The 72089-nt window shown below is 38.6% G+C and overlaps 3 protein-coding genes and 3 pseudogenes across 3 annotated transcripts in view; all 6 read right to left on the bottom strand.

The window, feature by feature from the left end:
- Positions 1-1726, bottom strand: part of LOC129653721 (olfactory receptor 147-like) — a 5097-nt gene extending 3371 nt beyond the window's left edge. The window contains exon 1 of the mRNA XM_055583429.1: positions 1715-1726. Coding sequence (XP_055439404.1) covers positions 1715-1726 — 12 coding nt within the window. The remainder of the gene's footprint in view (positions 1-1714) is intronic.
- A 21173-nt stretch (positions 1727-22899) lies between these two features.
- LOC129653720 (olfactory receptor 8B3-like) lies at positions 22900-23829 on the bottom strand. The gene has a single exon (XM_055583428.1). It carries the CDS (start codon positions 23827-23829, stop codon positions 22900-22902), a length of 930 nt encoding a protein of 309 aa, XP_055439403.1.
- Positions 23830-37305: 13476 nt separating this feature from the next.
- LOC129653719 (olfactory receptor 147-like) lies at positions 37306-38234 on the bottom strand (annotated as a pseudogene).
- Positions 38235-46500: 8266 nt separating this feature from the next.
- On the bottom strand, positions 46501-47426 carry LOC129653717 (olfactory receptor 143-like; annotated as a pseudogene).
- Positions 47427-55015: 7589 nt separating this feature from the next.
- On the bottom strand, positions 55016-59785 carry LOC129654178 (olfactory receptor 8B3-like). The gene is made up of 2 exons (XM_055583728.1): positions 58837-59785; positions 55016-55056 (listed from the first exon to the last, which is right to left on the bottom strand). Exons 1-2 carry the CDS (start codon positions 59777-59779, stop codon positions 55016-55018), a joined length of 984 nt encoding a protein of 327 aa, XP_055439703.1. The 5' UTR covers positions 59780-59785.
- Positions 59786-64333: 4548 nt separating this feature from the next.
- LOC129653716 (olfactory receptor 8B3-like) lies at positions 64334-65278 on the bottom strand (annotated as a pseudogene).
- Between the last annotated feature and the right edge of the window lie 6811 nt (positions 65279-72089).

Raw genomic sequence — 72089 nt, 5'->3', positions numbered from 1 at the left:
CTAAGATTTATGGAATGTATTATATCACATGACACACAGGCATTACAGGGATCACCAAAAGAGAAAAATGTAATAGTCTAAAAGATTTCCCAAAGAAAAACTAGCTGAAAAAAATTCCCAAATCTGTACAAGGAACTGGACATCTTGAACCAGGAAACAAAATATTCCAAATAAGATGATCCCAAAGAAATCCACTACAAGGAACATTATAATTAAGTTATCAGAAGTCAAAGAAAGATTTTTTATTGAAGTATATTTGATTTAAAACCAATATAATATTGTAAAATAATTTACCTCCAATTAAAATAAATAAATTTATATTTTAAAAAATAATAAAAATAAATAAAATACTATGTCAATTTTAGGTGTACAACATAGTGATTCAATATTTTTATAGCTTATAGTTCACTTAAAGCAATATAAAAATATTGGCTATACTCTTCATTGTATATCCTTCTTCTTTATATATTTTATATATAGGTCTTATATATATATTTACCCCTTCCCTCTCCTCATTGATAACCACCAGTTTGGTCTCTGTATCTGTGAGAATGCTTCTGTTCTGTTATATTCATTTTTTTCTTGTCTTTTTAATATTACACATATAACTAATAACATACCATATTGATCTTTGTGTTAGTTCCCTGAATATACTATTCTCTAGGACCAGATACATGACTGCAAATGGTAAGATTTCATTCTTTTTCATGACAAATATAATATATATATAAATGAGCCATTTACATTAAATGTAAATGTATAATTGAACCATTAAAAGTTATGATGTATGTGTATATATCCATATATATATACATAATTAATCTGCTGATACACATTTAGGGGCTTTCACATCTTTGCTGTTGAAAATAACGCTGCTGTGAACACTGGTCACATATATTTTTTCACATTACTGGTTTCGTTTTCTTCAGATATATACTGATTGTTAGATCATAAGGCAGTTTTATTTTTAGTTTTGTGATGAACCTCTGTACCTTTTTCCAAGGGCTTCTCTGCTGGCTCAGAAGGTAAAGAATCTACCCATAATGCAGGAGATCTGGGTTCAATCCCTGATTCACGAATATCTCCTGGAGAAGAGAATGGCTACCCACACCAGTATTCTTGCCTGGAGAATCCCAGAGACAGAGGAGCCTGGCTGGCTACAGTCTATAAGGTCGCAAAAATTCGGACACGACTGAAGCAACTTAGCACATAAACATAATAGGTCCATATACATTTCTGAATGTTATATTCTCTTCTTGCATTGATCCTTTTAATGTCCTTCTTGTCTTTTACTACTGACTTTGTTGTAATGACTTCTTTGTCTGATATGGGTATTGAATTCCCCAATTTCTTTTTTTTCCACTTGACTTGAATATCTTTTACTGTCCCTCATTTTAGTCTGTGTGTGTCTTTAGATCTGAAGTGAATCTCTTGTAGGCAGAGAAGGCTCTTTTTATTTGTATCTTTGTTTTGGTTTTTTAAATCCATTTAGCCACCCTATGTCTTCCTATTGGAGCATTTAGTATATTGACACTTAAATATGTATCTACTTACTATCTTTTGTTATTTGTTTTCTGGATGTTTCTGAATGTCTCCTCTGCTCTTTTTCTATTGGTCTCTTCCATTGTGGTTTGATGATTTCTGTAGTGTTATGTTTGTGCTTCCTTCTCTCTAGTTTTTATAATATCTACTGAAGGTTGTTTATTATGATTACCACTAGTTTCATATACTTTGACCTTTATCTATAGCCACTCATTTTAAATTCTAGTAATTTAAGTTCAAACAAATTCTAGTATATTTACATTTTTACTAGCTTCCCCCACATTTTCTGTTTTAGATGTTGTATTTTACATCTTCATGTCTATCCCATTTGTTGTAGTTCTGACTGAATTTATAATTTTCACCTTTTTATGGAGGTTGATATCTATCTACAATATTATAAAAGTTTCAGGTGTACCACAGAGTGATTCAAATTTTACAGGTTATATTTTTTTATATATTTATTAAACAACATTGGTTATAGTCCCTGTGTGTACAGGATATTCTTATAGCTTATTTACTTTATACATAGTAGCTATATCTCTTAGAGATAAGAAAGACTTCCTCAGCTATCAATGCAAAGAAATAGAGGAAAACAACAGAATGGGAAAGACTAGAGATCTCTTCAAGAAAATTAGAGATACCAAGGGAACATTTCATGCAAAGATGGGCTCAATAAAGTACAGAAATGGTATGGACCTAACAGAAGCAGAAGATATTAAAAAGAGGTGGCAAGAATACACAGAAGAACTGTACAAAAAAGATCTTCACGACCCAGATAATCATGATGGTGTGATCACTCACCTAGAGCCAGACATCCTGGAATGTGAAGTCAAGTGGACCTTAGAAAGTATCACTATGAACAAAGCTAGTGGAGGTGATGGAATTCCAGTTGAGCTATTTCAAATCCTAAGAGTTGATGCTGTGAAGGTGTTGCACTCAATATGCCAGCAAATCTGGAAAACTCAGCAGTGGCCACAGGACTGGAAAAGGTCAGTTTTCATTCCAATCCCAAAGAAAGGCAATGCCAAAGAATGCTCAAACTACTGCACAACTGCACTCATCTCACATGCTAGTAAAATAATGCTCAAAATTCTCCAAGCCAGGCTTCAGCAATACGTGAACCATGAACTTCCAGATGTTCAAGCTGGCTTTAGAAAAGGCAGAGGAACCAGAGATCAAATTGCCAGCATCTGCTGGATCATTAAAAAAGCAAGAGAGTTCCAGAAAAACATCTATTTCTGCTTTATTGACTATGCCAAAACTGTTGACTGTGTGGATCACAATAAACTGTGGAAAATTCTGAAAGAGATGGGAATACCAGACCACTTTACCTGCCCCTTGAGAAACCTATATGCAGGTCAGGAAGCAACAGTTAGAACTGGACATGGAACAACAGACTGGTTCCAAACAGGAAAAGGAGTACATCAAGGCTGTATATTGTCACCCTGCTTATTTAACTTATATGCACAATACATCATGAGAAACGCTGCACTGGAAGAAACACAAGCTGGAATCAAGATTGCCGGGAGAAATATCAATGACCTCAGATATGCAGATGACACCAACCTTATGGCAGAACATGAGGAGGAACTAAAAAGCCTCTTGATGAAAGTGAAAGTGGAGAGTGAAAAAGTTGGCTTAAAGTTCAGCATTCAGAAAACTAAGATCATGGCATCTGGTCCCATCACTTCATGGCAAATAGATGGGGAAACAGTGGAAACAGTGTCAAACTTTATTTTGGGAGGCTCCAAAATCACTGCAGATGGTGACAGCAGCCATGAAATTAAAAGACACTTCCTCATTGGAAGAAAAGTTATTACCAACCTAGATAGCATATTACAAAGCAGAGACATTACTTTGCCAATAAAGGTCCATCTTTTAAGGCTATGGTTCTTCCAGTGGTCATGTATAGATGTGAGATTTGGACTGTGAAGCAAGCTGAGTGCCAAAGAATTGATGCTTTTGAACTGTGGTGTTGAAGAAGACTCTTGAGAGTCCCTTGGACTGCAAGGAGATCCAACCAGTCCATCCTAAAGGAGACCAGTCATGGGTGTTCATTGGAAGGACTGATGCTGAAGCTGAAACTCCAATACTTTGGCCACCTCATGCAAAGAGTTGACTCATTGGAAAAGACCCTGATGCTGGGAGGGATTGGGGGCAGGAGAAGAAGGGGATGACAGAGGATGAGATGGCTGGATGGCATCACAGATCAATGGACACGAGTTTGGGTAAACTCTGGGAGTTGGTAATGGACAGAGAGGCCTGGCATGCTGCGATTCATGGGGTCCCAAAGAGTCAGACACGACTGAGCGACTGAACTGAACTATATCTCTTAGTCCTCTACCCTTTTCTTACCCCCCCTTTTCTAATTCCTCATTGATAACCATTAGTTTGTTTGCTATATCTGTGAGTCTGATTCATTTTTATATTTACTAGTTTGTTGTGTTTTTTAGATTCAAATATAAATGATTTTATGTAGTGTTTGTCTTTCTCAGTGACTTATTTCATTTAGTATAATATCCTCCAAGTTCATTCACTTATTGCTAATGGCAAAACTTCATTCTTTTTAACAGCTGAGCAGTATTCTATTGTGTGTATTTACCACATCTTTATCAATTTGGTCCTTCATGGACATTTAGGTTTCTTCCATATCTTGGCATGACTTTACAATTTTCATTTTTAACCACTATATTAGCTTAAAGTGGTTGATCCACAGCCTTTACTATATACTTGTCTTTACCAATAGAATTTTCCCTTCCTCTAATTTCTTATTCTTCTTGTAGTCTTTTTCAATAATGAAGACTTTTTAACATTTCTTCTGTAGTTGGCTTAGTACTGGTGAACCCTTTTACGGTTTGCTGTTGGAGATGCTCTTTATTTTTACTTCAATTCTGAATGATTGTCTTGGCTTGGAAGAGTATCCTAGGCTGCAGGGTTTTTTGGGTTTTTTTTTGTTTTTCCCTTTAGCACTTTAAATATTGTGCTACTCCCTTCTGCCCTGCAGAAGCCCTTCAGAAAAATCAACTTATAATAGATTTATGTGGGTTACCTCAAATGAGATTCTTTGTTTTCCTACGGCTGACTTTAAAATTCTATTTTGATCTTTAACTTTTGCCACTTTAATTATGATATGCCATAGTGTATTTCACTTTGGGTTTATCTTGTTTGAGACTCTCCGTAATTCCCAAACCTGGATAGCTGTTTCCTTCAAGTGTTTAGCCAAAATTTCATTAAATACATCTTTTACATTTTCTCTTTTTTCCTGCTGCTTCCACTAGAACATGAATGTTAATAAGCTTGATGTTGTCACAGAGATTAAAATACTCATTTTTTTTTAATTTGTTGTTCTTTTTTGCTATTCTCATTACATGATTTCCATTATTCTGTCATCTATATCACTTAAGCATTCTTCTTTATCACTAAGATGCTGCTAATTCCTGCTAGTGTGTTTTTCACTACAGTTATTGTATACTTGAGCTATAACAGTTTTTTTCCAGTTCCTTGTTAAAATACTCATGGTGTTCATCTATTATTTCCCCTGGTTTCATTAGCATTCTTACTACTATTGCTTTGAATTCTTTATCAGGTAAATTAGTTATCTACTTTTCATTAGGGTTTTAATCAGGATTTTACTTGTTCTCACTCTTTAGTCTGAAACAAATTCTTATAACTTCTGATTTATCTTAACTTTTTCTGTCTCTCTTACATTAGGTAAAGCAATTACATATTCCAGTCTTGAAAGTGGTTTCTTGTATGGGAGTGTCCCTATGAAGTCTGTGTATGTCCAATGGCTTTGGTGGGAGAACTGGATCTGAAGTGAGCAAGGACCGTGTCTTCTCCTGGGGTGTGATGGCAGCCACTGCACTGGTGGGATGTAGGGCTGGAGTTGGTGGGACCAGAGCCAGAGTCAGGTGTGAGCAAGGGCTTCCCTGTTCTCAGTGGCTTTCACCACCTTATCAGGGGTAGGCGTGTGGCCTGAGGAGCTGGAATAGAGCCTTGAGAAAGTGGATTTCTCCTATATGTGATGGCAATTTCTAATTTTTCTAGGCCATGGTCAAGGTATCAGAGCTTGGGGTTGCACTTCTCAGCTGGTTTTGCTTTTTCTGTAGTGTGCTAAAGGCTTCCTTGGTGACTCAGTGGTAAAAAAAATCTACCAGGGGCAGGAGACCCAGGTTTGACTCCTGGGTCAGGAAAGTCCTCTGAAGCAGGAAATAGCAACCCACTCCAGTACTCTTGCCTGGGAAATGCCATGAACAGAGGAGCCTTGTGGGCTACAGTCCATGGGGTCACAAAAGAGTCAGACACGACTTAACAACTAAATAACAACAACCTCATCTCAGTTAGTGGCTGAGTAGTGGTGAGGGGTTGGTGCCACAGCACAGAGCTGACCCTGCCCCCTCCCAAAATTGACAAGGTTGTGCACTCTGGTGATAGTGTTCTCTTCCCTGGACCCAACTTCACTCCTCCTGGAGTGCCTGCAGAGACATATGAGTTGACACTGGCTCAGTTTCAGGCTCAGTGTCCAAGTCACCGCCCATCCTTCCAAGTGTACACACTTTTGTTAGCAATGGAATCCATCCTCCCCTTTAGTGGGAAGCACCCACAGGAGCATCAGAGGTTGGGGCAGGAGCTCAGTTAGGACTGGGTAGAGGGGATGCTGAGGTAATCCTTGCCAGCTGGATGGAATCCCAGGCAGTTTTCAATCTGCAGCCTCCCTGCTGTGATTGGGAGTGAGCAGGTCTGGCACATGCTCTTCAAGAGCAGGGTCTCAGTTACTTGCAGCATTCAGGTAAATCTCCACTGGTTTTCAAGCCAGAAAGGGGGCTTATTTCCTGTTGTTAAACCCCAGGGCTGGTGTGCCTAAAATCTGGCCCCAAATACTTGCTCCTGCAGGATTCCCCAGCCTGTGATATCCCCTTCCTCTTCTCTATCCCAGGTGAGAGGTAAAGGTCCCAACCATATCGCTTGTCTCTCCTTCCTGGCAGACTCATATGGATTATATTTCACAACCTTGGTTGTAGAACAGCTGTTCTGCTCTTGCCCACATGGATTTCAGCAAGAGTTTCTCTATATATAGTGGTAATGTGATGTGTTCCCGAGGATGGGTGAGCTTAGCATTCTACCAACCTGCCATCTAGAACTCCCTTCTCATTTTTGCAGTTTAGATTGTTATAGGCCATCTCTGTGCAGAGGATCAGGTTTAGGTAAAAAAATTAAATTCTTCTCTGGTCTTTTTGAGTCTGTATCATTCCAGGTACATATATGGAGATCTTCTTATTATCTCTGTATATGCTTCTTACTTTACAAAAGTCCTAGTCTTTAATGTCTGGCTCCAAGAAGAAAAACAGGATGGGAGGGGAAAGGGTACAGGCCTTTAAATTCCCTGGAAGTCACTTCAGCTGGATCAGGAGGGGATTACAGCCAGGGTGGGGAGATGCGCCAACAGTGGCTGCTCCCCCTGTGTCTGCAGGTCTGGTTCAGAAGCAACAATCAGTAATCAGAGAACAGACACTGGATATTGGAGGGGAAAGGTCCTACTATCTGACCTTCGGTTCCATAAGCTTTTTCGAAGCCTCTCCCAGACATGTGCATGCCTGACATCCATAGAAAATATTTACATTAACCCTTGACACTTCATACTGAGGCTTTTATAGGTTGCATTTTTGCCTTTAAAAAATTAAAAAAGCAACATCTTTTTCAGTATACACAGTGCAAAAATATGTGTATCCTCCAAGAATTTCTTTCAAGATGTCATTATACTGCCAGTTGCACTTTGAGGTTGAGTAATTTAAAATCTGTATGGAAGTAGCACATGAAGCTCCACAAAAAAACTGTCAAAAATCAAATAACTTAAGCTGATAGCCTATTCAGAGAAACACTGTGAGCTCAATAATATTTCTAGGGCCTTATTGAAAGGAGAGCAGAGTCATAGGTAGGGGCTTTGAAATCCATCAATTTACTCTCTAAATTCCTTCTTCCTAACTTGAATTTCAAATGCTCTTAACTATTTTCTCACCTGTAGCTGCCCTCTTTCTCCCTGGTTCCAAATGTGGCCACAGCTTTTTCACCATCATTTCCCAATGCCCTACTACCTTACAGTCATGTACATTATAACTTTATAAAAGGTTTATATAATGTGAAATACATATACAGTCCAGCATCAAAGAATACAATATCAGAATAAAATCTGTTTCCTAAGCCTTATGACCACTTCCCACACAGCGACTTCTTACTTCCTGGCCATGTGTCTTGTAGAGGTCCGTCTTCATGACGTGATTCTGGACTCCTTTCTTTACCACATCCTGTTCTCTTATAAAAAAAAAAAAAATTCAAACACCTGAAATTCAATTTTCTTAATTTTAGACACACACAAAATGCCCTCCTATTTGAGTCCATCATTTCATCAATGTGTGTGCTAAGTCATTTAGTTGTGTCTGACTTTGCGACCCTATGGACTGTAGCCTTCCAGGCTCCTCTGTCCATGGGATTCTCCAGGCAAGAACACTGAGGTGGGAGTGCTGTGCCCTCCTCCAGGGAATCATCCAGACCCAGAGATCAAACCCACATCTCTTACGTCTCCTGCATTGACAGGCAGTTTCCTCATCACAGCGCCACCTGGGAAGCCCCATCTCACCAATACACTAGTCCAAAAACCTTCCTTTTCCACCCAAAGAAAACCATGAAACACTTTGCCTAAATAAGCAAACAAACAACAAAAAAGCAGCATGCACCATGAGAGAAATTCATACATCCCCTGGAATAAACAACAGTTAAGCTTCAAGTTAAAAATATCTTCTCATTAATGATCATACTGAAACAAATAGAATAGAATGAAGTAGATGTAGGTAGACTACACAAGTAGCAGACTTGAAATGAGAAGGCTAACTGTTTAGTCTAGATTTTTTTTAATTAATTAATTTTTTTTTTTAATTTTTACAATGCATCCGCCATGAGTGTACATGTGTTCCCCATCCTGAACCCCCCTCCCACCTCCCTCCCTATACCATACCTTTGGGTCATCCCAGTGCACCAGCCCCAAGCTTCCTGTATCCTGCATTGAACCTGGACTGGCGATTCATTGCTTATATGATATTATACATGTTTTAATGCCATTCTCCCAAATCATCCCACCCTCTCCCTCTCCCACAGAGTCCAAAAGACTGTTCTATACATCTGTGTCTCTTTTGCTGTCTCGCATACAGGGTTGTTGTTACCATCTTTTTAAATTCTATACATATGCGTTAGTATACAGTATTGGTGTTTTTCTTTCTGGCTTACTTCACTCTGTATAATAGGCTCCAGTTTCATCCATCTCATTAGAACTGATTCAAATGTATTCTTTTTAATGGCTGAGTAATACTCCATTGTGTATATGTACCACAACTTTCTTATCCATTCGTCTGCTGATGGACATCTAGGTTGCTTCCATGTCCTGGCTATTATAAACAGTGCTGAGATGAACATTGGGGTACACATGTCTCTTTCAATTCTGGTTTCCTCGGTATGTATGCCCAGCAGTGGGATTGCTTTATGAACCTGTGATGTTTAATCATTAGCCACTCAGAGTTTCGTTTTACTTTCCATGAAAAAAATATATTTAGATGATCTGTCATTTGCTGAGTTCATTGTACAAAAGTAAAGAGTACACTCCAGCCCAAATAAGTTTGATGTAAAATACTTACCAGATACAAAATAAATTACAGTCAAAGCCTTTATGGAAACCTAAATCTCTGACATTTAAAGGAGACATACTCTTCCAGGTCAGAAAATGGAAAGATGGGTGTAGAAACAGAATATCTGATGCATGCTCCTAACAGCAGGTGGCAGATAAGCACAACCCCAGTGAAACAATGTTACTTTAGTCTTATCTAGCTGATTTTCATCATTGGTCTGTCATTATATCAGAGGTGTCTCAAATTTGATCACTTGGGGACCATTTTCCTTTTCAGTAAAAACTGAAAGTGTGAAATGACAATAAAAATAACAGAGATACTACATTTTTAATTTAAAATTACTAGTAAAAAGGAAAACTGCAGCAGATCTCATGCAAATGATTAGGGGAAAAGAAGCAACAGACAGAAAAACCAGAAATAAATTATTGAGGGAAGGCTCAAATATTCTTTAATTCATGTTTTTTAAAAAAAAGAGAGAAATAAGATTCTAACTATAAATATTTAAATAAACACACAGAATCTCCTTGTCCTATAACTACATGCACAGACAGATAATGTTTCTGATCAAAACTTCACCATCCTCAGGGTTTCTCTCAGAGCAAGTTTAACATCTTTGTTCCTTAAGCTGTAAATTAAGGGGTTCACCATGGGAACCACACTGGTGTAAAAGACAGAAGAGACTTTTCCTTTATTCATGGGCATAGAAGATGGTTTGAGTACACAAATGCACTTGATCCAAAGAACAAAGAAACAGCAAAGATGTGGGAACTGCGGGTGCTGAAGGCTTTAGACCTGCCCTCTGTGGACTTGATGTAAAGGATATTGGAGAGAATGAGGCCATAAGAGATAGGATGGTAAGACTGCACACAATGATATTGATTCCTGACACGATGATAATTTCCAGCTCAAGGATGCAGGTACTTGTGCAGGAGAGCTGGAGCAGAGGGCAGGTGTCACACAAATAATGGTTGATAGTATTTGCATCACAGAAGGTCAGACTCAGCATGTATCCAGTGTGAACCACGGCACCAGAAAATGCCATCAAGTAGGAATCAAGCATAAGGCTGGAACACACTTTACGGGACATGGCAATGTTTACAACAGTGGGTTACAGGTGGCTACATAGTCATCATAGGCCATTGATGTCAACACATAGCATTCAGAAATACCAAAAAGTGAAGAAATAAAGCTGGGCCATGCATCCCATGTAGGAGATAATCTTCTTTGATATGATGTTGATCAGCATTTTAGGTGCAAAAACAGAATAATAACAGAGATCTATGAAGGACAAATTAAAGAGGAAAAAGAGCATAGGGATGTGCAGGTGTGAACTCAGCCCAATTAGGATGATCAAGCTCAAATTTCCCATCACAGTGACCATATACATTACCAGAAACAGGAAAAACAGGGGGAGCTGAAGAACGTATTGGTCTGTTAATCCCACTAAAATGAACTGAATCATGAAAGTCATTCCCTGGAGCCATTCTTCTCTAAAGGGATCTGCGAAAACAGGGGAGAAGGCTTACATAGAGAAAAAAGAGTATTTCTCACATCTCCTCACATAAAGTGATGTATGCACTGGGATGGCCCAAATGGAACCCATAGAATTTACTTACCATTGCTATGGAAATGTATGGCATAAATTTCCCTTGTAAATGCTTTACAAACTAAGTAGCAAAAAGCATCAAAATTTAGCCTTTTATACAAAAAGATAATGGTGACTCGGGGTAAAGAATTGGCCTGCAATGCAGGAGACACAGGAGAGGCAGGTTTGATCCGTGGGTTGGGAAGATCCCTTGGAGAAGGGAATGGCAACCCACTCCAGTATTCTTGCCTGTGGAAAATCCTATGGACAGAAGAGTCCGGCAGGCTACTGTCCATAGGGCTGCAAAGAGTCAAAAACGACTGAGCAACTGAACAACAAAGGAAAACAAGTGTGAACCAGGACACAGTTTTCCTTCTCTCATCTCACCATTATTTCATTCACTTGGACCCTCTTCTCACCTCTCCTCTTCTTTTGGCAGCAACCCCAAAAGCCTGGTTTTTGCCTCTAGTGTACATGAGACTATACATGGTAGGAATCAAGAATATTGCTTCCAATTAATTTTTTTTAAAAAAGGCAAGAGGAACTAAAGTCTAGGAGAGCTTAAGCTATTCCATATCAGTTCAGTCTCTCAGTCATGTCTGACTCTTTGTGACCCCATGGACTGCAACACGCCAGGCTTCCCTGTCCATCACCAACTCCCGGAATTTACTCAAACTCATGCCCATCGAGTTGGTGATGCCATCCAGCCATCTAATCCTCTGTCCTCCCCTTCTACTCCCACCTTCAATCTTCCCCAGCATCGGGGTCTTTTCCAATAAGTCAGTTCTTCTCATCAGGTGTCCAAAGTATTGAAGTTTCAGCTTCAACCTCAGTCCTTCCATATATCACAGAGTAAAGGCTTAAAAGTAGAAGAAAGAGAGTTTCATCCACGTAGAGGGAACTTACTAAGAAACTGCATCTCTTGTGTCTGTAAATGATTCTAAACGTTCCCTGCTCTTCCCTCAAAAAGATTTCTCTGCAAGATTCAGTTGAGTCTCTGGACTGCACAAATAAGAACTGAACTGTCATATCTTAGGTTTTCAGTCTCCATCTCAAACAAGGAAAACACATATACAAATTGGAATTCAGAAACTTACCCTCTTAAGGCAGAATATCCCAGGGCTTTCTTCTTGTTTTTACTCAATGGTCCTGGAAGGGCAATTTCAGATTCTGAGGAGTTTGTTCATTGATTCAAAGAAAATGCCATCTGTGACTAATGTTTTATGTGCCCTAGAATTCTTTCAGAATTAGAGATCATAATTTTGATTATGATTTTCAGTCCTATCAAGCAGCAAAAAATAAATAAATAAATGGTCACTATTATCACTTTGGCCACCTAGGAAGTCAGTTCAGTTCAGTTCAGTCATTCAGTTGTGTCTGACTGCTTGTGACTCCATGGACAACAGCACGCCAGGCTTCCCTGTCCATCACCAACTCCCAGAGCTTACTCAAACTTACATCCAACAAATTGGTGATGCCATCCAACCAGCTCAACCTCTGTTGTCCCCTTCTCCTCCCATCTTCAATCTTTCCCAGCATCACGGTCTTTGCCAATGAGTCAGCTCTTCACATCAGGTGGCCAAAGTATTGGAGTTTCAGCTTCAGCATCAGTCCTTCCAATGAATATTCAGGACTGATTTCCTTTAGGATGGACTGGTTGGATCTCCTTGCAGTCCAAGGGACTCTCAAGAGTCTTCTCCAACACCGCAGTTCAAAAGCATCAATTCTTTGGCGCTCAGCTTTCTTTAGAGTCCAGCTCTCACGTCCATACATGACTACAGGAAAAACCATAGATTTGACTAGACGGACCTCTGTTCGCAAAGTATTGTCTTTGCTTTTTAATATGCTGTCTAGTTTGGTCATAGCTGTTCCTCTAAAAGCAAGCGTCCTTTGATTTCATGGCTGCAGTCACCATCTGCAGTGATTTTGGAGCCCCCCAAAATAAAGTCTGTCACTGTTTCCATTGTTTCCCCATCTATTTGCCATGAAGTGATGGGACCAGATGCATGATCTTAGTTTTCTGAACATTGAGCTTTAAGCCAACATTTTCACTCTCAATTTTCACTTTCATCAACAGGCTCTTTAGTTCTTCTTCTCTTTATGCCGTAAATGTGGTGTCATCTGAATATCTGAGGTTATTGAAATCACAGAGGATTTAATGTGAATGTAATGATATAACGTACTCCAATATAGATATGGCAACTTGTTCCATCTATTCCCCAGGGAACAGTTTCTATGTGTAATAGGGAACTAAGGGGATTGTATATATAATCTGTCTTTAGTTTCTTATAGACTCAATACTTTACTCAAGTTTTCCCTTTGCTGTAGGGATTGTTCATCCTCCAAGGAACAGCCAAAATTAATGACCATTTCCCATCAGCAAGATGACAGAAGAGCAAGCCCTACAATCTCCTTCCCTGCATGAACACACTGATTCAAACAATTTATGTACAGATTCCCTCTGTAAAAAATCCAAAACTTAGTTAAAAGTTTCCTGCACACACTTCAAGCATGACACAAGTTATGTTGAAGCTGTTAAGAAAATGCAAGGTACATCTTGCCGTGTACCTATGGTGATCCAAAACCATGTGATTGAGACAAAATTCCCCAGTTCATAGATTCTCCCTGGGGAGAGAAAGAGATGCACAATATATCCAAAGATCCAACTTTTCTAGGGACCATCCAGAACACTGGCCTCTGTATAGTCTATGTGAGAAAGCTGAAGGGATATGGCATATGGCATAATTTAGCTGCCTGAGGTGAGAGAGAAGAGACATAGCAGTTTGAGCTGCTGCTGCTGCTGCTGCTGAGTCACTTCAGTCGTGTCTGACTCTGTGTGACCCCATAGACGGCAGCCCACCAGGCTCCCCCGTCCCCGGGATTCTCCAGGCAAGAACACTGGAGTGGGTTGCCATTTCCTTCTCCAATGCATGAAAGTGAAAAGTGAAAGTGAAGTCGTTCAGTCGTGTCCAACTCTTCGCGACCCCATGGACTGCAGCCTACCAGGCTCCTCCACCCGTGGGATTCTCCAGGCAAGAGTACTGGAGTGGGGTGCCATTGCCTTCTCCAGTTTGAGCTAAAATTCACTGTAGCCACATTAGCTGAACATAGCTAGTAGTAAAAAATAGTTTTCCTACACCTTCTCTTTGGTAAAGGAAAAGGTACACTGTTCAACCAATGACCCAGTTGATTTGAGCTGCCAGAGGAAATGACTAATCTCCTGTGTTAAGGGTCTATGGGATCCTGACATTCTCCAGAGGCCTGGAGCTACTAAAAACAAAGAAGTGGGTTATACTATCACAAGATTGAGAGGTCTGCTTTCTCTAGCCAAGTTTATTGAGAGGATCAACTCCTTTACAACTCTGAGTTTAGTTCAGTTCACTCGCTCAGGCATGTCCAACTCTTTGGAACTCCATGAATTGCAGCACGTCAGGCCTCCCTGTCCATCACCAGCTACCAAAGTTTACCCAAACTCATGTCCATTGACTTGGTGATGCCATAGAACCATCTCATCCTCTGTTGTCCCCTCTTCTCCTCCCCTCAATATTTCCCAGCATCAGGGTCTTTTCAAATAATTCTGCCCTTCGCATCAGGTGGCCAGAGTATTGGAATTTCAGCTTCATCATCAGTCCTTCGGATGAACACCCAGGACTGATCTCCTTTATGATGGACTGGTTGGATCTCCTTGCAGTCCAAGGGACTCTCAAGAGTCTTATCCAACACCACAGTTCAAAAGCATCAATTTTTCAGCGCTCAGTTTTCTTTATAGTCCAACTCTCACATCCATATATGACTAATGGAAAAACCATAGCCTTGACTAGACAGACCTTTGTTGGCAAAGTAATGTCTCTGCTTTTGAATATGCTATCTAGGTTGGTCATAACTTTCCTTCCAAGGAGTAAGCGTCTTCTAATTTCATGGCTGCAATCACCTTCTGCAGTTATTCTGGAGCCCCAAAAATAAAGTCAGCCACTGTTTCCACTGTTTCCCCATCTATTTGCCATGAAGTGATGGGACCAGATGCCATAATCTTAGTTTTCTGAATGTTGAGCTTTAAGCCAACTTTTTCACTCTCCTCTTTCACTTTCATCAAGAGGTTCTTTAGTTCTTCATTTTCTGCCATAAGAGTGGTGTCATCTGCATACCAGGTTATTGATATTTTTCTGGCAACCTTCATTCCAGCTTGTGCCTCTTCCAGCCCAGCGTTTCTCATGATGTACTCTGCATATAAGTTAAAGAAGCAGGGTGACAATATACAGCCTTGACGTACTCCTTTTCCTATTTGGAACCAGTCTGTTGTTCCACGTTCAGTTCTAAATGTTGCTTCCTGACCTGTATACAGGTTTCTCAAGAGGCCGGTCAGGGGGTCTGGTATTCCCATCTCTTGAAGAGTTTTCCATAGTTTATTGTGATCCACACAGTCAAAGGCTTTGGCATAGTCAATAAAGCAGAAATAGATGTTTTGCTGGAACTCTCTTGCTTTTTCCATGATCCAGCTGATGTTGGCAATTTGATCTCTAGTTCCTCTGCCTTTTCTAAAACCAGCTTAAACATCTGGAAGTTCACGGTTCACGTATTGCTGAAGCCTGGCTTGGAGAATTTTGAGCATTATTTTACTAGCGTGTGAGATGAGTGCTATTGTGTGGTAGTTTGAGCATTCTTTGGCATTGCCTTTCTTTGGGATTGGAATGAAAACTGACCTTTTCCAGTCCTGTGGCCACTGCTGAGTTTTCCAAATTTGCTGGCATATTGAGTGCAGCACTTTCACAGCATCATCTTTCAGGGTTTGGAATAGCTCAACTGGAATTCCATCACCTCCACTGGCTTTGTTCATAGTGATACTCTCTAAGGCCCACTTGACTTCAGATTCCAGGATGTCTGGCTCTAGGTGAGTAATCACACCACCGTGATTATCTGGGTTGTGAACATCTTTTTTGTATAGTTCTTCTGTGTATTCTTGCCACCTTTTCTTAATATCTTCTGTTTCTGTTAGGTCCATACCATTTCTGTCCTTTATGGAGCCCATCTTTGCATGAAATGTTCCCTTGGTATCTCTAATTTTCTTGAAGAGATCTCTAGTCTTTCCCAATGTATTGTTTTCCTCTATTTCTTTGCGTTGATCACTGAGGAAGTCTTTCTTATCTCTCTTTGTGGCTAGTTCATGAGAATTAAAAGTAGTTTTCTATTTTTGTCTACATGCAGACATGAATGCACAAAGACAAGGAAACATGAAGAAAAGAACAATTACATTTTTAAAAAGACCCTTTCCAAGAAACTGATCCTAAAAGTGGCCCTACTGAAATGGAGATACATGATTTACCAGACAGAGAATCTCTTTAACTATCATGAAGACGGTCAAGGTAGTTGAAGAACAATACATGAACAAAGTGGCTATTTTATTCTTTGAAGAGTACCAAACAGAAATCATGAAGCCAAAACACAATAATTGAACTGAAAATTTCACTAGGTCAAAATAGCAGACTAAACAAATATAAGAACAAATTACAGAGTTTGAAAAAAAGCATATCTGAAATAATTTAGTAAATGGAACAAAAAGAAAAAAGAGTGAAAAGTTGTACCAAAAGTCTAAGATTTATGGAAAGTACTAATATCACATGGGCCACATACGCATTCTGTGGATCACCAAAGGAGAAAATGCAAGTGATGATCTAAAAGATTTCTCAAAGAAAAACTGGCTGAAAAAATCCTCAAGTCTGTGCAAGCAACTGGACATTCAGAACTAGGAAACAAAAATATCCCAAATAAGGTGATCCCAAAGAAATCCACCACAAGGCACATTACAATCAAATTAACAGAAGTCAAAGAAAGAGCTTTTTCTTCAAGTATAGTTGATTTACAATATTATGTTAGTTTCAGGTATACAATATAGAGATTCAATATTTTATAGATTATACTTCATTTAAATCTTTATGAAAATATTGACTATATTCTCCATCTGTATAATATACCCTTGTTGTTTATTTATTTTATACATACTGTTCTGTATCTTTTAATCCCCTACTCCTATATTTCCCTTTCCTTTCCTCACTGGTAACCACTAATTTGGTCTCTGTATCTGTGAAAATGTTTCTATTCTGTAATATACATTTTTTTTCTATTTCACATATAACTGATAACATATAGAATTGATCTTTGCATTATTTCACTGAACATACTATTCTTTATGGTCAACTACATAATTGCAAACAGCAGAATTTCATTCTTTTTCATGACATATATAAAACTCAGCCATTAAATGTATATGTGTATGTATGTATAATTCATCTGTTGATGGACACTTAGGTGACTGCCACATGTATGCTATTAAAAATAATGCTGCTATGAACACTAGCTTCATGTATTTTTTCATATTATTGTTTTTGTTTTCTTCAGATATATACCAATTGTTGGATCATATAGAAATTTTATTGTTAGTTTTTTGAAAAACCTCTGTAATTTTTTCCATAGTGGTTGCACCCATTTGCATTCCCAGAAATTGTATTAAGGTTTTCTTTTCTCCATATCCTTGCCAATTTTTGTTATTTGTGTTAGTATTCATGATAGCCATTCTAACAAGTGTGAAGTGATAATCTCATTATTATTTTGACTTACATTTCTCTGTAGCTCAGCTGGTAAAGAATCTGCCTGTAATGCAGGAGACCCCGGTTCAATTTCTGGGCTGGGAAGATTCCCTGGAGAAGGGATAGTCTACCCATTCCAGTATTCTTGGGCTTCCCTGGTGGCTCAGATGGTAAAGAATCCACCTACAATGTGGGAGACCTGGGTTTGATCCCTGGGTTAGGAAGATCCCCTGGAGGAGGTCATGGCAACCCACTCTAGTATTCTAGCCAGGAGAATCCCCATGGACAGAGGAGCCTGGCGGGCTATAGTCCATGGGTCACAAAGAGTCGAACATGACTGAGCAAATAAGCACAGCACAGCATTCCATTGTGCACATATACCACATCTTTTTTTATAAACTCAGTTCTTGATGGCCACTTTGGTTGCTTTGATTTCTTGGCATAATCTCACATTTTTCATTTTTAACCATTCTACTAGCTTATTTAAGTGGTTTGTCAACAACATTTATCATATATTTGCCTTTACCCGTGAAATTTTCTCTTCCTATATTTCCTAAAATTCTTTCAGTCTTTTCTTTTTCAATAAAGAAGACATTTTAACATTTCTTGTATGGTTGGCTTAATACTTATCAATGCTTCTAGGTTTTGCTTGTTGGAGATATTTTTATTTCTTCTTCAATGCTGAATGATAGCTTGGCTTGGAAGAGTATCTTAGGCTATAGCTTTTTACTTTCAGCACTTTAAATATATTATACTACTTCCTCTGGCCTGCAAAGTTTCTTCAGAATAATCAGCTTATAATAGATTTATGTGGATTCCCTCATATGAAATTCCTTATTTTTCTATTGCTACCTTTAATATTCTACTGTGATCTTAAATTTTGCCATTTTAAATATTATATGTATTGGTTTGGTTCTCTTTGGGTTCATCTTATTTGAGACTCTCTGTACTTCCCAAATCTAGATATCTGTTTCCTTCTTCAGGTTCAGCAAGTGTTCAGCCATAATTTCATTAAATACCTTTTTTTTTAACCACTTTCTTGCTCTCTTCTGCTGCTGGGTCCACTAGAACACAAATGTTAGTCAACTTGATGTTGTCACAGAGCTCCCTTAAGCTACTCATATTTTTAAATTTTATTTGCATTTTTTTATTGTTTTAACTGGGCTATTTCCATTATTCTCTCTTTCATATCCACTTAAGCATTATCCTTTATCACTAATCTGCTGCTAATTCTCCTCCAGTGTATTTTTCATTTCAGTTATTATATACTTCATTTAAGATTTTAAAATATATTTTATAGTTCCTTATTAAAGTTTCCATGATGTTCATCTATTCCTTTCAGCACTTTAGTTAGATATCTTGTTATGATTACTTTGAACTCTACCAGGTAAACTATTTGTTTCCTTTCCATTAGAGATTTATTGAGGTTTTTGCTGTTGTTCTTTTGTTTGAAACAAATTCTTCTAACATCTCTCTGTCATAGAGACAGAGAAAATTAAGGTAAAGCAATTACCTATCCCAAGCTTGAAGGTGGTTTCTTGTGTGGGAATGTCCCTATGAAGTCTGTGAATGCCCAGTGGCTTTGCTGGGAGAACTGGATCTGAAGTGAGCATGGACTGTGTCTTCTCCTGGAGTATGAGGTCAGCCACTCCATTGGTGGGATGTAGGATGGAGTTGGTGGGACAAGAGCCAGAGCCGGGGTGAGCAACGGCTTGTCCAGTTCTCAATGGCTATCACTACCCTATCAGGTCCAGAACTGTAGCCTAAGGAGGTGGTACAAGAGCCTTGAGAAACTGGGTTTCTCCTGCATTTGATGGCAGTCAGTATTTTGGGACAGGACCAAGGCCTGAGAGCTTGGGGCTATATTTCTGTGCTGGTTTTTCCCCAGTGTGCATGCCTTGGTTAGCAACTCTTTTCCCCAGTGTGGTTAGTGACTTGTTAGTGACTTTACCCCACTTTTTCCCCAGTGTGCATGCCTTGGGTAGTGACGTCTTCATGACTTTTTCCCCACTTTTCCCCCAGTGTGCTCGCCTTGGGTAGTGACTTGTTAGTGACTTTTCCCCCCACTTTTTCTCCTTTGTGCTTGCCTTGATTAGTGACTAAGTATTGGTGGAGGAGTTGGTGCCACAGCACAGAGCTGACCCTGCCCTCTCCCAATATGGAAAAGGATGTGCACTTTGGTGATAGTGTTCTCTTCCCTGGACGTAACTTCACTCCTCCTGGAGTGACTGCAGAGATATATGAGTTGACAATGGCTCAGTTGCAGGCTCAGTGTCCAAGTCACCTCCCATCCCTCCAAGTGTGCACACTTTTGTTAGCGATGGTATCCTCCCCTTTAGTGGGCAGCAACCACAGGAGCATGAGAGGCTGGGGCAGGAGCTCAGTTAGGGCTGGGGAAGAGGGGATGCTGGGATGGTAATTGCCAGCTCGATGGAGTCGCAGGCAGTTTTCAATCTGCTGCTTCCGTGAGCAGGTCTGGCACATGCTCTTCAAGAGCAAGGTCTCAGTTACTTGCAGTACTCAGGTAAATCTCCACTGGTTTTCAAGCCAGAAAGGGGGCTTATTTCCTGCTGTTAAACCCCAGGACTGGTGTGCCTAAACTCTGGCCCCAAATCCTTGCTCCTCCTGGGGCATTTTGCAGCTTGTGATGTCCCCTTCCTCTTCTCTATCCCAGGTGAGAAGTATAGATCCCATCCATATCATTTCTCTCCCCTTCCTGCCAGACTCCATACAGATCATTCTTTATAACCTTGGTTGTAGAACAGCTGTTCTGCTCTTGCCCAAGTAGATGTCAGCAAGAGTTTCTCTATATGTAGTGGTAATATGTTGTGTTCCTAAGGAGGGGTGAGCTCAGCATCCTACCAACCTGCCATCTAGAACTCCCTCCTCATTTTTGTAGTTTAGATTGTTGTAGGCAATCTCCATGCAGAGGATAAGGCTCAGGAGAAAATTTAAATTATTTTCTGGTCTTTCTGAGCATGTATCATTCCAAGTACATGCATGGGGACTTTCTCATTATCTCTATATAGGCTTCTTGCTTTTTTTTTTTTAATATTTTACTGCATATCATTTTTTTTTTACTTTACGATATTGTATTGGTTTTGCCACACATCGAGGGGGTTCAGGATTGGGAACACGTGTACACCCTTGGCGGATGCATGTTGATGTATGGCTTCTTGCTTTTTAAAAGTCCTATCTTTAATGTCTGGCTCATGAAAGACCAAAAAGAGAAAATAATGATGACAGGGCAAAGTGTGTTGGCCTTTAAATTCCCTGGAAGTCACTTCAGCTGGATTAGGAGCAGCTTGTAGCCACGGTGGAGAGGTGCACAGACAATGGCTGCTCCCCCTGTGCCTGCAAATCTGGTTCAGAAGCAACAATCAGTAATCAGAGTACAGACACTGGATATGGGAGGGGAAAGGTCCTACTTTCCCGACTTGGGTTCCATAAGCTCTATGGAAGCTTCTCCTGGACATTTGCATGCCTGACATCCATGGAGAAAATATTTAAATTATCCCTTGACACATCACACTGAGGATTTTTAAGGTAGCATAAAGCAACATCTTTTCCAGTAAAGACAGTGCAAAAATTTGTGTATTCACAAAATATTTCCTTCAAGATGTCGTTATACTGTCAGCTGCACTTTGAAGTTTAGTAATTTAAAATCTGTATGGAAGTACTAGGGGGCTTCCCTGGTGGCTGAGACACTAAAGAATCCACCTACGATGCAGGTTTGATCCCTGGGTCAGGAAGAACCTCTGGAGAAGGGAATCGCAACCCACTCCAGTATTCTTGCCTGGAGAATCCCATGAAGAGAGGAGTCTGGTGGGCTATAGTCCATGAAGTTGCAAAGAGTCAGACATGACTGAGCAACTAAGCACACACAAGGAAATATTAATAGATATGAAGGTCCACAAGAACAAAAATGATTTAATTGTTCCCAGGTTCTCCAGCTCTGTTGGTTTAACTGACAAAAATCAAATAAATTTGTGTCCTATCCAATGAAACACCATTAAGCATCATAATATTTCTAGGGTCCTATAAAAAGGAAAGCAATGTCATAGGTAGGATCTTTCATTATCCATCAGTTTACTGTCTAAATTTCTTCTTCCTAACTTGAGTTTCAAATGCCCTTAGTTATTTTATCACCTCTAGCTTCCCTCTTTCTCCCTTGTTCCAACTGTGACCATAGCATTTTCACCATTATTCCCCAATGCACTTCTACTTTATAGTCATGCACATTACAATTTTATCAAAGATTTATGGACCATGAAATACACATACAGTTCTATGTAGAAGGACAGATTTTCAGAATAAAATTTGTTTCCTACATTTCGTGACCACTTTCCACAAACAACCTCTTATTTTTTGGCTGTGTATTGCTGAAGTATGTCCTAATGACATGATTCTGGATTCCTTTCTCACCACCCATGTCCTGTCCTTTTAATTAAAACAAACAAACAAACAAACAAACAAAAACACTTTCAAACACCCCAAATTCAGTTCTCTTAATTTTTCAGAATAAGTAACTCCCTATTTGAGTCAATCATCTCAACAATATACTAGTCCAAAAGGCATTCCTTTCCCACCCAAAAAAAACCATGAAACACTTTGGCTAAACTAAAAAATAACAAAAGCAACACATAGCATGAAGGAAATTCATATATCTCTCTTGAAAAAATAACAGTCAATCTTCAAATTAAAAATATTTTCTCATAGTATGGTCTTAATGAAACAAATAGAATAGACTAAAGTGAATGTAAGTACAGAAGTCATAGACTTGAAATTAGAAGGCTAACAGTTAAGTCTAGATTTTTTTATGAAGCTGTGACATTAAATCATTAACCATTCTGAACTTCATTTTACCATCTGTGAAATAAATATATTTATATGATCTGACATGTAATAGTTTCACTGTAAAAAGTAAAAAGAAAACACTTGCCAAAAGCTAGATGCAAATATTTAGAGATGCAAACTGAATTATAGTCTAAGCCTTTATAGAAACTTCAATCTCTGGCATTTAAAGGAGGCATAGTCTTCTCAGTCAGCAAATGGAAAGACAATAGTGAAACAGTATCTAATTCATGCTTCTGACAGCAAGTGGAGGATAAGCACAACTCCAATAGAATAATGTTGCAATAGTGCTATCTAGTTCATTTTGATCACTGATCTCTTATTATATCAAAGGTATCTCAAATTTGATCACTTGGAGACCATTTTATTTTTCTAGTAAAAATTAAAAGTTGGAAATGACAATAAAAAATAACAGATATACTACATATCCCTTTTAAAGTTATCAATAAACAGTAAAAAAAAAAAAAAAATGTGAAAAAAGATTGTATGCAAATAGGGAAAAAGAAATCCCAGACTAAAAAACTGGAAATAGAGTATGGAGAAAACTCAAATTTTCTTAATCATGTTAAGAGAAAAAATATATAGGAATAAGGCTGAAACTAAAAGCAATTAATCACACAGAATCTCCTTGTCCTGTAATTATATGCACAGACATTATTTCTGATCAAAACTTTCCCATTCTCAAAGTTTTTCTCAGAGCAAGCTTAACATCTTTGTTCCTCAAGCTGTAAATTAAGGGATTCATCATGGGAACCACATTGGTGTAAAAGACAGAGGATATTTTCCCATCATCCACAGACACAGAAGATGGTTTGAGATACATAAATGCACTTGATCCAAAGAACAGAGAAACAGCAATGATGTGGGCACTGCAGGTTCTGAAGGCTTTGGACCTGCCCTCTGTGGACTTGATGTGGAAGATGTTGGTGAGGATGAGACCATAAGAGACAAAGATGGTGAGACTGGGCACAATGATGTTGATGCCTCCCACAATGAACACTTCCAGCTCAATGATGTGGGTACTTGTGCATGAGAGCTGGAGCAGAGGGTGGATGTCACACAAATAATGGTTGATGGTGTTTGCATCACAGAAGGTCAGTCTCAGCATGCATGTAATAAGGGTCGTGGCATCCAAAACTTCCATCAAGTAGGAACCAAGCATAAGGCTGGAACACACTTTAGGGGACATGGCAATGTTATAAAATAATGGGTTACAGATGGCCACATAGCGATCATAGGCCATTGATGTCAGCACATAACATTCGGAAATGCCAAAAAAACTGAAAAAGTAAAGCTGGGTCATGCACCCTATGTAAGAAATAATCTTCTTCTTTGATATGATGTTAATCAGCATTTTGGGTGTAAACACAGAAGAATAACAGAGATCTATGAAGGACAAGTTAAAGAGGAAAAAGTACATGGGGGTGTGTAGGTGTGAACTCAGCCCAATAAGGATGATCAAGCTCAAATTTCCCATCACAGTGACCATATACATTACTAGAAACAGGAAGAAGAGGGGAAGCTGGAGATCTGGTTGGTCTCTTAATCCCATCAAAATAAACTGAGTCATGAAAGAGCCATTCCCCAGAGCCATTCTTCCCTAAAGGAATCTGAGAGCATAGGAGAAAAGGGTCACATAGAGGAAAAACAGGGTTTTGCATAACATCTCCTATACAAGATAGTGTATGTGCTGGGATGACTATGAGTACCCTATCTTGCACTCATGGAACTTCCTTATCATTATCATAGAAATGAGTTTCAGAAACTTTCCCTTATAAACTTTTTAAACTAAGTAGCAAAAAGCATTAAAAGTTAGCCTATGGAGTGAAGGGAACTACATATGCAAAGATAAGTATTAGAAAAAATTGAAGGATTATGAAAAAGAATTTTGAATGTGAACAGAATTTTTATTGCCTCTTCTCACAATTTCTTCATTCACTTGACCTTCCCCTCACCAGTAAATTTAGAGGCAGTAATCCCAAAAGCCTAATGCTCATCTGCAATGCAGATAAGACTTTACAGGGTAGGAACCAAGAAGATTATCTCTACATTAAAAAAAAAAAGGCAGTGGTGGAGGGAGGGGACCACAGTCTAAGAGGGGTTAAGTTAATTCACCATGTCACAAAGTAAAACTTATAAATCTAGAAGAATGAATGTTCCATCCATGGAGAGGGACCTTAATGATAAACTGCATCACCTGTGTCCCTTAGTAATTTTAACATTCCCTGCTCTCTCTTCAAACAGATTTTCTGGCAAGATTCAGCTGAATCTCAGGACAGCAAAAACAGGAAATGAACTATCATATCAGAGGTCCTCATTCTCCATCTCCAACAAAGGAAACATGAATATAAATGGAGTTCAGAAACTCACCCTCTTTTAAGACAGAATATCCCCAGGGTTTCTTCTGATTGTTTTTAATCCCCCTAGTCCTTGAAGGGTAATTTCAGGTTCTGAGGCTTTGATTTCTTTGATTCTAACAAAATGTCACCTGTAATTAATTTCTGATATGCCCTCGAAAGCTCTCCTGAACTACAGATCATAATCTTGATTATGATTTTGAGTCCTATCAAACTGCAAAAAACAATAAACAGCCTCTATTATTATCATTTTAGCCATACAGTAAGCCATAAAATATTTAATGTGAGTGTAATGGTATAACACACTCAGTTATAGATGGCAGCAGCTTGTTCAGTCTCTTCCCCAGGGAACAGTTTCTACATGTGATAGGAACTAAGGGGATTGTATTTAAAATCCTTATAGACTCAATCTTTTACTCAAGTTTTCCCTTCACTGTAGAGATTTTCATCATCCAAAGAAGAGCCAAAATTAACTCCCATTTCCCATCAGCAAGATGGCAAAACAGGAAACACTAGAATCTCCTTCTCTGCATGAACACATGGACTCAAAAGCAATTTTTGTACAGATTCCCTTTGTAAGAAATCCAAAACTAGGTTAAGAGGATCCTGCACACAGTTCAAGTATGATACCAGTCATGTTGAATCTATTAAAAAAATTCAAGATACATCTTGCCATGTAGCTATGGTGGTTCAGAACCATGTGACTGGGACAAAATCACCAGTTCCCAGATTCTCCCTAGGAAGAGAAAGAGGTGCACAATACATCCAAAGCCCCAGCTTTCCTAGGGGCCATCCACAAGATTGACTTCTGTATAGCCTGTGTCAGAAAACTGAAGGGACATGGGATATGACAGACTTTAGCTACCTGAGGTGAGAGAAGAGAGATAGCAGTTTGGTCTAGAATTCACTATAAACCCTCCCCCTGACTTAACACAGCTAGCAGAATACATTTTTCCTACAGCTTCTCCTTGGTGAAGGAAAAGATACCTGGGGGCTGCTTGAGGAATTGATCCTAGTCTCCTTTGTTTTAGGAGCCTGAGGGGACCCTGACATTCTGTAGATACCTGGGAGCTTCTAAAAAAAGGCAAGTGGATTGTACTATCACCAGATTGAGAGGCCCACTTTTTCTAGCCAGGCTTATTAATGTCAGTCTTCTCCAGTACAAGGCCAGTTCATGAAGAGTAAAATATGTTGGTAGTTTGCCTATGTGCAGACACGAACACAGAAAGTCAAGGAAAAAGGAAAGGAAGTCCAATTAACACACCCCTGCCCTTTACAAGAAAGTGACACTACAAAGTGGCCCTAATTAAATTAAAATATACGATTTACCTGAGAAAGGGTTCATTTAACTGTCATAAAGATGCTCACTCTAGTCTCCTGTAAAGCAGGAGACACAGGTTCGATTCCTGGGTCGGGAAGATCCTCTGGAGAAGGAAATGGCAGCCCACTCCACTATTCTTGCCTGGAGAATCCCATGGACAGAGGTGCCTGGCAGGCTACAGTCAATGGGATCGCAAGAATGAGAAATGACTTAGAGACTAAACCACCACCTAGTCACAGAATAATACATGAACAAAGTGAGAATTTCAGCCTTAAAGAGTAACACACAGAAATAATGAATCAAAAAGCACAATAATTGCACTGAAAAATTCACTAGATGGTCAAAGCAGAAGATTAAATAAAGGAAAGGACTGTATAATTTGAAAAAAGGACATTTGATATAATTTAGTAAATGGAGCAAAAATAAAATAAAACATACTGTTGAAACTCTAAGGAATTTATGGGAAGTATCACATGGACCATATAGGCACTACCAAGATCCCAGAAGGACAAAAATATGAGAAATGATCTAAAAGCTTTCTCAAAGAAAAACTGACTAAAAAGTCCCCAAATCTGTCAAAGGATATGGATATCCAGAACCAGGACACAATAAGGATATCAAATACAATAATTTCAAAGACATCCACAGCCAGACACATTACAATCAAGTTACCAGAAGTCAGACAGGAAAAAAAAAAATTTTTTTCCTGAAATATAGTCGATTTACAGTATTACATTAATTTCAGGTGTACATATATAATGATTCAATTTTTTTATAGATTATACTCCACTTGAAGCTATTATAAAACATTGGCTACATTCTTCACCTGTATAATATATCCTGGTTGTTTATTCATTTTATACATACTGGTCTATATCTCTTTAATCACCTGCTCCTGCATTGACCCTCACTGCTTTCCTCTCCCCACCAGTATCAATACTTTGGGCTCTGTATCTGTGAGATTGTTTCTGTTTGGTTATATTCATTTTTTCTTTTATTTTTTATATTCCACATTTAAGTGATAACATACAGTATTATATTTCTTTGTCTTATTTCACTAAATATAATATTCTCTTCTGCTGCTGCTGCTGCTAAGTCGCTTCAGTCGTGTCCGACTCTGTGCGACCCCAGAGACGGCAGCCCACCAGGCTTCCCCGTCCCTGGGATTCTCCAGGCAAGAACACTAGAGTGGGTTGCCATTTCCTTCTCCAATGCATGAAAGTAAAAAGTGAAAGTGAAGTCCCTCAGTCCTGGCCGACTCCTAGCGACCCCATAGACTGCAACCTACCAGGCTCCTCCATCCATGGGATTTTCCAGGCAAGAGTACTGGAGTGGGTTGCCATTGCCTTCTCACATAATATTCTCTAGGAACAATCATATATTTGCAAATGGCAGAATTCCATTCTTTTTAATGGCTGGGTAACATAGTGTACCTGGGATTCCCAGGTGGTGCTAGTGGTAAACAACCTGCCTTTCAATTTAGGAAACATAAGAGACATGGGTTTGATCTCTAGGTTTGGAAGATCCCTTGGAGCAGGGCACAGCAACCCACTCCAGTATTCTTGCCTGGAGAATCCCATGTACAGTGGAGCTAGGCAGGCTACAGTTCATAGGGTTGCAAAGAGTCGGACATGACCAAAGCAACTTTGCACCTATACATGCAATATACTGAACATATCACTGACCATTAAATATGTATATAATATATTTTTAATCTATTTAATCTTTGTTACTGAAAATAATTTTGCTATGAACACTCAGTGACATTAATCTTTTCTGACTACTCTTTTCACTTTCTTCAGATATGTACCCAATTTTGGGGTCATATGGTAGTTTTATTTTTAGTTTATTCAGGAACCTCTATACTTTTTTCCATAGTGGTTCCCCCTTTATATTCCCTCCAGCAGTGTACAGGGGGGTTTCCTTTTCTCCACATTCTAACAACATCTGATATTTGTGGGGGTTTTTTGACCCCTTTAAAAAGTGTGAAGTAATATCTCATTGTTCTGATTTGCATTTAAAAAGTATGAAGTAATATCTTCTAAAAAGTATGAAGTAATATCTCATTGTTCTGATTTGCATTTCTCTAATAATTAGTGATGGTTGAGCATCTTCTCATGTGTCTGTTGTTACCTGTGTATCTTCTTTGGAAAATTGTCTATTCAGTTCTTTTGTCCATTTTTTGATTGGGTTGTTTGGGGTTTTTTTGATACTGAGTTGCATGAGCTGTTTATATATTTTGGATATTAACTCCTTTTGGTTATATCATTTGCAAATTTATCTCCCATTCGGTAGATAGCTTTTTCATTTTGTTGATGATCTTTACAGTGCAAAACCTTTTAACTTTAATTAGGTCCCATTCATTCATTTTTGCTTTTATTTCTTTTGCCTTACGAGACAAATTCAAAAAAATAAAAATAAAAAGGTTTATGCAGGAAGAGATTTCCATATGTTATCTAGGAGTTTTATGGTTTTAGATCTTACACTTAGGCCTTTAAATAATTTTCAGCTTATCTTTCTATGTAGTGTGAGGAAATGTTCATCAGTTCAGTCACTCAGTCTTGTCCGACTCTTTGTGACCCCATGAATTGCAGTACACCAGGCCTCCCTGTCCATCACCAACTCCTGGAGTTCACTCAGACTCACACCTATTGAGTCAGTGATGCCATCCAGCCATCTCATCCTCTGTCATCCCCTTCTCCTCCTGCCCCCAATCCCTCCCAGCATCAGAGTCTTTTCCAATGAGTCAACACTTTGCATGAGGTGGCCAAAGTACTGGAGCTTCAGCTTTAGCATCATTCCTTCCAAAGAACACCCAGGACTGATCTCCTTCAGAATGGACTGGTTGGATCTCCTTGCAGTCCAAGGGACTCTCAAGAGTCTTCTCCAACATCACAGTTCAAAAGCATCAATTCTTCGGTGCTCAGCTTTCTTCACAGTCCAACTCTCACATCTATACATGATTACTGGAAAAACCATAGCCTTGACTAGATGGACCTTTGTTGGAAAAGTAATGTCTCTGCTTTTGAATATACTATCTAGGTTGGTCATAACTTTCCTTCCAAGAAGTAAGCATCTTTTAATTTCATGGCTGCAATCACCATCTGCAGTGATTTTCAAGCCTAAAAAAATGAAGTCTGACACTGTTTCCACTGTTTCCCCATCTGTTTGCCATGAAGTGATGGGACCAGATGCCATGATCTTCGTTTTCTGAATGTTGAGCTTTAAGCCAACTTTTTCACTCTCCACTTTCACTTTCATCAAGAGGCTTTTGAGTTCCTCTTCACTTTCTGCCATAAAGGTGGTGTCATCTGCATATCTGAGGTGATTGATATTTCTCCTGGCAATCTTGATTCCAGCTTGTGCTTCTTCCAGCCCAGCATTTCTCATGATGTACTCTGCATAGAAGTTAAATAAGCAGGGTGACAATATACAGTCTTGACATACTCCTTTTCCTGTTTGGAACCAGTCTGTTGTTCCATGTCCAGTTCTAACTGTTGCTTCCTGACCTGCATATAGGTTTCTCAAGAGGCAGGTCAGGTGCTCTGGTATTCCCATCTCTTTCAGAATTTTCCACAGTTTATTGTGATCCACACAGTCAAAGACTTTGGCATAGTCAATAAAGCAGAAATAGATGTTTTTCTGGAACTGTTCATATCTCATTGTTTTATATCCATCTGTCCACTTCTCCCAGAACCACTTACTGAAGGGACTGTCATATCTTCACTGTATATTTGTATCTCCTTTGTCACAGATTAATGGATCAAAGGAATGTGGGTTTATTTCTTAATTACCTATTCTGTTCCACTTATCTATTATTTGTTTTTTGTGCCTGGGCCATGCTGTTTTGATTGTTGTAGCTTTATGGTATAATCTGAAGTCTGGGCATGTGATACATCCACCTTTGTTATTTTTTTCTCAATATTGCTTTGGATAATTGGGGTCTCCTGTGATTCCATATAAATTTTAGGATGATGAGTTCTACTTTTGTTGGAAATGCCATGGGTATTTTCTTAGGAATTGCATTAAAACTGTAGATTGCTACAGACTTTTAACAATATTGATTCTTCCAATCCATAAACACAGGATATCTTTCAATTTAATTGTTTTAAAATTTTCAGAGTATAGGTTTTTCACTTCTTTGACTAAGTAAGTTTATTCTTAGGTATTTTATTCATTTTGATGCATCATTAAACAAGACTGTTTTCCTGCTATCTCTTCCTGATAGTTCATTATTACTGTACAGAAAAATAGCATATTTCAGTATATCAACCTTATATCCTTCAATGATACTGAATTTGTTTATTAGTTCTAATAGTTTTTTTGGTGGAGACATTAGGTTTTTTTTATATATAGTATTATGTCAAATGCAAAGAGGGACAATGTTACTTCTTCCCTTCCAATTTGGGTGATTTTATTTCTTTTTCTTGTATGATTGCTGTGGCTAGGACCTGAAATACTATGTAAAATAGAAATGGTGAGAGTGGGCATCCATATCTTGTTCCTGACTTTAAAGGAAAGTCTTTCAGTTTTTCATTGTTGAATACGATGGTATCTGTGGGTTTCTCATACATGGCCTTTATTAACTTATATTTTCTCTATACAAACATTGATAAGAAATTTTATCATGATTGGATGTTGCTGCTGCTGCTGCTGCTAGGTCGCTTCAGTCGTGTCCGATTCTGTGTGACCCCAGAGATGGCAGCCCACCAGGCTCCCGCATCCCTGGGATTCTCCAAGCAAGAACACTGGAGGGGATTGCCTTTGCCTTCTCCAGACTGGATGTTAAATTTCATCAAAAATGTTTGCATCTATGTTGATATCATTTGATTTTTATTCTTCCTTTTCTTAATGTTCAGTTCAGTTCAGTCGCTCAGTCGTGTCCGACTCTTTGCGACCCCATGAATTGCAGCAGGCCAGGCCTTTCTGTCCATCACCAACTCCTGGAGTTCACTCAGACTCACGTCCATCAAGTCAGTGATGCCATCCAGCCATCTCATCCTCTGTCATCCCCTTCTTCTCCTGCCCCCAATCCCTCCCAGCATCAGAGTCTCTTCCAATGAGTCAACTCTTCGCATGAGGTGGCCAAAGTACTGGAGTTTCAGCTTTAGCATCATTCCTTCCAAAGAAATTCCAGGGCTGATCTCCTTCAGAATGGACTGGTTGGATCTCCTTGCAGTCCAAGGGACTCTCAAGAGTCTTCTCTAACACCACAGTTCTTAATATAATGCAACCCATTAACTGATTTCTGGATATTGAATCATCCTTGCAGTCCTGGAATTAATCCCACTTGGTCATGATTTATGATCCATTGCTTTAGTTTAAGAATATTTTGTTGAATATTTTTTGGATCTATATTACTCAGAAACATTGGCCTGTAATATTCTTTTTCTTGTAGTGTCTTCCCATGGTTTTGGAATTGGGAGGTGCTGGCCTTGTTGAATGAACCTGGGAGTGTTCCCTGTTCTTCAATATTTTGGAATAGTTTGAGAAGTTAGGTATTAGCTCTTCTTTATATGCTTGATAGAACCCCCATTTGAATCTGTCCAATCCTAAACTTTTTTCCTTTTTTCCTGGCATTTTTTTTAAATTACAAATTCAAAATTAGCAATCAGTTGGTTCAGATTGCCTCTTTCTTCCTGATTCAGTCTCCAGAGTTTGTATGCTTCAAAATGTTGTCCATTTTTCTAGGCTGCTGAATTGCTAGCATATAACTGCTTTTTGTATATATACCTTTATGATTCGGGGTATCTCTGTTGTTGGTTGTTATTTCTATTTCATTTTCTCATTTTACTTGGATGCTCTCTCTTTTTTCCTTGATGAGCCTGGGTAAAAGTTTATTAAATTTTTTATCTTTTAAAAAAACAACTCTTGGTTTCATTGCTTTTTATATATTTTTATAAAATATATAATTTTTATATATTTTATAAAATTTATATATTTTTATAAAATATTATATATATTTTTATAAAATATATAATTTATTTATATATTTTATAAAATATATAATTTATTTAGTCTCTGAATTTTATTATTTCCTTCCTTCCACTGACTTTGAACTTTATTTGTTCTTTTTTTCTAATTTCTAGGTTGTGGTCTGAGATTCTTCTTCATTTTAAGGCATACGTGTATAGCTATAAACTTACCCCCTTAGAACTGCTTTTGGTATATCCAAAGAATGCAAAAAAAAAAGTTGTATTTTTATTTGCATTTGTCTCAAAGTATTTTCTGATTTCCTATTTTATTTATTCTTTGACCCATTAGGTTTTTTAGTAGCAGGTTGTTTAGCCTACATGTGTTTGTGGTTTTCCCATTTTTCTTCCTGTAGTTTCATACTGGGGAGCTCGAAATAGATGTTTGATATAATTTTTATCCTCTTAAATTTGTTAAGATTTGTCCTGAGGCTTAGTATGTGATGTATCCTGGAGAAAGTTCCATAGGTACTTGAAGATAGGGTGTGACTTCCCCTGAAGTGTGATGGCAGCCACTGCATTGGTGGGATGTAGGACTGGAGTTGGTGGGGTTAGAGCCAGAGCCAGGGGTGAGCAAGAGCTTCAGTTCTCAGTGGCTTTCACCACCCTATCAGGGGCAGGGTGCAGCCTGAGTTGCTGGAAAAAAAAGCCTTGAGAAACTGGGTTTCTCCTGTCTGTATGGCAGCCTCTGATTTATTCTGGGACAGGACCAAGCCCTGAGAACTTGGGGCTGTGCTTCTGGGCTGGTTTCTCTTTTTCCCCAGTGTGTATGTCTCAGTGAGATTCTGGGCAGGACTGGGGGGTTGGTGCCATACCACTGAACTGGCCCTGCTCCCTCCTAAGTACACAGAGGGATGTACACTCTGCTAATAATGTTCCCTTCTCTGGAGCTAACTTCACTCCACCTGAAGTGTGTGCAGAGACATATGAGTTGACAATGGCTCAGTTGCAGGACCAGTGTCCAAGTCATCTCTGTTGTGTCTAAGAGTGCACACTTTCTTTAGCAATGGTGGCCTCCCAATTAGTGGGCAGCAGCCACAGGAACAAGAGGGACTGGAGCAGAAGCTCAGTTAAGGCTTGATAGGAGTGTTGGAGTGGTCCCTACCAGCTGCCCAGAGTCCCAGGCAGTTTTCAGTCTGCTGTCTCCATGCTGTGACTGCTGATGAGCAGTTCTGGTGCATACCCTTCAAGAGCAGTGTCTCAGTTTCTTACAAATTCAGGTAAACCTCCACTGGTTGTCAAACCAGATAAAGCAGCTCATTTTCCTGTTAAACCCCAGGGCTGGTGTGCCTAAAATCTGGACCGAAATCTTTCCTCCTCTAGGAGGATTTCCCAGCCTGTGATATCCCCTTCTTCTTCTCTGTCCCAGGCTAGGGGTATGTGCTCTGACCTGATGACTTCCCTCCACTTCCTGCAGAGTCCATGTGGATCATTCATTACAGCCTTGGTTGTAGAACAGCTGTTCTGCTCTCAGATCAGATCAGTCGCTCAGTCATGTCTGACTCTTTGCGAGCCCATGAATCGCAGCACGCCAGGCGTCCCTGTCGATCTTGCTAGTGCCTAGGTTAATATCAGCAAGAGGCTCCATATGTAGTTGTACTTTGGTGTGTTCCTGAAGACGAGTGAGCTTAGCATCCTGCCACTCCACCATTTTGATCTCCTTTCTTGTTTTTTATACTTTCAATTGTTAAAGGCTACCTCTGTGTGGAAGATGAGGCTTAGGTAAAAATTTAGGTTCTTCACTGTCTTTCTGAGTCTGCCTTATGTACAAGCATGGTATACAGCATGGGGACTTTCTAATTATCTCTGGATGTGCTTCTTGCTTTTTAAAAGCCTTGGTCTTTGTGTCTGACTCCCACAAGACAAAAAAGAGAAAAATAAAGATGAGAAGGATAAAGGGTTCAGTTCAGTCGCTCAGTCATGTCCGACTCTTTGCGACCCCATGAATCGCAGCACGCCAGGCCTCCCTGTCCATCACCAACTCCCGAAGTTCACTCAGACTCAGGTCCATCGAGTCAGCGATGCCATCCAGCCATCTCCTCCTCTGTTGTCACCTTCTCCTCCTGCCCCCAATCCTTCCCAACATCAGAGTCTTTTCCAACAAGTCAACTCTTCGCATGAGGTGGCCAAAGTACTGGAGTTTCAGCTTTAGTATCATTCCTTCCAAAGAACACCCAGGACTGATCTCCTTCAGAATGGACTGGTTGGATCTCCTTGCAGTCCAAGGGACTCTCAAGAGTCTTCTCCAACACCACAATTCAAAAGCATCAACCCAGCAATCCCACTGCTGGGCATACACACTGAGGAAACCAGAATTGAAAGAGACACATGTACCCCAGTGTTCATCGCAGCACTGTTTATAATAGCCAGGACATGGAAGCAACCTAGATGTCCATCAGCAGATGAATGGATAAGAAAGCTGTGGTACGTATACACAATGGAATATTACGCAGTCATTAAAAAGAATACATATGAATCAGTTCTGATGAGGTGGATGAAACTGGAGCCTATTATACAGAGTGAAGTAAGCCAGAAAGAAAAACACTAATATAGTATACTAATGCATATATATGGAATTTAGGAAGATGGTAACGATAACCCTGTATGAGAGACCGCAAAAGAGACACAGATGTATAGAACAGTCTTTTGGACTCTGTGGGAGAGGGAAAGGGTGGGATGATTTGGGAGAATGGCATTGAAACATGTATAATATCATATATGAAATGAATCACCAGTCCAGGTTCGATGCATGATACTGGATGCTTGGGGCTGGTGCACTGGGACAACCCAGAGGGATGGTATGGGGAGGCAGGAGGGAGGGGGGTTCAGAATGGGGAACACGTGTATACCTGTGGTGGATTCATGTTGATGTATGGCAAAACCAATACAATATTGTAAAGTAATTAACCTTCAATTAAAATAAATAAATTTATATTAAAAAAAAAGCATTAATTCTTCTGCGTTTAGCTTTCTTCACAGTCCAACTCTCACATCCATACGTGACCACTGGAAAAACCATAGCCTTGACTAGATGGACCTTTGTTGGCAAAGTAATGTTTCTCCTTTTAAATATGCTATCTAGGTTGGTCATAACTTTTCTTCCAAGGAGTAAGCATCTTTTAATTTCATGGTACTGGCCTTTAAATCCCCTGGAAATCACTTCAGCTGTATCAGGAGAGAATTATAGCCATGGTGGGGAGGTGAACCAACAATGGCTGCTTCCCCTGTGTCTGCATGTCTGATTCAGAAGCAACAATTAGTAATCAGGGAACAGACATGAGATATTTGAGGGGAAAAGCCCTATTTTCTCACTCAGGCTACTGTAAGCTTTGTGGAAGCTTCTCCTGAACATGTGCATGCCTACCAGCCATGCAGAAAATATTTACATTATCTTTTGACACATTATACTGAGGACTTTTAAGATAGAACATTTAACTAAGAAAAATAATAGTTCAGCATCCTTTTCATTAAAGATAGGGCCAAAATTTGTGTATTCACAAAATATTTCTTTCAAGATGTCATTATACTGCCAGCTGAACTTTGAGGTTTAGTAACTTAAAATATTTATGGAAGTACACAAAATCAAGAGTGATTTAGTTGTTCCCAGGGCCTTAAGCTCTGTTTGCTTAACTTTGTTAAGTATCAAATAACTTAAGCTGGTGTCCTTCCAGAGAAACCCTGTGATAATGGATTAGGTAGTCACTCCTTTCTCAAGGGGATCTTCTCAAACCAGGGACTGAACCTAGTCTCTTGCACTGGCAGGCAGATTCTTTACCCTCTGAGACATCAGGGAAGCCTGAAACCCTGTGAGCTCTGAATGTTTCTAGGACCTTCCAGAAAGAAGAGGAGAGTAACAGGTAGGGGCTTTAATTATCCACCATTTTACTCTCTAAATTTAATCTTTCTAACTTGAATTCAAATTATTCTTTTTTTTTTTTTTCCAAATTATTCTTAACTATTTTATTACTTGTAGCTGCTGCCTTCTTTCTACCTGGTTCCAAATGTGACCACAGTGTTTTCACCATCATTTTCCCAAAGCAGTACTAATTTACAGTCACGTACTTTATAGTTTTACCAAAAATGTGAAGACATTTACAGTCCTATACAGAAAGGATACAGTTTCAGAATAAAATTTTCCCTAAGCCTCATGAACACTTCTTACACATGGTCTCTTTTTTGTTGACCATGTGCCTTGCTGAGATCTGTTCTAATGACATGATTCTGGGCTCCTTTCTCACCCAGGTCCTATTCTTTTAATAACAGATACTTTCAAACATCCCAAATTCAGTTTTCTTAATTTTGCATAAAAAGTAACCTCCTAGTTTGAGTCAATCATCTCACCAATATATGAGCCCAAAATGCCTTCCTTTCCCAACCAAAGAAACCAGTGGAACTCTTTGCTAAACAAGCAAGCGTCAACAAAAAGTTAACACATGGCATGAAAGAAATTCTGTAATAAATAATAGTCAAGCTACAAGTTTAAAATATTTTCTCAAAGTACAGTCTTACTGAAACTTATAGAACAGAATGAATTTGATATAAGCAGTTTACAAATTAGTAGACTTGAAATGAGAAGGCTAACAGTTTAGTCTAAATTTTTTTTTTTAAAGCTGTGACTTTAAATCATTAACCGTTCTGAACTTCTGTTTTTTACTCCAATATGGTTCCTTTGCTGAATCCCTTAATCTACAGTTTGAGGAACAAAGATGTTAAACTTGCTCTGAGAAAAACCCTGTCTAGATGGTTTTGATCAGGTTTTACTATTGATGAAATAAATATATTTATATGATGTGGGTGTACTGGTTTAACTGCACAAAAGTAAAAAGAAAATACTTGCCAAAAACTTGATTTAAAATATTTACAGACATAAAATGAATTATAGTCAAAGCTGTTTTAGAAACTTCAGTATCTGGCATTTAAAGGAAACATTTTTTCATAGTCAGAGAATGGATACATGGGAATAGAAATCAGAGATTAGGATGCATGCTTCTAAAAGCAAGTGGCAGATACGCACAACTCCAATGAAACAGTGCTACTCTAGTGTTATCTAGGTGATTTTCTTCATTTGTTGCTCATTATATCAGAGGTATCTCAAGTTTAAGCACTTGAATACCATTTTCTTTTTCCAGTAAAAACTAAAAGTTTTAAATCACAAAAAAAGCACAGATAACATTTCTAATTTAATGTTATTATTAAATAGGAAAAATGGGGGAGGGGTAGGATATTGTGTAAATAGTTAGAAAAAAGAAGTTCCAAATAGAAAAATTGGAAGCAAATTATTGAGAAAGGGCACACATTTTCTTAATCATTTTATTTAAAAAAAAGGACAATAAGGCTGAAACTAAAGATATTTAATTAATTTTTAATTAACACAGAATCTCCTTGTCATATCAATAACTGCACAGAAGCATACTCTCTGATCAAAACCATCTAGACAGGGTTTTTCTCAGAGCAAGTTTAACATCTTTGTTCCTCAAACTGTAGATTAAGGGATTCAGCAAAGGAACCATATTGGAGTAAAAAACAGAAGAGATTTTTCCTTCGTCCATAGACACAGCAGAAGATGGTTTGAGATACACAAATGCACTTGATCCAAAGAAGAGAGAAACAGCAATGACGTGGGAACTGCAGGTGCCAAAGGCTTTGGATCTGCCCTCTTTGGAGCTGATTTGAAGATGTTGGAGAGGATGAAAACATAAGAGACAAAGATGGTGATACTGGGCACAATGGCATTGAACCCTGCTGTAATGAAATCTACCAGCTCATTGACGTAGGTGTTTGTGCAGGAGAGCTTGAGCAGAGGCATGATATCACACATATAATGGTTGATGGTGTTTGCCTCACAGAAGGTCAGTCTCAGCATGCATTCAGTGAGAACCATGGCACCAGCAAATGCCATGAAGTATGAAACAAGCATAAGGCTGGAACACACTTTAGGGGACATGGCAACATTATACAAAAGTGGGTTACAGATGGCCACATAGCGATCATAGGCCATTGAGGTCAGCACATAGCATTCAGAAATGACAAAAAATTTGAGAAAATAGAGCTGGGTCATTCACCCCATGTAAGAAATAATATTCTTCTTTGATATGACGTTAATCAGCATTTTGGGTGTAAACAGAGAAGAGTAACACAGATCTATGAAGGGCAAGTTAAAGAGGAAAAAGTACATAGGAGTATATAAGTGTGAATTCAGCCCAATAAGGATTAACAAGCCCAAATTTCCCATCACAGTGACCATATACATTACTAGAAAGAGGAAGAAGAGTGGGAGCTGGAGATCTGGTTGGTCTGTTAATCCCAACAAAATGAACTGAGTCACGGAAGAGCCATTTCCTGGAGCCATTCTTCTCTAAGTAAATCTGTGAGCACAGGAGAAAAGGTTTACATAGAGGAAAAACAGCTTTTCTCACAGCAATTCTTCTCACATAGTGATGTTTGCACAGGGAATGACTAAAACTATCCAAAACTTGACCCATAGAATTTCTTTACCATTACCATGGAGATGCGAGACACGAGTTTTCCCTTCTAAGGTGTTATAAACTAAGCAGCAAAAAATCACCAAAGTTTAACCTACAGAGTGAAGGGAACAGCTGCCATATGCAAACATAACTGTTGTGGGGGGGAAGGGGGTGGGGGAGGGAAAAGAAGTTTGAACAAGACAGAATTTTCCTTCTCTCATCTCACCATTTCTTCTTCATGAACTTGGACCCACCCCTCACAAGTAAATTTAACCCTGTGGACCAGAGTCCACTAGGCTCCTCTGTCCATGGGGATTCTCCAGGCAAGAATACTGGAGTGGGTTGCCATTCCCTCCTTCAGAGGATCTTCCCAAACCAGGGATCGAACCACTATCTCTCAGTCTCCTGCATTGACAGGCAGGTTCTTCACCACTAATGCCACCTGGGAAGCCCAAAATTGAAGGCAGCAACCCTCATAGCCTAATGCTTTTCTCTAATGAAGATTAGATCTGATGGAGTAGGAGTCAAAGAAACTGTCTTATATAAGATGCTTGGTCTTCATCTCAAACAAAGAAAGGACAAATATAAATGGAATTCAGAAACTCACCCTCCATAATCCAGAAAATCCAAATTCTTTCTTATTATTTCTATACCCCTGATACAGGAAGGTCAATTTCAGATTCATAGGCTTTGGTTTCTTTGATTCTAAGAAAATGCCACATGCAATTAATCTCTGATATTTCCTGGAAAGTATATTCAAAATTATAGATCATCATCTTGAGTAGTTTCCACTCTATCAAGGAGCAGAAAGCAATAATGGCCTCTATTAATATCATTCTTGCCACACAGTAAGTCACAAAAGATATATTGTGAGTGTAGAGGTATAATGTACTCTGATATAAAAAGGGCAGCAGCTTCCTCAGTCTCTTCCCCTAGGGAACAGTTTCTGGTGTAGTAGGTAACTAAGGGGATTGTATTTACACCTAGATCACAATATGTCTTTTGTTCATTATACAATCAATATTTGATTCAAGTTTTTCCTTCACTGCAGAGATTGTTAACCCTCCAAGGACAAGCCAAAATTGACAACCATTTCCCATTAGCGACATGCAGAAGACCAAGCCCTAGAATCTCCTCCTCTGTATGACCACACTGATTCAAAAACAATTCCTGTACAAATTCCCTTCGTAAGAAAGCCAAAACTTAGTTAAAAGGATCCTGCACACAGTTTGAGCATGATACCAGTTATGTTGAAGTTGTTAAAAATTTCAAAATAAACTCTTGCCATATACCTATGGTGGTCCAGAAGCACATGACTGGGACAAACTTCCCCCAGTTCCCAGACCTTCCTGGGGAGAGAAAGACATGTACAACACATTCAAAGCCCCAGTTTTTCTAGGGGCTGTTCTGAAGACTGGCTTCAGGATAGCCTGTGCCAGAAAGCTTAGGGGACATAAGGTATGGCATAGTTTATCTGCCTGAGGTGAGAGAAAGAACCGAGATAGCAGTCTGGGCTAGAATTCACCTCCCCTTGGCTTAACACAGCTAGCTGTAGAAAATACTTCTCCTACAGCTTCTCCTTGATTAAGGAAAATGTGCTCTGTGCATCCAATGACCCAAATTATCTGGGGGCTGCTTGAGGAATTGACTTTAGTCTCCTTTGTTTTAAGAGCCTGATGGGATCCTGCTGCTTCTGCTGCTAAGTCGCTTCAGGCGTGTCCAACTCTGTGTGACCCCATGGACTGCAGTCCACCAGGCTCCTCTGTCCATGGAATTTTCCAGGCAAGAGTACTGGAGTGGGATGCCCTTGCCAAATACCTGAGAGCCACTAAAAACAAAGTGGATTGTACTTTTACAAAGTTAAAGAGGTTTGCTTCTTCTAGCCAGGCTTAATGATGTGGGTCTTCTCTAGTACAAAGCGAGTTCATGAGGACTAAAACAGGTTGCTATTTGTCTATATATAGACACAAATGCAGAAAGTCAAGGTAAAATAAAGGAAAGTCCAATTACATTAAAAAAAAAAAGTCTTTCCAAAAGAGCCTAAAAAGTGGCCCTAATGAAATGGATACATGATTTACATGACAGAGATTTCATTTAACTGCCATAAAGATGCTCATTGTAGTCACAGAACAATACATAAACAAAGTGAGAAAGCGTTATGAATACCAAGCAGAACATTCTTTATGAATCTTTATGAATCCAAAAACACAATAACTGAATGGAATAATTCACTAAAAATTCAAAACAGCAGACTAAACAAACTGAGGAAAGGAGTCTAAAATTTGGAGGAAAAAAGAATTTGAAATTATTCAGTAAATGGAGGAAAAATAAAAAAGAATTAAAAATAGTGGGTAAAGTCTAAGGGATTTATGAAAAATGTCACCTGGACCATATAGGAATTATAGAGATTCAGAAGAAGAAAGTGAGAAATGAAGCAAAATGTTTCTTGAAGAAAAATTGGCTGAAAAATCCCTGCATCTGTGCAAGGAAATGTATATCCAGAACCAGGAAACAAAAAGGATCCCAAAGAAATCACCAGAAAAACATACTTTATAATCAAGTTATAAGAAATCAAAGAGAATTTTTTTTATTGAAGTGTAGTTGATTTACAGCATGTTGTAAGTTTCAGATGCACAATATAGTGATTCAATATTTTTATAGATTATACTCCATTTAAAGCTATATTAAAATACTGACTGATTCTCCATCTATATATCTTTATTTTATACATACTGATCTGTATCTCTTAATCCCCTCCTTCCTTTACTGTCTCTCACCTCTTCCCTCTCCCCACTGATAACCACTACTTTGATCTCAGTATCTGTGAGATTGTTTTTGTCCTATTATATTAACTTTTTCCTTTTTATTTTTTATATTCCATATATAAGTGGTAACACAATATTGGTAATTCTCTGTCTGCCCTATTTCACTAAAAAATATTCTCTAGGACTAACCACATTATTGCAAATGGTGGGATTTCATTATTTTTATTGGCTGAGTTATATATTATGCATATTAATATATACATATATAGCCCAGCTTTAAAAATATTATATATGATACTTTGTCATTAAATATATATATGTGTATACATATATATACACATGTGTGTGTATATATATGTATGTATATATACATTTTTGCTGTTATTCGGTCACTAAGGGCATATCTGACTCTGCAACCCCATGGACTGCAACACACCAGGCTTCCTTGTACTTCACTATCTCACGGAGTTTGCTTAAACTCATGTCCATTGAATCAGTTATGTCATCCAACCATCTCATCCTCTGTCACTCACTTCTTCTCCTGCCCTCAATATTTTCCAGCATCAGGGTCTTTTCCAATGAGTGGGTTCTTTGTATTGGGTAGACAAAGTATTGGAGCTTCAGCCTTCCAATGAATATTCCAGGTTGATTTCCTTTAAGATCAACTGGTTTGATCTCCTTGCTGTCCAAGGGACTCTCAAGAGTCTTCTCCATTACCACAGTTAAAAAGCATCAATTCTCCTAGATCATTACCATTAAAGCTCATCACTTACTTTAGGTTCTCTTTTGATGTATATTGAACAAATTTATAATGACATATATCCACCATTATAGTATCATAAGGAGTAGTGTCATTGTCTAAGAATTAATCTGTGCTCTGCCTATGGATCCTTCTCTCCCCTGGCAACTAAGGATGTTTTTACTGTCTCCATAGTTTTGCCTTTTTCAAAATGGTATATAGTTGGAGTCATATAGTATGTAGCCTTTTCAGATTGACTTCTTTCATTTAGTAATATGAATTAAGTTTCCTCCAGTCATTTCATAGCTTGATGGCTCATTTCTTTACAGTGCTGTATAATATAACTGTCTGGATGTGCCACAGTTTATTTATCCACTCACCTTCTGAGGGGTATTTTATTAGCTTCTAGGTTTAAGGGATTATGAATAAATCTTCTATAAAGATCCATGTGCAGGTTTTTATGTGGATATAAGTTTTCAATTCATTTGGGTAAATTCCAAGAAGTGTAATTGCTGGATCTCATGGTAAAAGTAGGATCAGTTTTGTAAGAAATTGCCAAACTGACTTCCAAAGTGGCTGTACCATTCAGAATTCCCATCACCCATGAATGAGAGTTCCTGTAGTTCCACATTCTCTCCAGGACTTCATGTTGCTTATATTCCAGATTTCAGCCATTCTAATATGGTGTACTAGTATCTCATTTATTAAAAAGTATCTCATTTTATTAAATCATGATTGATTTATAATGTTCTGTTAATTTCTGTTGAATAGCAAAGTGATTCAGTTATACATATCTCTGTATATATATTCTTTTTCATATTCTTTTCCATTATAGTTTATTATAGGACAGCAACTGAAGTTCCCTGAGCTATACAGTAGGGCCTTGTCTATCCATTTCCTATATAATAGATTGCACATGCTAATACCAAACTTTCAATCTATCCATCTCCAACCACCACTCCCTTCCCCTGGCAACCATGAATTTGTTCTTTATATCTGTGTGGTTCTATTTCATTGTTGCTTTCATTTGCATTTTCTTGATGCCATATGATGTTGAGCATCTTTTCACATGCTTATTTGTCAATTGTTTATCTTTTTGGTTAGATATCTGTTAAGGTCTTTGACTCATTTATAAATAGTCTTGTTTTCTATTGTATAGCACATGGAACTCTGCTCAATGTTATGTGCCACCAGGATGGGCGGGGGGTTAGAGGGAGAATGGGAACATGTATATATGTGACTCAGTCCCTTGGCCATTCACCTGAAACTACCACAACACTGTTAACCAGCTATACGCCGATACAAAACAAAAATTTGAAAAAAATAAAGAAAGCATCAAGTACTTGGAAGGATCTAGAGAATTTTATGGTTAGTGAAATATCTCATATAGAAACATAGAATAAGGTACCAGTTATATGGGAATCTAAAATATAAAACAAACAAAGGAAAAAAAACTACAGGTGACCAGCAGGGAGAGGAGCAAGATGGGGGTACAGGATTAAGAAATAAAAATTACTATGTATAAGGCAGATAAGCAACAAGGAGTTACTTTATAGCACAGGGAATTATACAATTACCTTGTAATAATTTTAATGGAATATAATCTGTAACAATACTGAAACACTATGTTGTACACCTGAAAATAATGTTGTAAATCAACTATATTTCAATAAAAATGCATTTAAAAAATAAATTCTAGAGTGAAAAGATGTTTGTAGTTAGAAAATTATAATAAAAGAGTCTTGGACAAACCAAAAGGAGTTAATACTATATTTTGAGTGGCCTGATGTAAGATTTCAGGCACAGGAATCAAGGGAGGTAAATTGAACTGGCAAGAGAACATTTAGAATGAAAGACCTATATAGCTATCTAATCTTATCTAAATAATTTATTTCCAAAATATTTTGTATACAATATTTACATGATTCTGTGTACTCTTAAAGTATTTCTACCAAGTATTTAATTAAGAAAACTAGTACTCTTGCCTGGAAAATCCCATGGACGGAGGAGCCTGGTAGGCTGTAGTCCATGGGGTCGCTAACAGTCGGACACAACTGATTGACTTCACTTTCACTTTTCACTTTCATGCATTGGAGAAGGAAATGGCAACCCACTCCAGTATTCTTGCCTGGAGAATCCCAGGGACAGGGGAGCCTGGTGGGCTGCCGTCTATGGGATCGCACAGAGTCGGACATGACTGAAGCGACTTAGCAGCAGCAGCAGCAAGAACTCACAAAGCTATATGTCATCACAGTTTTTAATTATAGATAGGTCTATTTATACAAATAATTCTTCAAGTAAAAAGACAATCAGCAAAATCAATGACAGCACCAAATTCACTCACACTAATTTGACTAAATAAGCTATTTCAAAACTTATCTATCTCATAACGTTTAGCTAGATTTTTTACAACAAATATACATAGGGGAAAATATAGCTATAAGTACTGAATCAACTATGTTGGAAATATTTTATGACCTCGGTAGATATTAAGTCGAATGTTTAATTATTTATTAAACTATAAATGAATATTCAGGGAACATCTAGTAAGTCTGTTATGTTTGATGATAAAAAAGAAAAATAGGTATTTTCAACCTTTATCATATTAACATAATTATCTAAAAACTGAAAATATTCTTATATTTAAAGATGAATTATGATGATTTTATCTACTAGATAACATTTCCAAATAAAATCATCAAAATTCTAATGTAAATGTGTGCTTGTTTGTGGAATTTAATTTTTCTATCAGGTTTTATGAATGAAATATCAATTACTGATCAAAAATTCTCTTTTAACCTATTTTATTGAAGTGTAGTTATGTACAATATTATATGAGTTTACAGATGTCCAATATAGTGATTCACAATTCTTAGAGGTTATATTCCATTTACAGTTATTATAAAAATACTGGTTATATCTCCTGTGTTGTACAATATATCCTTAAAGCTTATTTTATACATAATAGTTTATACCTCTTAATCACCTATCCTTTTATTATCTCTTTATTAATATCTCTTCCCACTTCCTTTTCCCCACAGATAAACATAAATTTGTTCTCTACATCAATGAGTCTATATCTCTTTAACTGTATTCACTAATTTTTTACAGTTTTCTGATTTCACATATAAGTAATATCATCTTTATCTTTTTTGCCTGACTTAAACCACTTAGCATAATACCCTCCAAGACCATTGATGTTGCTGTAAATGGGAATTTTTCATTCTTTTGATGGATGAGTAATATTCCATTGTATATATTTGCCACATCTTATCCCTTCAATTTGTTGATGGAGATTTAGGATACTCCCATATCATGGCAACTGTAAATAATGCTGCACTGAATATTGGGGTACAAATATCTTTTTGAATTAATGCTTTCATATTTTTAAGATATATATACAGAAGTGGAATTACTGGACATTTGGTATTTCTATTTCTAGTTTTCTGAGGTAACTCCACACTGGAAAATTCCCACTTTCAAGCTCATTCAGAAACAACTCTCCAGAAGTTCTCTCTGGCCCTTCACAGTTTTTTCTTTTCTTCCATTTTTTTCACAAGATGAACAGTGGCTGCAAAAACTGTCTCTGCAATTTTAGCTGTGTGATTCTGAGCAAGTCACAGAACTGTTTCCTCAACAAAAAAAAATCAGATAAGGAGATTTATTTTTTAGACCATTTGTAAAATTCTATAACACATTATTTTCTACCAATTTAAATTTTCCTCTAATAGAGGGAAGGAGTCAAATTTATGAACTAAAAGAGTAAATATCAACAAGACAATGTTTCTGCCAAATACTTTTGTTTTCTTTTGAAAAGTGGGAAACACATCTTTCTTTGCAAAGGGGAAGCCCTCTTACATAGTTAGACAATGAATCCTGACCTTATGTTTGATAACATACTCTGTAGTCAAATATACCACTGTGCAACTTTTAATCACAATTACAATCCACTGATAGGCAAGTTGATAACAATTTCAATTATGTTTATGACAACATATCAATTGACCAATAAACTAAAAACAGGCATTTTTATTGGTGTGGATTGAGAAAGGTAGATAGAATAGTTTAACTTATTCATTCTCAAGTACCCTCAAGAATAAAAGAATTATGGTTCAACAAATTATTCAATTTCATTATCTATTTTTTTTATGTGGCACCTAAAATACAGAACAGGAGCTATTACTAAAAGAAAATCCAGAAAGTTTTTGGGAATTTTTACACCTTTACCATGTCCACATTTTTGTCATTACTTGTCTGTGTTGATGGAGTGGTAAGTAACGACAGCGCTGATACAGGAAAGGGCTCTAAGTAAGGAAAGCAAGAAAGAAAAGAATTGGTCAGACTGCATACTACTCTATGGCGTACCTTGCATGAGCTGACACACAAGGGAAATAGGAGTGTTATCATCAGATGGGAAAGGTTATTGGTCCCTACTCTCCAAATGCTATGGGATCACTTAGGGCTGAGGATGATTCTCCAGTCAAATAGGCCCACAGTGTTACATTATGTGGCAAGAGAAGAATAGGCATCAGACATTAGACACGAATCCTGTCAAGAAGACATGAGGAAGACAAGGGAAAATGTGAAAAAAGAACGAGCAGGAAAAAAAGAAAGACAACCAAGAAAAGGTGGCCTAAATGGTTTGGTTCAGTTTGTAATTCTCTTCAAGGTTTTCTTCACAGCAATTTTGACATCCTTGTTCCTGAGGCTATATGAGAGGGTTCAGCACGGGTACCACATTGGTGGAAAAGAGTGAGAAAAAGTTTCCCTCTTCCACAAACCCAGAGGATGATGGTTTGACAGTGAGCAGCCCAAATCCATAAAATAGACCAACTGTTGTAATATGGGAAAACAAGCGCTCAAGGCTTTGGATCAACCTTTAGATGATGGTATATGGAGAATATTGGAAAGAATCAAAGTGTAAGAAATAAAGATAATGAGGCTAGACACTATTACAACTGTCCCCACAACAGCAGGAACTAAAATCCTATTGGCATAAATGCCGCTGCAGGTGAGCTGTAGAAGTGGGAAGATGTCACACATGAAATGGTTGATGATGCTGGAATCACAAAAGTTCAGCCTCATCATGCACCCTGTGTGGACCATGGCTCCAGGAAACCCCATCACATACGAACCAGACATCAGCAGAGAACACACCTGAGGGGACACGGCCACTGTGGGCAGCAAGGACTTACAGATGGCCACATAGTGATCATAGGCCATGGCTGTCAACACATAGCACTCAGAGCTGACAAAAAAGCAGAAGAAAAATACCTGAGACACACATTCTGTAAAGGAGATAGCATATTCTCAAAAATAAAGCTCATTAGCATTTTGAGGGTAAAGATAGATGAGTAATGAAGATAAATAAAAGAGAGATTGAAGACAAAAAAGTACATGGGGTTGTGCAGGTGTGAATTTAGACAAATTAGATTCATTAAGCACAAATTGTCCACCACAATGATCATGTAGTTCATCAGAAACAGGAAAAACAGAGGTAGCTGGAGTTTAGGTTGTTCTGTCAATCCCATAAGGGTAAACTCAGTCACAGAGGAGGCATTTTCCATATTCATTTACTACACAGTCGTGATCTGTAGGAACAGGGGCAGAAACTCAGATTCACAATGGACCTTCACGGACTTTCCCTGTTTCCCGAGTGAGAGCTGGATCTTTTTATAACCACGGCGTAGTCTAAAGAGACTCATCAAAGCATCCAAGCTACAAGACTTGTAATGACTATTCCCGCAGATTCCTCATTTTCTTCTTTCTGCCCTTACTCCTCTTGTTTGTCTCTGTGCTTAAAAAATACCGGTAGACTCCCAGTGTCTCTGCACATCATTCTTCCTTCTCTTCAGGCTCTGTTCAGGATCAGGGCTGAAAAGAACAATAAATAGGTGGTGTTCTCCAGAACCCTCAATTTATACAGTCTGAAGTTTGAAAGTAATTGAGACCAAGGTGATTCAACCCTCACCTTCTTTTTCCTCGATGCCTCAATGCCACTGAACCGTAGGACTCCTTCTACCCTATGATCCTTAGAAGGTCAAAGTTTCACCTAAGAAAGAAAACAGTACCCATCACTGTGGTCATCAGTCTTTGACAAGCTAAGGGAACAGGCCATAATTTTTATATGAGAATTCTCCCAGAAGGTTTTCTTCACTTGCAAGGACAATATCCACCTTCAGTTCAGCTCAGTTCAGTTGCTCAGTCATGTCTGACTCTGCAACCACATGGACTGCAGAAACCCAGGCCTCCCTGTCCATCACCAAATCCCGGAGTTTACCCAAAATCATGTCCATTAAGTCGGTGATGCCATCCAGCCATCTCATCCTCTGTTGTCCCTTTCTTATCCTGCCCTCAATCTTTCCCAGTATCAGGGTCTTTTCAAATGAGTCAGCTCTTTGCATCAGGTGGCCAAAGTATTGGAGTTTCAGCTTCAACATCAGTCCTTACAATGAACACCCAGGACTGTTCTCCTTTAAGATGGACTGGTTGGATCTCCTTGCAGTCCATGGGACTCTCAAGAGTCTTCTCTAGCACCACAGTTAAAAAGCATCAATTCTTTGGCACTCAGATTTCTTTAGTGTCCAATTCTCACACCCATACATGACTACTGGAAAAACCATAGCCTTGACTAGATGGACCTTGGTTGGCAAAGTAATGTCTCTGCTTTTTAATACACTATCAAAGTTGGTCATAAGTTTTCTTCCAAGGAGCAAGTGTCTTTTTTTTTTTAATTTATTTAATTGGAGGCTAATTACTTTACAATATTGTATTGGTTTTGCCATACATCAACATGAATCCGCCATGGGTGTACACGTGTTCCCAATCCTGAATCCCCCCTTTCACCTCCCTCCCCATACCATCCCCCCGGGTCATCCCAGTGCACCAGCCCCAAACATCCTGTATCCTGCATTAAAAGTGGACTGGTTATTCATTTCTTATATGATATTATACATGTTTCAAGTGTCTTTTAATTTCATGGCTGCAGTCACAATCTGCAGTGATTTTGGAGCGCAAAAAAATAAAGTCTGACACTGTTTCCCCATCTATTTCCCATGAAGTGATGGGACCAGATGCCATGATCTTAGTTTTCTGAATGTTGAGCTTTAGGCCAACTTTTTCACTTTCCTCTCTCACTTTAATCAAGAAGCTCTTTAGTCTTCTTCACTTTCTGGCATAAAGGTGGTGTCATCTGCATATCTGAGGTGATTGATATTTCTCCTGGCAATCTTGATTCCAGCTTGTGCTTCTTCCAGCCCAGTGTTTCTCATGATGTGGACTTTGCATGTAAGTTAAATAATCAGGGTGACAATATACAGCCTTGACGTACTCCTTTTCCTATTTGGAACCAGTCTGGTGTTCCATGTCCAGTTCTAACTGTTGCTTCCTGGCCTGCATACAGGTTTCTCAAGAGGCAGGTCAGGTGCTCTGGTATTCCCATCTCTTTCAGAATTTTCCAGTTTATTGTGATCCACACAGTCAAAGGCTTTGGCACAGTCAATAAAGCAGAAATAGATGTTTTTCTGGAACCCCTGCTTTTTTGATGATCCAGCAGATGTTGGCAATTTGATCTCTGGTTCCTCTGCCTTTTCTAAACCAGCTTGAACATCTGGAAGTTCATGGTTCACATATTGCTGAAGCCTGGCTTAGAGAAATCTGAGCATTACTTTACTAGCATGTGAGATGAGTGCAGTTGTGCAGTAGTTTGAGCATTCTTTGGCATTGCCTTTCTTTCAGATTGGAATGAAAACGGACCTTTCCCAGTCCTGTGGCCACTGCTGAGTTCTCCAAATTTGCTGGCATATTGAGTGCAGCACTTTCACAGCATCATCTTTCAGGATTTGAAATAGCTCAACTGGAATTCCATCACCTCCACTAGCTTTATTCATAGTGATGCCTCCTAAGGCCCACTTGACTTCACATTCCAGGATGTCTGGCTCTAGGTGAGTGATCACACCATTGTGATTATCTGGGTCATGAAGATCTTTTTTGTACAGTTCTTGTGTATTCTTGACACCTCTTCTTAATATCTTCTGCTTCTGTTAGGTCCATACCATTTCTGTCCTTTATTGAGCCCATCTTTGAATGAAATATTCCTTTGGTATCTCTAATTTCCTTGAAGAGATCTCTAGTCTTTATCATTCTATTATTTTCCTCCATTTCTTTCCACTGATCACTGAGGAAGGCTTTCTTATCTCTCCTTACTATTCTTTGGAACTCTACATTCAAATGGGTATGTCTGTCTGTCCTTTTCTCCTTTGCTTTTCACTTCCTTTCTTTTCACAGCTATTTGTAAGGCCTCCTCAGACAGCCATTTTGCTTTTTTGCATTTCTTTTTCTTGGACATGGTCTTGCTCCCTGTGTCCTATACAATGTCATGAACCTCCAACCATAGTTCATCAGGCACTCTATCAGATCTAGTCCTTTGAATATTTCTCACTTCCACTGTATAATCATAAGGGATTTGATTTAGGTCATACCTGAATGGTCTAGTGGTTTTCTCCACTTTCTTCAATTTAAGTCTGAATTTGACAATAAGGAGTTCATGATCTGAGCCACAGTCAGCTCCTGGTCTTGTTTTTGCTGACTGTATAATGCTTCTCCATCTCTGGCTACAAAGAATATAATCAATCTGATTTCAGTGTTGGCCATCCAGTGATGTCCATGTGTAGAGTCTTCTCTTGTGTTTTGGAAGAGGGTGTTTGCTATGATCAGTTCGTTCTCTTGACAAAACTCTATTAGCCTTTGCCCTGCTTCATTCTGTACTCTAAGGCCAAATTTGCCTGTTACTCTAGATGTTTCTTGACTTCCTACTTTTGCATTCCAGGCCCCTATAATGAAAAGGAGAACTTTTTGGGGTGTTAGTTCTAAAAGGTCCTATAGGTCTTCATAGAACCGTACAACATCAGCTCCTTCAGCGTTATTGGTTGGGGCACAGACTTGGATTACTGTGATATTGAATGGTTTGCCTTGGAAACGAACAGAGGTCATTCTGTCATTTTTGAGATTGCATCCAAGTACTGCATTTCGGACTCTTTTGTTGACTATGATGGCTACTCCATTTCTTCCGAGGGATTCCTGCCCACAGTAGTAGATATAATGGTCATCTGAATTAAATTCACCCACTCTAGTCCATTTTAGTTCGCTGATTCCTAGAATGTTGACATTCACTCTTGCCATCTCCTGTTTGACCACTTCCAATTTGCCTTGATTCATGGACCTAACATTCCAGGTTCCTATTAAATATTGCTCTTTACAGCATTGGACATTGCTTCTATCACCAGTCACATCCACAGCTGGGTATTGTTTTTGCTTTGGCTCTGTCCCTTCATTCTTTCTGGTGTTATTTCTCCACTGATCTCCAGCAGCATATTGGGCACCTACCAACCTGGGGAGTTCATCTTTCAGTGTCCTATCTTTTTGCCTTTTCATACTGTTCATATCCAACTTAATGAGCTCCAAAATAATCAGTCGACTCAAGTAGAATTCATTTCATACCCTGTAGTTCTGGGGAAATTGATTAGGAGCACAGAAAATAATTCTCTCCCTCGTGATTTCCTTTCAAGTTAAATAAGCCCACTGACAGTAGAAATTAATGGGTTTTTTTTCCATTCTGTGTCACAGATCTTTTGAGATACAATATACTACTCAGTTTACAATTTTAAAATAAGTATTCTCCTTAATCCCCGAGGCAGAGGAATGTGTGTTCCAATATTTACTTTTTTATCATCTCTTGGAGTCTATGTCCAGTTCCTAAAACAAAAGAATAGCTGGGGCATTGTTGCTTTACCATGTAGTGTTGGCTTCCAGGTACAGTATTGCAAATCAATAATAATTATATATTTATCCTCCCTCTTGAGCCTCCCTCTCCCCATCATCCCACCCATCCAGTTGTCACAGAGTGCCAGTCTGGGCAGTGTTCATATAGTGCTATGTAGCAGCTTCTCACCATCTAACCATTTTACACATGATAGGGTATATATGTCAATCCTATTCTCTCAATTAGTCCCAACCTCTCTTTTCCCCTTTTGGTTCACAAGTTTTTTCTCTACATCAGTGTCTCCATTCCTTCCTTGTAAATAGGTTCATCAGTACTAGATTCCATATGGAATCTAGAAAAGCTATATTTTATATACTGTTATATATATACATATATATATACATATAACATATACACTGTTATATATATTAACTATATTTTATATACTGTTATATATATACATATATATATACATATAACATATATACTGTTATATATATACTATATATGTATATATATAGTCTATATATCTATGTGTGTGTGTGTGTGTGTGTGTGTGTTAATCCTGGTAGCTCAGCTGGTAAAGAATCTGCCTGCAATGCAGGAGACCCCTGTTTGATTTCTGGGTCAGGAAGTTCCCCTGGAGAAGGGATATGCTACCCACTACAGTATTGTTGCCTGGAGAATCCCCATGGGCAGAGGATCCTGGTGGGCTACAGTCTACGGGGACACAAACAGTTGGACAAGACCGAGCAACTAAACACAGCACACATACAGTATTTGTTTCTCTCTTTCTGACTTACTTCACTCTGTTTAATTGGCCCTAGGTTCATCCAGCTCACTAGAACTGACTCAAATGTGTTCCTTTTTATGGCTGAGTAATATTTCAGTGTATATATGTACCACAACTTCTTTATCCATATACCTGTCTGGAACAGTTAGGTTGCTTCTGTGTCCTGACTATTGTAAATAGTGCTACAATAAAATTGGGGTAAATGTGTCTTTTTCAATTATGGTTTTCTCAGGATATATGCCCAGTAGTTGGATTGATGAGTCAGTGGTAAAGAACCTGCCTGCCTGCCAATGCAGGAGACATAGATGCAGTTTCAATCCCTGGGTCTGGAAGATACCCTGGAGGAGGACATAGCAACCCATTCCAGTGTTCTTGCCTGGCAAATCCAAAGGACAGAGGGACCTGGTGGGCTACAGTTCATAAGGTCACAGAAAGTCAGACACAAAGTGTCTTAGTGACTTAGCTTGCTTGAATCCACAAGGTTGTTTTATTCCCAGTTTTTTAAGAAATCTCCATACTGTTCTCCATAGTGGCTATATTAATTTATGTTCCCACCAACTGTGCAAGGGGTTTCCTTTACTCCATATGCTCTCTAGCAATTATTCTTTGTAGATTTTGATAATGGTCATTCTGACTGGTGTGAGGTGATACCTTACTGTAGTTTTGACGTGCATATCTCTAATAATGAGCTACGTTGAGTATTTTTTTCATGAGTTTTTCAGCCACCTGTATGTCTTCTTTGGAGGAATGTCTATTTAGGTCTTCTGCCCATTTTTTGATTGGGTTGTATATTTTTCTGAGAGTGAGTTGTATGAGTTGCTTGCGTATTTTGAAGATTAATCTTTTGTCAGTTGTCTTATTTGCAATATTTTCTCCCATTCTGAGGGTTGTCTTTTCATTTTGTTTATATTTTTCTTTGCTGTGCAAAAGCTTTTTCATGCTTAGCTGTTCAGTCATGCCTGACTCTTTGCAACCCCATAGACTGTAGCCTGGTCTGGAGTCCTCCAGGCTCCTCTCCATGGGACTTTTCAAGCAAGAATACCAGAGTGGGGTGCCATTTCCTTCTCCAGGGATCTTCCCGGCCCAGGGATCAAACTTGCATCTTCTTCCATGTCTCCTGCATTGTAGACAGGTTCTTTACCTGCTGAGCCATTGGGGAAGTTCTAGTTTAATCCCATTTTTTAATTTTATTTTTATTTCCATTACTCTAGGTGGTGGGTCAAAGAGGATCTCGCTGTGATTTATGTCAGAGTGTTCTGCCTACATTTTCAGAGTTTATAGTTTCTGACCTTACATTTAGGTCTTTAGGTTTATTTTTGTGTATGGTGTTAGGAAGTGTTCTAATTTAATTTTTACATGTAGCTGTCCAGTTTTCCCAGCACCACTTATTGAATAAGCTTTCTTTTCTCCACTGTATAGTATATTCTTGCCTCTTTTGTCAAAGATAAGGTGCCCATAGGTGTGTCAGTTTATCTCTGTGCTTTCTATCTTGATCCATTGGTCTATATTTCTCTTTTTGTGCCAGTACCATACTGTCTTGATTACTCTGGCTTTGTAGTATGTTATGAAGGCAGGAAGGTTGATTCTCCAGTTCTATTTTTCTTTCTTGAGATTACTTTGGCTATTTGAGGTCTTTTGTGTTTCCATAAACTTGTGAAATTTTTTTGTTCTAGTTCTGGAAAAATGTCATTGGTAATTTGATCAGATTGCATTGACTCTATAGGCTGCTTTAGGCAGTACATTAACGCTCACAATATTGACTTTTCCAATCCAAGAACATGATACATCTCTTCATCTGCTTTGTGTTTTCATCAGTATCTTGTAGTTTTCTGCATACAGGTCTTTGGTCTACTTAGGTAGGTTTATTCTGAGATATTTTATTCTTTTAGTTGCGATGGTGAGTGGGATTTTTTTTCCTTAATTTTTCTTTCTGATTTTTTGTTATTAGTGTATAAGAATGCAAGGGATTTGGGGGCATTGATTTTGCATCCTGTGACTTTACTAAATTTATTGATTAGCTCTAGTAATTTTCTGATGGTATCTTTAGGGTTTTCTATGTACAGTATATCATCTGCAAAGAGTGAGAGTGTTACTTCTTCTTTTCCAGTATAGATTTCTTTTATTTCTTTTTCTTCTCTGATTTCCATGGGTGGACTTCCAAAACTTTGTTGAATAACAATGGTGGAAATGGCTATTAATTGTAATTGTCTTGTCTTGTTCCTAATCTTAGAAGAAATGTTTTCAGTTTTCTGCCAGTGAGAATAATGTTTGCTGTTTTTTACATATTACTTTTTAAAGAACTTTATGAAGTCATTTTAAGAGAGAAAAACAAATCAAAGGGAAAATCCATTATCCCACCACCACCACCACCAAAAAAGAAAAGAAAAACCCTCAACATTAAAATAATAATTGCATATGTATTATTAGATATTTCAGATGTAACAGAAGTATCTGGGGAAGTCTCCAGTTTCAAAAGTTGTTTACTAGTAAGCAATCCCTGCTGGATCTTCCCCATCGGCTCCTTCAGATCCCCACCTCATCCTTCTGCAACTTTCTCTGGACCCCTCCCTGAAGGTTGGCTTTTGTGGGCTACATCAGTGGCTTCCTGATTACCTGGTGTCTACTTGGGAACTGTCAGGGGAGGCACTAGCTGAGAGGGAAGAAGGGAGAGGCAAATTACACGCATGGGGCTAAGACATACAAACTACTAGGGAAAACAGATAAGCAAAAAGAATATATTGTATAGTAATTACGACTATTAATTGTGATAATTTTTAACAGAGTAAAGCATATAAAAGTAACAACATATCATGCTGTACACATGAAATTAATATGACTATGTAAATCAACTGTGAAAGTGAAAATGAAGTCATTCAGTCATGTCCGACTCTTCGCAACCCCATGGACTGAAGCCCACCAGGTTCCTCCATCCATGAGATTCTCCAGGCAAGAGTACTGGAGTGGCTTGCCATTTCCCCAGGGATCAAAGCCGGGTCTCCCACATTGTAAGCAGACTCTTTACCATCTGAGCCACCAGTTTGGGCAACGAAGTGAGGGAAGACAGAATATTTGCTAAAGGACTATTGTCCAGCTCCTAAGTATACATTTAAGGGACTGCACCAAGTTAGGCATATTTCCATGTGCTTATTGGCCATTTACACATGCCATTTACACACATGGATGTGTCTTTCAAATGATTTGCAAATACATGAAACTGTATTTTATCATTGAAATATATTTTAGTTATTAAATTGCCATGTATTTTGGATACAATAAATTTATCAAATCTATGCACTGCAAATATTTTTCTAGTATATGGTTTGCTTATGAATATTTTTGATAGGTATTCTAATTTTAATGCAGTTTACCTTTTTTCTCCTCTTTGGGATCTCCTGTTTACTAGAATATGTCTAAGAAATCTAGGCCTACACGAAGACATTTTCCTATGTTTTTTTTAGACACATTTAAGTTTTGTGTCTATTGTTTTGATCCACTTTAAATTAATTTTTGTGTATGTTGTTAAATAGAGATCAAGTTTAATAGTTTTCTCATGAAAGTTAATATTTCCAAGCATCAGGTTCTTAGTTTTTCTTTCTCTCTGGAACTGGCTTATTACTTGGTTAAAAAACAATTAACTGTATAGATGAGGATCTTTTCTGAATCTTCTATTTTATCTGTTATTCATTCATCTGTTTTATAACAAGAAACTCAGTCTTTATTTGAACATTACACTAAGCTTTAAAATCAGTAAGTTCTTTGTGTCACTTAAAGTTCTCCAAGGAGCAAAGGCCAAGAAATATTAGATTTGCAAGACATTTATTACTTCCCTGATAGCTCAGTTGGTAAAGAATCTGCCTGCAATGCAGGAGACCCTGGTTCAATTCCTGGGTCAGAAAGATCTACTGGAGAAGGGATAGGCTACCTACTCCCATATTCTTGGGCTTCCCTTGTGGCTCAGCTGGTAAAGAATCTGACCGGAATGTGGGAGACCTGGGTTCGATCCCTGGGCTGGGAAGGTCCCCTGGAGAAGGGAGCAGTTACCCATTCCAGCATTGTGGCCTGGAGAATTCCAGGGATTACATAGTTCATGGGGTCTCAAAGAGTCAGACACGACTGAGGGACTTTCACTTTCTTTCACTTTCAAGACACTTATTATAAAAAAGTCAATGAAGGCTAAAATAGGCAGCTGAAAATCCATGAGAAAGGCCTTCAGACCTCAATGAAAATCTGACATATAAGAAAGGAGACAGAGAAGGAAAATCCCAGGCCACAGTGCAGTTCTATAATTCTCATTAATAATGATAGAAAGTCCCTAACCAAAAACTGTCTATCGGGAGATACATGTATAATATATAACATATAAAATGGCCAGCTCCTGGGTGACCCACCAAGCTAAACTGTTGGCTGAGGACATCTCAGAGTAAGCATGGACCCTGCCTGAACACTGGTGGATCCAAAGCAGTATAAGCTATAGACAGTGACTGATGCTCCCTACAGCTACTTATCTTGACTGGGAGCTGAGCATCATGTCTAGAGCTGTGAAAGTCCACCCTCAAAAAAATAAATGATACCCCAAAGTTCTTTCTGATTTATTTAGTTACTAGTATTTGTATTTATTATAATATTCCCTTAATTATTATTTATAACAATAAAATTTATTATTGTTGTTACTCAAACAAGATAACACAATTTAACAAGTATTTTTTATCCTGCAAATACATCTGATATTCTAAATATACAAGCTGAAAAGGCACTGGAGAAATAGGAAACTTACAGAAAACAGCATCTACTTTAAATCTGTTAATTACCTTATCAGTGAGACAAGGTGCTACAATCAAATGTTGAAATCCTAACCCCCCAATGATGATGATATTAAAAGAAGGGACCCTTAGGAGGTATTTAAGTCATGAGGATGGAACCCTCACAATTGAGATTAGTGCATTGTAAAAGACATTTCACAGAAATCACTAGCCCCTTCCACCAAGTAAGCATATAATGAGAAAGGTGTAGCCCAGAAATGTGTCCTCACTCATTTATGCTGTTACTCTGATCCTAGACTTCCAACATTCAGAACTGTGAGAAATAAATTTCTGTTGTTTATAAGTCATTGAATCTGTGGTATTTTGTTACACTACCCTGAATGCACTGAAACAGGCTTAAATAAGCTCAAGAACCATTGAAAGGAATATAGTTTATTATCATTAGCATATGACTTTTTTCATGATAAATCTCATTAGATGAATAAAACAATGTCTAACATATTTCTCCTAACTTAATGTGCAATTTTTCCTTTAAAGTGATAACAGACTCTGCAGTAAGAAATATATGCTCTTTTTCAAAACATTTTATGTCATTTTATATAATAATGAATGCAAGTTTTATAATAAAGCAGCCAGTGCCCTTACTGGGATCCTAAGGTACATGTGTATTATTCCTTTAATTGTATTCTGTTAATGCCATCTTTGGCAATAAAAGACGGAACTACATATATTCTCTTTAATATTACATGACCTGGGCTGATGGAGGCTCTCAAAAACAGGCGATACTATGGTACAGATTTTGCAATTTGCCAAGGGCATAAGAAAGGACAAAACTAAAAAGTAAGTTGATAAGAAACAGAACAAAAGGAAAAGATCAGAGACTATGATAACACTTTAAGTTATATACTAGTTTGTATTAAGACAATTTATTGAATCCTGTTGCCTATACCAGCAATATTATCAACAAGCATGAGAATGCTTCTGTAGTATTTGGCACTTCTGTGTTTAGATAGGCAAAGTGTAATTTTAAATTTCTATGATTTATACTTCATCACATTTGTACAGAGTAAGAGTAACACAGAAGATAGAAGTATAAAAAATTGTATTTAAAAAAGTCAGCATATTTCTTCCTTTTATAAACAAGGTACTATTCACTAAACTGATATGAGGTACAAGAAATACAGGGGACAAATATGAGATAAGACCAGCAATGAGGAAGTAATAAGACAAGTCTATTATTCCAAATACAACACAATCTGTGGAAGCAACATGGTGATAAACAAAGAATCTTCTTGAAAAACAACAATAAAAACTAATAAAAACTTGAGTTGTTTTATAATATTGCCACTTCAAATTAGAACATGGTTCTCCCCTGGGTTTTTTTTTTTTAATTTAAATTTATTTATTTTAATTGGAGGCTAATTACTTTACAATATTGTATTGTTTTTCCCATACATCAACATGAATCTGCCACAGGTGTACACGTGCTCCCCATCCTGAACCCCCCTCGCACCTCCCTCCCCGTACCATCCCTCTGGGTCATCCCAGTGCACCAGCCCCAAGCCTCCTGTATCCTGCATCAAATATGGACTGGCAATTCATTTCTTATATGATATTATACATGTTTCAATGCCATTCTCCCAAATCATCCCCCACTCTCCCTCTCCCACAGAGTCCAAAAGTCTGTTGGGTTTTAAACAGGGATTTCCTCAGTGTCACTTTGATATCCTTGTTCCTCAAACTATAAATCAAAGGATTGAGCATGGGCACCACATTAGTATAAAAAATAGAAGAAATTTTTCCCAGGTCCATAGATTCAGGAGAAGAATATTTAAGGTACATGAATGCTGCTGAACCAAAAAAAAGAAAAAGAGCAATCACATGGGAACTACAGGTACTAAAGGCTTTCAATCTTCCTTGAGAAGATTTGATATGAAGAATGCTAGTAAGGATGAAGATGTAAGAAATTAGGATGGTGAAACTGGGTACTGTGATGTTAATACCCACGACAATGAGAACTACCACCTCATTGACATAGATGCTGGTACAAGAGAGTTGGAGGAGTGGGAGGATGTCACACAAGTAATGGTTGATGACATTCACATTGCAGAAGGTTAGTCTAAGCATGCACCCTGTGTGAGCAGACGCTCCAGCAAACCCCATCACATATGCAGCCAAAGAGAGCACCAGACAGACCTGATGGGACATGGAGACCTTATACAGCAAGGGATTACAGATGGCCACATAGCGATCATAGGCCATTGAGGTCAACATATAGCACTCAGAGATGACAAAAAAGAGAAAGAAAAACAGCTGAGTCATGCACCCTACATATGAGATGGTATTCTCCCTGAACACAAAGTTCATCAGCATCTTGGGGGTGAAAACAGAAGAGTAACAGAGATCAATGAAGGACAGGTTGAAGAGGAAATAGTACATGGGGGTGTGGAGGTGAGAATTTAGACCAATAAGAATGATCAAGCCCAGGTTGCCCACCATGGTGACAACATAGATCATTAGAAACAGGTGAAAGAGGGGTTGCTGGAGCTCTGGAAGGTCTGTTAATCCAGCAAGAATAAATTCAGTCACTAAGGAGTCATTTCTAGCCAGCATTCTATTCTCAACTTCAGAAATCTGTGAGAACAGAAGAAAATTTCATTAGCAGGGAAAACAGCTCTTTCCTTACAGAATCACTTTTATACAAGTTTTATTTATGAGACACCGTCTCAGACTGGCAGAAATCATGTAAGTCCTCCTCTGCTTCATAGTGTCTGGAGGCACGCACATCTCAACATTTAAATCACTATTTTTTATTAAATTTATTTATTTTTAATTGAAGGATAATTGCTTTACAATATTGCATTGTTATCTACCAAACATCAACATGAATCAGCCATAGGTTTACCCATGCCCCCTCCCATGTCTTTTGCTTTCATGAGTTGTATGGGACAAATCATGGCTCTAACTTTATTTTTACTAAAAGATGGAAGGATGGGGTGGAGAAGGCAATGGCACCCCACTCTAGTACTCTTGCCTGGAAAATCCCATGGACGGAGGAGCCTGGTAGGTTGCAGTTCATGGGGTCGCTGAGAGTCAGACACGACTGAGCGACTTCACTTTCACTTTTCACTTTCATGCATTGGAAAAGGAAATGGCAACCTACTCCAGTGTTCTTGCCTAAAGAATCCCAGGGATGGGGGAGCCTGGTGGGCTTCTGTCTATGGGGTTGCACAGAGTCGGACACAACTGAAGCAACTTAGCAGCAGCAGCAGAGGGAGGGGGTGGCTGAGGAAGAAATCTACCTGTTGATGAGTTTCAGTGGTGGGAATGTATTCCCATCTCTCTAACCTATTCATCTGACCAGCCATTTTTTCATTCCTACTCAAGTTTCCATCACTCTACTAGATATCTCAGTTTCCCTATGATGACCTTCAAGAAAGAGAGAATTCCTATAGAGCAGAGGCCACACCAATATTCTGCTTCCTGGAAGAAGGTTGTTAACAGTCTATAGGATTTACAGACACTTTACTACAAGATATTACAAGCTCAATAATTGGTAACAGGTATGCAGGAGAACCTTGGTGGCCTAAACTTTATACTTAACCATATACTCTATTGTTTCTACACATTTTCCTGCTCTATTCCATCCTAGAGGAACAGAGGATGAATAAAGTACAAGGTGGATGTACTTTACCATGTTTTGTAAGATGGCATGAAAGAGAAATAAATTAATTTGGGTTCTGATTAAATTAGCCATTAAGTTAGTGAAAACAAACCAAGCTGTATTCTTATTATGACATATAAAGTTGTATGATACATATATTTCAACAAAAAAATTTTAGGAGAAAAATATTTTCTTCCTCTGATATTGCTATGTTCTGGATTTGTCACTTGGAACTGCTATAGTTCCCCTGTTACCAGAACGAGGACAAAGCCAACACAGAGGATATGCTCAGAACAATACAAGCAGTTGAGTCAGAGATCCAGACCTTGGAGTTTCTTGTTTTTCAATATAAATACTTTTCCTCATTTTTTAGCGACAAGAGAAAAAGAAACCTGGTTAACTCACATTCCTTCCATTGAGGGAACTCAGAGCCAAGGGAGCTTCATATGTGTTTCACCTCCACTCTTCTGGAAGAGCTGGCTTTGGAGATGTCGACGCTAAGCAGATACAGTCACAGAATCTTCTCCCTGTGTTGGCAAAAGAGTCAGAGCACTGATATGACAGTCTGAATGACAGGAGTTAGTCTAAGGTTCAGGTTAAAGTTGTACCTATAAATCTATTAGGAGACTGTAAAGGGAAACCATAGACTTGGCAGCTACATCACCATGTTATAGAGCACATGGCATTTGCTTAAGGCTTGTAATTTTTTTTATATCTGATTAGAAATCCAGGGGTAAGTCTCCCCTAAGACATTCCCATTGTGATACACTCTGCAGGCAAGAAATTGGTGCCTATTTTTACACCCTAATCATGATAGTAAATGTTAGTTTTCCTTCAGGGAACGTACATCCCCTGGGACAGAAAAAGATCCTCTCTATGCTTCATAAAAATGAAAATAATTAATGTCACTTAAAATTTCATTAACTGTCATTCCAGGTAACATATTAATTTTTGTAAAAATTTATAAACACTTCAGTAAAGGTTATTTGCTTTGTAAAATAGATTATCTTTAAATATTTATGAACATTTTATAGACATATAGTAAAAGGATATTTTTATTGCTTTTAGACATTATTGTTTCAGTAAAATGCTATTAGGTATAATTCTAATCCAACATTTAGTTTGGGCTGTTCTGACTCAGTATGTCTTTGCTTTTAATAAATTAAATCTATAAGAAAATCAGGGGCTTCCCTGGTAGATCAGCTGGTAAAGAATCTGCCTGGAATCCAGGAGACCCTGGCTCAATTTCTGGGTCAGAAAGATCCCCTGGAGAAGAGATAGGCTGCCCACTCCAGTATTCTTGGGCTTCCTTGGTGGTTCAGACAATAAAGAATCCACCTGCAATGTGGGAGACCTGGGTTCAATCCCTGAGTTGGGAAGATCTCTTGGAGGAGGGCATAGCAACCCACTCCAATATTCTTGCTTGGAGAATCCCCATGGACAGAGCAGCCTGGAGGGCTACAGTCCATGGAGTCACAAAGTATCGGACATGACTGAGTGACTAAGCATAGAGCACGTAAGAAAATCACTGTTCAAAGACTTCTATTTTTTATATATATAAATTTATTTAAATTGGAAGCTAATTACTTTACAATATTGTATTGGTTTTGCCATACATCAACATGAATCCACCACAGGTATACATGTGTTTTCTTTCAAGAAAATATGACTTTAGAATTCCTAGATATGTATTACAGAGAAAGCAATGGCACCCCACTCCAGTACTCTTGCCTGGAAAATCCCATGGATGGAGGAGCCTGGTGGGCTGCAGTCCATGGGGTCGTGAAGAGTCGGACATGACTGAGCGACTTCACTTTCACTTTTCACTTTCATGCATTGGTGAAGGAAATGGCAACCCACTCCAGCGTTCTTGCCTGGAGAATCCCAGGGACAGGGGAGCCTGGTGGGCTGCCGTCTATGGGGTCACACAGAGTCGGACACGACTGAAGCGACTTAACAGCAGCAGCAGGTATGTATTAACTTCTATGTGTGCTTCTGAGATTGCAGCTAACATTTATTTTGAAATAAATATAGATTCACAGGGTGTTGCTAAAATAATGTAGAGTCCCTTGAACTCCATCTAGCTTCCTATCATGATGACATCTTTCACAATTGCTGTGTAATAGTAAAGCCAGGAAACGGACACTGGTTTAGTAATGGTAACAAGACTTCAGGACTGCAGACAGTGAGGTTTTAGCAGTTTTATATGCACTGAGTGTTTGCATTGTGTGTGTGTACATGTGTGTAGATCTATGCAATTTGATCCTTTGTATATATTTATGTAGCAACACCACGACTGGATACAGAACTGTTTCACTGCCTTTAGAAATTCTTATACTACTCTTTTATAGTCACACCCATCCCCTTCCACCTTCATCTCTGTTTTCTCCATCTCCATCTCTTTCATCTCCACCTAGACAGTCATTTGGTGGATAATAAATGAAATCAAACAATATGCAATCTCTGATACTGGCTTTTTTCACTAGTCATGATGCCTTTAATATTCATCCCATTTGTTGCATGTATCAATAGCCATTTCCTTTCCTGTTGAGTAGCATTCCATTTTTACAATTTAAGTTTACTCCACCTTCAGTAGTAATTTAAATATTACTATATTCTTGTATTTATACAAAAGTAAATCTGTTTTATTTATGGAAAATGTTTTGGGCGCAGAGGCTAGAAATCACAGTCAAAGCTGGTTCTTCTCTGAATCCTCTTTAAGCCAATCTGAGTCAAGGCTCTCATTCTTCCTTCTCTAAGAATAAAGACTGAGACATCCAGATTTTTAGCAGATTTTTAATAACCGGTCAAAGACAAGGGGAAAGCAAGGAATGCCCTTCCACTACACTTTGTGAGAGTGTACAGCATCATTACCAGTCATAAGCAAGTTCGTCAGGAAAAGGCATTTGGTTATAACAAAATTTCTATTATCTAAATTTATTATCATTCATTCAATCCCAGTACACATGTGATTGTTTCAGAATTGCAAATCAATACCAGTGTGAGAAACACATTTACCGTCTGGAGTACAGTGCTTGTGTACAGTTTTCTTTTCCCCCTTTTCTCCTTACAATGTACAGTCAAATAAGTAGGTGACACCATCAAAGAAAGAATTTACAGATACACAAAAGAGAAAGTCTACCATGAATCCTATGATGCTAGATTAGAGTCACAGATAACATGTTTCTATTAAATATGTATTAAGATTCATTGTTATTCAGTCACTAAGTCATATCTGACTCTTTGAAACCCCAAAGACTTGCAGCACACCATAGGAGCCACAGTTTTAGGGGACTGCCACATTTTCTTGGATTTTACCTTCAAAACACCCCAGCAGGTTCTCACAGTGAAGATCTGAGAAAGAACCACCTTGGCTGTCACAGGGAAGGGAAAGAGTAATATTTGTAATAATTACTAATAACAAATAGTACTAATTATTGATAACAAATACTACTAATTATTAGTAACAAATAGTACCAGCAAATAGTACAAAAAAGTTCCACTTAGAACACCCTTTTCCTCAAAGTCTTACTCAGTGCAACTTGGACATCTTTGTTTCTCAAACTGTAGATGAAAGGATTCACCATTGGCCCCACAATGGTGTAAAAAACTGTGGACACTTTATCTTCATCCAGAGACCCAGCAGGAAAAGGCTTGAGATACATGAATGCAGATGATCCAAAGAAAAGAGAAACCACAATTATGTGGGAGCTGCAGGTACTGAAGGCTTTGGACCTGCCCTCTGCAGAACGGATGTGGCGGATGTTGGAGAGGATCGAGGTGTAAGAAACGGAGACGGTGACACTGGGCACTATGACACTGACACCCACCACGATGAAAACCACCAGCTCATTGATGGAGGTGCTTGTGCAGGAGAGCTGGAGGAGAGGAGGGATGTCACACATGTAGTGATTGATGATGTTTCCATCACAGAAGGAGAGTCGCAGCATGCACCCAGTGTGGGCCATGGCACCCCCAAGCCCCATCGCATATACACCCACTGTCAGCATGAGGCAGACCTGATGGGACATGGAGACCTTGTAGAGCAGGGGCTTACAGATGGCCACATATCGGTCATAGGCCATTGATGTCAAAATAAAGCACTCATCAATAACAAAGAAGGAGAAGAAGAAGAGCTGAGTCATGCACTCTGCATAAGAGATGATGTTCTGGCTTACAAAACTTATCAGCATTTTAGGGGTAATGACAGAGGAGTGGCAGAGATCAATGAAGGAAAGGTTGAAGAGAAAGTAGTACATGGGAGTTTGCAGGTGAGGGTTCAGACCAATAAGAATAATCAAGCCAACGTTCCCCACCACAGTGACTGCATAAACTGCTAAGAAAATGAAAAAGAGAGGCAGCTGGAGTTCTGGCTGCTGTGTTAAACCCAGCAGGATAAACTCAGTCACTGAAGAGTCATTCCCTGTAGTCATTCTTCCCTAGGACATACCTGGGGAAGAGGACAGAGCGTAACATTAAAATGAGTACCCCCTCTCTCCACCCAACACCACTCTAATGAGACAGACCCAGAATGTGAGAAGGAACCCCCGCCCACCCCTCTGTGCCTTTGTTTTCTCTTCTGTATAAAGGCTGAGGGAATTTTTAAAGATGGATATCAAAAACACTAATGGGCAAGTTCTACAGGGATAAGATTCAGTAACCCCGTGTCCTCATGACAGCAGCATCTCTGCTCCACTTCTGCTCTGACAGTTTACCAGGCCCACCCAATGATTAGTGGTCATCTCAGCAGAGAGAAGACGTGTCATTTCAGGGAGTCCCAGGCTTCCACAGATGAGGTTTGGAAGACAAGTAACAGGACAGATAAAATTCAACACTCACCTCATGAGGACCTGTCCTGCTGGATTAATTGAGCTCAGAGAAATAAAGTCACTTTCATCCTTCCCAAATGTCACATAGAGGACTTCTACAAGCTCTCAGAAAGGTCCTAATGTCTCTCCTTGCTAAATCCAGCACAGAATCAGAACAAAACTCAGATCTGGATCCATTTTGGAAGCTTCCAAATGACAAAATCAAGGTCAGCTCACCTTATTAACTCTTCTCCATTATTTGCATGGAAGGCCAAGTGGCTCTGATGAATTTTGAGGGAGAACAATCTAAAACAGAGTTTCCTATTGTTTTGTTTTCAGTGAGTTTTAGACTAATGAAGCCAGAGCACAGACCTCAGTAGCTCTAGTTCTAACATGCCACGAGTTACAGGTCATGATTTCTGATGGTGGCTCTGCAGAGTGTCCTCTCCAGACTAGAGGGTGGAAATAGCATCTGCTGGTGCCCAGGGAGCCACCTGCTAATATGACCCACGGGTTTTTATGAATTGGGAAATCCTAGGAACCTGATTAAAAATTAAAAGAACTATGTTTTCTTAGTGTTTTCCCCAGAGGTCAGACTTTGAGGCAAAAAGAAATTACCTACTTCGTATATTCAGCCTAGTTCATGATAATAACACTGACTTATTGTAAGTATACCATTTTACAGACCTTTTAGTTTCTTATAAAATATGAAATATCCCCAAATAGAAAAGCAGAATCTCCCCTGCATCCACGTGGTTTCTTTCTAGAATCTATCACTATATGAAATACTATACATTTATTCATTCCTTGCATGTTCCCACCACACATAAACACACATTTATCTACTCACAAACGTTTGAATCTAAGCTATATTTTTTTTCTATTTTCTTCAGTTATTTCTGCAACACTTCAGAGCAATACTTGGCACATAATAGGCACCCAACAAATATTTGTATAATAAAAGAATAAAGGAATGAGGATCCCTTTCCCATCTTTCCTGGAACCTATGTTGGACACTACAACAAAATTCTTGCCCTGCAGGCAAAGGTTTATGTAGTACTGGTGTTTTTCTTTGCAGACCTTAGTGTGTGACAGGAAAGACATCAGTAAGGCATGTAAGGTCGCTGCTAAACTCTTAGATGTCATCTAAGAGCACTTCAGATCAAAGCTGCTGAATTCAGAGAAAATAATATAATTTTCATCTTCCCTGAATGTCACAAAGAGGATTTCCACAAATTCTCAGAAATGTCTCAATGTCTCTTTCTGACAGCATAGATCAAAAGGCAGATTTGGGTCAATAGAAGGTTTCAAATGCCAAAATCAAAGTCAGCTCACTCTTGGAAGCCATTAGGAACCATTCGAGATTTTTATTTCTCTTTTTGACATAGGATTGAAATCATCCAAGTGCAAGCTTAGAAAGATTAATATGGCAATGGCTGGTAGAATGGCCTGGTGTAAGAGAAACTAGAGACAAGGTGACTCACAAGAGGCAATTAAAATGATCAATGAATGCTAAAAATGCCCTGAATTAACTGTGCTACTGTGAATAATTCCAAGAAACGAACACATGCAAGAGATACTGAAAGGAAAGTCAGTAGAGCTTCTCACAAATGGGATAGAAATAGACAAAAATCCCAATGATATTAGCCTAGGTACTAGGTTAAACTATGATGTTACTACAAACAGAAAATTCAGAAAGAATAGGAATGTTCACAAACATTATGCATTCAGTTGTGAACATGCTGACCTTGAGTTCCTAGCTGGACAAGCAAGTAGAAGTATGGGAACCCACTGCAGTATTTTTGCCTGAAAAATCCCATGAACAGAGAAACCTGGTGGGTTACATAGTCCATGGGGTCACAAAGAGTTGGACACAATTGGGCAACTAAAAAGAAGTATACAACCCAAATAAGGCTAAATAATGTTCAAGAGGAAGACCAGAATCTGATAAAAAGATCTGGGGACCATTCCCACAGAGGTTAAAGTCATGGAGTCGGGCAAACTCAATAAGAAAGAATAAAGAGAGCAGAGACAAAAGAAAAATATTTGGAAAATCTTTTGTATGGATTACACATAGGATAATTGAAAACCCAATCATTACTAAAATGAGTCCCAACTATTATTACCAAATCCTTAGAAATAACAAGAGTACCAAAAATTACTCAAGACAAAATTGAAATGTGTCCCACAAGATAAACATTTTTGAGCTTAGTCTTGATGAGGACCTTAGAGATTCATTAAAACATGTTTTTTCTATGAAAATGTTAGAAGTTTTATTAAGGTGATTCAGGAAACAGAAACACTCCCTCCAAGTTTATATTACATGAAGTCACATTACAAGAAAGTTTATGGCAAAGTGCTAAGCTAAAGTTAAAGGTCATTCTTTCATCTTTAACACAACCAGTGTAAATACAGGCAGAGAAATGATTGTAGAGATACTCAGCTTATTTCTAAAATTGCAAAACTAACTCATTACCCTCCTTTCTTCTATCTACATAATGGTCACAGTAGCCTGATTTAGTTATAACAAAATGTGTCAAACAGTTATCCTTTTCACTGAGCTATATCTTTTGCTAATTCCTGGTTTGTTTTCTTAACTCAAGCCCAATATGTTCTAACTTAACAAAGTCAGCAGTAAATTAAGTTTCATACTATACTATCATGCTGCTGCTGCTGCTAAGTCGCTTCAGTCGTGTCCGACTCTGTGCAACCCCATAGACGGCAGCCCACCAGGCTCCCCTGTCCCTGGGATTCTCCAGGCAAGAACTCTGGAGTGGGTTGCCATTTCCTTCTCCAATGCATGAAAGTGAAAAGTGAAAGTGAAGTCGCTCTGTTGTGCCTGACTCTTAATGACCCCATGGACTGCAGCCTACCAGGCTCCTCCGTCCATGGAATTTTCCAGGCAAGAGTACTGGAGTGGGTTGCCATTGCAAGGTGCATAAAATGTAAATCTTTTTTTAACTAAATAGGATTTTAATTTGCAGTATTACGTCACACTGAGCTAAGCTGCTGCAAACATCCAGAATCATTGGCAACCTAGATGTCCATCAGCAGATGAATGGATAAGAAAACTGTAGTACATATACACAATGGAGTATTACTCAGCCATTAAAAAGAATAAATTTGAATAAGTTCTAATGAGGTGGATGAAACTGGAGCCTATTATACAGAGTGAAGTAAGCCAGAAAGAAAAACACCAGTACAGTATACTAACACATATATATGGAATTTAGAAAGATGGTAATGATAACCCTGTGTATGAGACAGCAAAAGAGACACAGATGTATAGAACAGTCTTTTGGACTCTGTGGGAGAGGGAGAGGGTGGGATGATTTGGGAGGATGGCATTGAAACATGTATAATATCATATGTGAAATGAATCGCCAGTCCAGGCTCGATGCATGATACCGGATGCTTGGGGCTGGTGCACTGGGATGACCCAGAGGGATGGTACGGGGAGGGAGTCGGGAGGGGGATTCAGCATGGGGAACATGTGTACACCCGTGGCAGATTCATGTTGATGTATGGCAAAACCAATACAATATTGTAAAGTAATTAGCCTCCAATTAAAATAAATAAATTTATATTTAAAAAAAAAGAAAATTAAATCTACAAGTGCCAGAAAGGAAATGGGAAGGCAGAATCTATTTCAGCAGATCTGAGGTGGGGTTCTAGATTCTGATTTTTTTTTTAAAGGTGTAAAGTCTGATCTAAATTCATGTTTTTGCATAGGGACATCTGGTCTTTCTAGCACCAATTGTTATGAAGACTATCATTTCTCCATTGATTGCTTTTGCTCTTTTGTCAAAGGTCAGTTGACTATATTGTGTAGGTCTACTTCCAGATTCTTTTAATCCACTGTCTTTTCCTTCAACACCACACTGACTTGTTGTCTATAGTTTTATAGGGAGTCTTGGGCTTCCCAGGTGGCACTAGTGGTAAAGAACCCGACTGCCAATGCAGGAGACAAAAATAGACACAGGTTCATTCGCTGGGTGGGGAAGATCCCCTGTAGGAGAGCATGGCAACCCACTCCAGTATTCTTGCCTGGAAAATTCCATGGACAGAGAGCTTGATGGTCCTCAGTCCATAAGGTCCCAAAGAGTCTGACACGGCTGAACTGAATTAACATGCACACACATATAGAATCTTAAAATTGGACAGTCTCTCTCCTGTAACTTTGTTCTCATTCAGTACTGTATCTGATATTCTGGGTCTTTGCCTTTCTATATAAACTTTAGAATCAGTTCCTTTTTTTATTTCTTGATTTTGTTTATTTGGTTGCTCCAGGTCTTAGTTGCTGCATCATTGTTGCTCAGTTGCTAAGTTGTGTCCAATTCTTTTGTGACCCCGTGCACTGTACCCCACCAGACTCCTCTGTTCATGGGATTACCCAGGCAAGAGTACTGGAAAGGGTTGCCATTTCCTTCTCCAGGGGATCTTCCCACCTTTGCGAGGGAGCAAACTCGCATGCGTTGCAGGCAGATTCTTTACCACTGAGTCACCTTTTGTTCATTTGTTTGTTTGGTAGTTCATGCTGTCAATTTTGAGGGATTGTCTACAGAGATAATCATATCATCTGAGAACATAGGCAGCCATATTTCTTGTTTTCCAGGATGTATTTTAAAAACTGTTTAAAGTTATCATTCCAAGATACAGGCTCAAATATTAATATGTTTGAAAAAATGTACCTCAGCATCCTTTGTCCTAAGAAAAATCAAATCAAAATTATAATGAGATACCACTGCATATACACCAAAATGGCTAAAATTAATAAGACTCTCTACACCAAGTGTACATTTGGATGTGGCACTCCTGGAGCTCTCGTATGCTGCTGTTAGAAGAGAAAAATTGGACAGATACTTTAGAAAGCAAACTGATATTGTCTAATAAAGTTGCACACATAGGCAGCATCTGATCCAGACATTCCACCACTGTTATCAGTTCAGTTCAGTTCAGTCACTCAGTCGTGTCTGACTCTTTGCAACCCCATGAATCGCAGCAGGCCAGGTCTCCCTGTCCATCACCAACTCCCAGAGTTCACTCAGACTCATGTCCATCAAGTCAGTAATGCCATCCAGCCATCTCATCCTCTGTCGACCCTTCTCCTCCTGCCCCCAATCCCTCCCAGCATCAGAGACTTTTCCAATGAGTCAACTCTTCGCATGAGGTGGCGAAAGTACTGGAGTTTCAGCTACAGCATCATTCCCTCCAAGGAAATCCCAGGGCTGATCGCCTTAAGAATGGACTGGTTGAATCTCCTTGCAGTCCAAGGGACTCTCAAGAGTCTTCTCCAACACCACAGTTCAAAAGCATCAATTCTTCAGCGCTCAGCTTTCTTCAAAGTCCAACTCTTACATCCATACATGACCACTGGAAAAACCATAGCCTTGACTAGACGAACCTTTGTTGGCAAAATAATGTCGCTGGTTTTCATATGGTATCTAGGCTGGTCATAACTTTTCTTCCAAGGAGTAAGCATCTTTTAATTTCATGGCTGCAGTCATCATCTGCAGTGATTTTGGAGCCCAAAAAAATAAAGTCTGACACTGTTTCCCCATCTATTTCCCACGAAGTGATGGGACCAGATGCCATGATCTTCGTTTTCTAAATGTTGAGCTTTAAGCCAACTTTTTCACTCTTCACTTTCACTTTCATCAAGAGGCTTTTTAGTTCTTCTTCACTTTCTGCCATAAGGGTGGTGTCATCTGCATATCTGAGGTTATTGATATCTCTCCAGGCAATCTTGATTCCAGTTTGTGCTTCTTCCAGCCCAGGGTTTCTCATGATGTACTCTGCATATAAGTTAAATAAGCAGGGTAACAATATACATCCTTGACGTACTCCTTTTCCTATTTGGAACCAGTCTGTTGTTCCATGTCCAGTTCTAACTGTTGCTTCCTGACCTGCATACAGGTTTCTCAAGAGGTAGGTCAGGTAGTCTGGTATTCCTATCTCTTTCAGAATTTTCCACAGTTTATTGTGATCCACACAGTCAAAGGCTTTGGCATAGTCAATAAAGCAGAAATAAATGTTTTTTTTCTGGAACTTTCTTGATTTTTCCATGATCCAGCAGATGTTGGCAATTTGATCTCTGGTCCCTCTGCCTTTTCTAAAACCAGCATGAACATCTGGAAGTTCACAGTTCATGTATTGCTGAAGCCTGGCTTGGAGAATTTTGAGCATTACTTTACTAGTGTGTGAGATGAGTGCAATTGTGCAGTAGTTTGAGCATTCTTTGGCATTGCCTTTCTTTAGGATTGGAATGAAAACTGACCTTTTCCAGTCCTGTGGCCACTGCTGAGTTTTCCAAATTTGCTGGCATATTAAGTGCAGCACTTTCACAGCATCATCTTTCAGGATTTGAAATAGCTCAACTGGAATTTCATCATCTCCACTAGCTTTGTTCGTAGTGATGCTTTCTAAGGCCCACTTGACTTCACATTCTAGG

Source organism: Bubalus kerabau, chromosome 5, assembly GCF_029407905.1.
Source record: "Bubalus kerabau isolate K-KA32 ecotype Philippines breed swamp buffalo chromosome 5, PCC_UOA_SB_1v2, whole genome shotgun sequence".
Taxonomy (NCBI): Eukaryota; Metazoa; Chordata; class Mammalia; order Artiodactyla; family Bovidae; genus Bubalus; species Bubalus kerabau.
The sequence above is the reverse complement of the archived record's forward strand: the minus strand, read 5'-3'. Positions and strand labels throughout refer to the sequence as shown.

Bases quoted from the DNA above. Each gene is read 5' to 3' on its own strand.
- LOC129654178 (XM_055583728.1), bottom strand. From the start codon at position 59,779: ATGCTGGCTAGAAATGACTCCTTAGTGACTGAATTTATTCTTGCTGGA. The intron at 55,057-58,836 runs GTGGGAGAGGGA...CTTCCCTCTCAG, and splicing joins CCAACAGACTTTTGGACTCT to CTAGTGCCTCCCCTGACAGT.
- LOC129653720 (XM_055583428.1), bottom strand. From the start codon at position 23,829: ATGGCTCTGGGGAATGGCTCTTTCATGACTCAGTTTATTTTGATGGGA.